The sequence below is a fragment of the Parasteatoda tepidariorum genome, chromosome 2 (assembly GCF_043381705.1).
Source record: "Parasteatoda tepidariorum isolate YZ-2023 chromosome 2, CAS_Ptep_4.0, whole genome shotgun sequence".
NCBI classification, from domain to species: domain Eukaryota; kingdom Metazoa; phylum Arthropoda; class Arachnida; order Araneae; family Theridiidae; genus Parasteatoda; species Parasteatoda tepidariorum.
The window spans coordinates 45,206,218-45,278,306 of NC_092205.1; the positions used below are offsets into that span (position 1 = coordinate 45,206,218).

A 72,089-nucleotide genomic window follows, 5' to 3' on the forward strand; every position below is an offset into this window, starting at 1 on the left:
CTATGTAAAATGTAAAACGAAGAATTTAAATTTTTAAAAAGAAACGAAGTTAGTGTATCTTTATACAATATATATTGAAAGTATATATTGTATTTCTTTCATAGTTATCATAAACTTTGAATACCTATATGAGTATTTTTGTATTCAGTGTCAGTTTTTGAGGACGATTAGTTGTAATATTTGGGCTCTTAACGTTTTACAAAGCAAATACTCTATGAAATTAATTTTTTTTTGTTCAGCAAATTAACAAAAAAACAAAATAAAATAGAAAATTCAAAAACTACCTTTCTCTAGTGGAGTAAAAATAAGAAAATTATTACACGAAAATAACCTTTGGTAAATTTATAATACTGCATCGTAAAATTTCCAGTTTTAAAAAAAAAACTACTAAAATTACAATGCTGTAAAGTAATAATATTTCAGGCATATATATATATATGTAAAAAAACATAATTCTGGTAGTTCACCTAAAACATATGATATTTAAATTATTCACTTGGTAATTTGTCTATTACTACTATAATGGTTCACCGAAAATTCTGGTTTTCAACTTATAGTTCTTATTAACAGACATTTAGTAAAAAATACAAAACTGAAAAGTAAATGTTACCAAATATCTAATAACCAAATTACTAGTAACCAAAACAATTATTACATATTATATAACCTTATTTTATTATTACTTTTCCAAAACTGTTACAAAAGCTCTCCAGTAAACATTAACTAGCTATTTGTTATTACCATAAAGCCAGAAACACGGCAAATTTTACCATATTCTAGTAATTTTGACCATGCTTTTTCCTCAGTGTAGCTATGAGAAAGTGATGTAGAATTATCATGATTTCGAATTTTTTTTAAAACCATGCGGTGATTATACAGTAAATGTGAAGTGTAGTAGTACAAGTGTAGTACAGTAGAGTACAATAGAACATGTTGCGCCTTAGAATATGCTCCAAGGTCAATAAATGGTTTTTATGCCATGCTTAAAATCATCACGATAAAATTACCAAAATGAACTTCCGAACTATCAGTCATTTTACAAATGTTTTTTTTTTCTTCTTTTTTTTCTTTCTTTTTTTTTCCTCGTAATTTTATTTTTTGATGTCTACACCTTTTAGCAAATAAAGTCGTAATAGACTGTTTACACTTTTAAGGCTAGTTAAAAATGGCCGTTTATTTAAATGGCTGATATAGTTAGGTTACGGTTAATCATTTATTTTTTTTATGTATTTCTCGAGGTGATGATTAATTACTTATTTTCCTAATGTATTTCTTGATCAGAAGAAAAATTGTCCTAAATAATACTTTCAAGTGTTTTAGAAATACTATACTCAGATATATCAAGCTATGGTGACCGTTATATGCATCTCTTATAGTGGTAGAGAGATTTATTTATTTATTCACTTATATATGCGAGTTTCTTTGTAGATACAACGAATAGCTTAAAAACTCTTTTTAGAAAACGGAAAGCTCAAGTTTGTGTAAGATAGCAGGAATATGCATCCAGTGTTATAGCGGGCTTCGATGCCATTGCATCAACGCTTCAGAACGGTTAGCAGAACAGCAATAGCACACGATATTCCGATAAATTTAATCATTTTTTCTTCTCAGTGAAATATTAAAAAAATGAAAAAAGAGCGAGCAGAAAACATTCAGTCATCCCATAGTAAAAATAAAATTATGTAATCTATTGTCAATTAAATAATTTTTATTTAAAAAAAATTTAAACTCCAAATTGCCAAAAATTAAAAATGCATATCTCGAATGCAGTACATTAAAATATAATATTTTCTTCGTAATGATGTAATTTTTTAAGCAAATCTTTTTAAATCACACCTTGCCGTTAATTAAAATATAGAAAATTAAATATCTCCTGAATAATTACTTTTTTTTACACTATGAATAATTAATTGATAAACGGAAACTTAGTCTTTAAATCTAGAAGACATAAAAATTGATAAACGGAATCTGGATTAGGTTGAGTATGTTTCTTAGTTTTATTACAAATCCAATTTGAAGAAAAGAACAAGGTTTTTTAGAATAATCATGATAATAATTCAGTTAATAATAGAGTTTTTAAGTTTTTGTAACTTTCAGTTCACTGGTTAAGATAGCTATTTAATCCTAAATATTCATTATTGAAAATTAATTTTTATTTTTAAACTGCTTTTGTTTTAATATATTTTTGAAGTGTAAATTGAAAAGAAACTTTTACAACACACCAGACATTTTTGATATGAAATGCATTATTAATTAATTAAGCTTTAATTTGGAAAAAATATGCTTCTTCTAATTAAATAATTTTTTAAGTGTAATGCTTTTAAATAAGTTAATGATTATTCATGAAATTAAGTTTATTAAGCAAAATATGAAATAAGAAAGCTTGATTTACTTTAATATCTGAGGACGTATATTAATTGGTTTGAACAAATCTCGAGTTGCCAATCTCAAAAATATTGCTGAGTGACTTTCCCTTCCTACTGTATTATTTCAAATTTTGTTCATGGATGTGCTTTTTTTTGTTCACTACATGAGTAGCCGTAAAACTACTAGAATTAGTTATTATTTATTTTTGTTTGTATTAGAGCTAAACTTTAATTTTCAAAGACAAAAAAATACCATAACTTTAACTAGACTAAATTAAATAAAAAATAAAGCTAACTCTCAATTTGTGTTTATTAAAAATGATATGTTAAAATTTAAATTTAAAAAAATGTAAACTTTTCTGTATTCGAAATTACAATAAATTTATCTGTAATAATAACTGATAACTAAAAGATTATAACTTTTGAAAATTGAAATGATTTCTCGAAACAATCAAAACTAAGCCTGCAAACCAATAAGAATTATTTTTGAAATAAAGTAATAAGTCTGTGACATAAAATTATTTCTGATAAAATCATATGCAGAAACGGAAATTCTGGTAATAATGTAATAAAATAATCTGGTAATCAAATTTGTTGCATTTAAATTATTCATTTGATAATTCTTCTTTTCACTGCTATTCTAATTTTATCGGAATTTCTGGTTTTAAAAATCTATAAACATTAAAGTTTACACTATCACCGAAACGCTTAATACCTGCTACCTTTGTAAAAATTTTCAATAAATACATTTTTTTTATGATAATGACTTTCCTTTAATTTAAGTTTACAACATAAATTATTTTTACAAAAAACATTTTGATTCATTTGAGAAACTTTAATAAACAATAAAACTTATTAACGCAATAGAAGAAAAAAAATTATTAAAATATATCGCGTCGTGAAATTAAAAAAAAAGTATTTTCTTAATATTGTATTTAAATAATTTATTCGCTGAATAAAAATATTTATTAATTATTAATTTAAAAAGGCTAATAATTATCTGCCTGATGTTGTAAAAACCTTTTTGAGTTAAATTTGTAAGAATAAAATGTGCATTTTCTCAGATATGCTTAATAAGTGTTACCATTGAAGAAATGTTAGAAAAGAAGTTTCTGTTTATAGTCAATGCCTAACTTTTGCTGGAAAAACTTCTGTGAGTTCTTTATTTCAGGAACCAACTCTAACAATGAATGTTTGACATTAATTTGCTAAGTTACTTGAAATTTATGATTAGAGAATACTAAAAATTTAGTTTTCTTTAAGCTGTTTTTAAATAGCTTTTTTTTTTAGTTTTAGTTTTAGAGTTTTTAATAAAAGTATCTCCTTCCTATGCACTTAAAAACTTTACAAACTCGTAAAAAGCTTTGCATATTAAAAAAATGCATTTTTCAAAATTTTAAAAGTGTTAAAAAATCTAACGCCTACATAAAAAAAAACTCTATTTTCAGATGACCATCGCAAACATATCAGAACATCAAACTTGAAATAACTGTGGCAACTTCCTAGGCGACATCAGCCCAAACAGTGTCTAGTCCTTTTATTTTCCTATAAAAATTGGAACAGGATGTTAGTAGAGTAAGATCATATAGCTTCAACCTACATAAAGCAGCAGCATTTTTTTTTACTTAATATTTGAATGACGTCAGATTATGTATGTAGTGATCTTTTTTTATTTATTCATGGTTTCGATTTTCTCTAGCTATTAATTGGTCAAACATATAAGTATTGACGATATATTCTTCAATTAATGTGTTTGAAATGGAAGTAGTAAACGTACAACTTTTTTTTTCTTATTTAAACACGACAAACAAAAAAGCACCCAAAAAAAGAAGTCAGTAAAAATTTGTATTGTCTTTCGATAACTTCAGCATGTAATTTTTTTTAATTATTAACAGACTGGTTTTTTAAGTTCTTTGTACGCTTCTAACTTCCTTTTAACTTTTTAAAAGGAAGTTAGAAGCTCTAAAAGAACTTCCATAACGTGATCTCTCACTAAACAGATTTTAAACCTGAAGGTTTTTTCTCTTTTAAGGAAAAAAAATTTATAGAGGGGCTTGTCAGGGGTGGCTATGAGCTGTATTTTTCAAACTGTTCCCCTTCGCTGAGTTTTTCAAAAAAAAATTTGGTTGGCCACTGGCCGGTAATTGCGAAGACTTGGTGATGTTTCTGTCGCAGATTACATTACGAACATCTTACCTTTTATTAAGAGCTAATTTTTATTCAGAATGCTTAATAACGTAATTTATAATTAGCAATAATAATTTCAATTTTTTTCCTTAATGATAATTTCAAGACGCTTTATAATGTTTCTTTTTTCACTAACGGCAGGCACTGAACTTTCGTTCTTCGCCTTAGAAGATGCCGGAAGTGTTGCTCATTTAACGTTACTCAGTGGGCACCTGTAAACCTAAGTCACGGAGGTGAGCAACATTACCCACGCCACACTGCCACAAATACCCGTTCAGAGGGTGGGCCACATTCACACATCACACACAACAAAGGACAACGCATGGAGAGAAACTTCCATGCCCAGAACGGGACTCGAGCCAGCAGTCATTGGCTTCGCAGTCAGGCACTCTAACCACTCGGCCACCTGGCTCGGCTTTATAATGTGAAAGATAAGTAAATTGTTATTCAAAAATGATTCCATTTAAGAAGGAAGTGATATTTTTTGTATTTTTTAATTAAATGTTATTAACACAGCTAACAAATGTATAGTGTATTTAGAACAAAATAAAAATTTAACTATCACAACTTATGAAGAAAAAGTTAAAACATTTTATGGACTCAAACCAATGATATTTAATCATTAATATTGATTTATAATGATGATTTATCAATGATATCAATGATTTATCAATGATTAATATTGATTTATCAATGATATTTAAAACTATTCTTAAAAATGGATTTGTGGTTGCATAATTTTAAAAGTTTAAGGTCAAGGAATATAGTTATTGATTTCAATCAACGTATACTTTTTTTAATTTAATGTCCGTTGACTGAACCATTGAAAAATATGGTCAGCTAACAACGCATTGATATAATAAAGAAACAACTTGTTGACATTTACGATTGTAAATCAGCCTATTTTGTTCAAAAATCAATTTAAAAACTCTTAAAATACTAAATTTTTTAATGCAAGTATACAAGTATCAAGAAACAATAAAAAATTTTAAAACTGTGTTTAAAATAGTAAATTACCTAAAAATAAGGCGAGAACAGCTCTGCCTTGCAATAAAAAAATCAACTTATAAATTTTGTATGATAAGCTACAAATGACAATTACAAGTTTCTTCAAAAATCAATTTTTTGATAGTTTTTTGAAATTCTGTTTCTACGTTGATAGTATTAGTAAGGGAAAGAAAATAGTTATCAATCCACTTTTCCCAAAATTTACAGTAAAACTCGTTTTTTTTTCATTGGCAGTGCTTTTCTAATTTAAAATATTGTTTCAATGAGCAGTTTTTAAAAATATTCTGTTTAATAGAAAGCATAATGATTTAAAATTTAATGTAAAAATTGCTTTAATCTATTCCAAACGTGAATGTCCATAAAATAATGCTTTAATCTTTTCTAGAAGTGCATATCCATAAAACAATAATGCTTTAGTCTATTCGACAAGTGCATATTCATAAAATAATATTGCTTTAACCTAATCTAAAAATGACTGTTTATAAAATAATAATGCTTTAACCTATTCTGAAAGTGCATATCCATAAAATAAAAACGCTTTAGTCTATTCTAAAAGAGTGCATATTCATAAAATAATAATACTTTAATATATTCTGAAAGTGCATATTCATAAAATAATGCTTTAATTTATTCTAAAAGTACCCTTCTTTCCATAAAATAAGCACCTTTTGCTAATAAATATCTCTAAAAATGCTATTTTCACTTCAATTTATGTAAAATAGAAAAAATTTCACATAATCATTTTTTATTTAAAAAAATAAATAAATCATTCTAAGTCTAAATGAATGGTTTAATTTCTGATTATTTATTAATTGCGTTATGATTAATTACGAATATTTCCTTAACCTTTCTTATAGATCAACAAACTATGTTATTGAAAGATTTTTATCGTGAGCCAACATTCAAGCATAACAGAACCAAACATATCTTTAAGTACGTAAGAGTGAATTGCGTTCAACCATTGACATCATGGCACAAAAAACGAAACACAAAGAATATCAGCTAAAGCATATTATCTGCAGTTGTCAGAGGCTCTTTTCATGAGGTAAAGACATTGAATGAGAGTTTTCCAGAAAAAATGGAAGAAAGATAAACAGATAAACAGAACCCTGTGACTTCAATTTGTCATAAATATAAATCAAACTGCGAGGAAGCACGACTGGAATTGTACGAATAATTTTGCCTAGATATAGTTGGAAAAGAAAGTCATAAGTACATGAAATTTGTTCACAAACAACACATAAATGAATAAAATAGCTCAATAGAAAATGGCTTGTTAAATTAATATTCAGTTTTATTTAATTCGCTTTCACTTAAAGGTATTCTAATTTTAATAGAGTTAGTAACGCGCTTCTACATTTGAATAAAGCCTCACCTGTTTTACTTGTTCATTTTTAATTCATTCCATGGAAAACTTCTAACGAACATTTCTCACCCATTCCATTATAATTTAAGGTTCCTCTTTTTGGCTCATTGTGTTTTATGCTCAAAATTTATCTACCAATCTGCACCAAAGATAAAAATTATATTACCATTTGGTATTACAGCAACATGCTAATTTTCAAGGTTGATGGTAACCTACAAAAATTCAGTGTGTAAAAAGAAATTTTCACATTTAATACACTGTTAGAAATTTCTTGGAAACAATGGTTAAATAACAATTTATTTCATCGTTATTTTACCATATTCGGACAAAACAGATAAAAAACCATAAATAAGATGGTATTCACACTGTTAACTGTGACAAAAACGATTTATTAACTGCTTTCACGTAATACGGTTAAATAACAAGAATATTATCACATCAATTAAGTCCACCTAATGAAGCTACTTAGTTCCTTCCAGCTGAGTACATATTATAGCCAAGAGGGTTAATCTGTCAATTTCATGACCAAAAGAACGAGGGTTCGTATTCCAACGTTGACAGTTCAATATTTCCTACATTCCTGTCAGCACATGAAGAATTTCTTGTATCCTGCACTCCAGATTTGCGACTCTGGAGTATTAGAATACGAAACAGATTACTGTCGGTTATTTCAGAGTAATTTCAGAATGGAAATTCTAACGGCGTACTCTATTACATTTTAATAGCTGTACTTCCCTTCACCTTGCCTCCATTTAAAAAAGAAACAGAAGAAAACCAGTTTCTTTTATTTTTATCAATTTATACTTAAATAAAATTAGATACATTCTATTGTTTCACAAGTGTTGTAATTCTTTATCACGCCATTTAAATAGAATTAAACTTACCATTTTAGAAAATAATTGAATTAATATGTGTATTTGTGTTACTAGCTTTGTTTATCGATTAAAAAATCAACAAAAATTCAATGACTAATTCTTTTATCATTGTCCAGTTTTTAATTCAAACATTTTTTTCATGGTTCATTGTAAAAATGTGCACAAATTCTGAAAAATGCTTCTGTTATTGTATTAAGTTATTTATTCAATGCGTAGTTAAAACATCAAAGAAATTAATTCAAAATAGTTTTAGAAAATTTAAAATCTGAACTATTATTTTTTTTTACGAAATATAATTGAAAATTGTACTCCTTACGCGATATAAATGCATCATAAGCTTTTGTTCAATACAATCGATAGAAAGTATAAATTCTTCTTGACAAAGTATTTCAAAAGGAATCCAATTGATATTTGTTGGTTGTCGTCCTTACAAGTTTGTCCTTCTGCTGAAAATGCTGAAAAGATGTAATGATAAATAAAAACTTGCAATATACTAAATGTAATAACTTCATCTGATAATGTCATTGCCAAGATCAAACTGAAAAGAACTATATTAACATTGTTAATCTTCAAAGTCTTTCATAAAAAAAGTGTGCAAAGTAAAACTCGTAAACATTTTACTGCCAATAAAAATATTGAATGACAGTTTTGATAGCATTAATGTTTGTTTTTGCGACTATCAGATTTGGGGATTCAAAATATGCAAATAATCGAAAAAGTGTTATACAATCAACTCAACAGAAAAAAAATTTCTCTACAACGAAATGTTTCTAAAAGATAAATTTTTAGTAACAAACGTTTTTCTAACAAACAATTTTAAGAAATTCTTATTACAAGAAAGTAAAAATGAATTATGATAATTTCTTTTTAATTAAATAATTTCTGTTAATTTTGAAAGCAACATAATTAAGAATATATTTTAATCAAATTATAAAAATGGTTTACAGAACCAAGCGATGAAAAGAAACAACAATTACAAAAATAAATAAAACTATTTGTAAAAAGAATGGATTGTAATGGAAAGGATGTAACAAATTATGGTTAATATTTCAATTTCAAAAATAAGTATTACACATGCCAATATATGTATCTCCGACCACAAAATCTGGTTAAGAAAGTATTCAGCAGACATGAATTTGCAAAATATTTAGTGTTTAAAATGCAAGCAATTAATTGGAAGTTTACTAATTTTTATTTAATAATCTCTATTATTTTATTAATAATTATAAATATTAATCATTTCATATATTGTTTATTTAAAAGTTAAGTTGCAAAATATATAAAAAAGACAACATCAAAATTTTTATTGCTTGAACTTCTAACAGTATATTTCGAAAAAAAGAATTTATCCACTGACTTAAGATAATAAACTGAAAATAGCACCTTTCATATGGTTATCTTTTTTTTATTTCTGCCCATGAGATCTTGTTTATAAAACTAGTTTAACGAAGTTAATCAATTTTAAAAAATATGACTTGCATCAAAATCATTTTTAATAAATTGCAAGTCCTTACTCCTAAGCTGAATGAATTGGATATAAAATTAAATGCTGAAATCAATACTAGCAGTGCTTATATTATAGTTCCTTGTTTTGTGTCAATTTAACGGAATAGGAAAAAAAAGACGTGATAAATGTGGTTCATTACTTAAAACTAAAGTTCATTACTTATTTCTTCTAATAAAACGAATAGTATAAAAGTTAAAATTTAGCACTAAATAAAGTAAAGGTTGAAATAATCTATAAATAGAAATTAGACTAATTTTCTGCTTTTGATCCGTTGTTTAAAAACTGAATTTGAAACAATATTTCTTTTTTACTATTTTATTAGTATGTATGACTTACTAAACATCTTTTCCAATTTTATGTGATAATACCATTTTTCTCTGTGTTTTAGGCATTAAAAATCCAATAATTTGAAGATTAAATTTTTTCCTGAGATTGACATCATGGGTAAACATAGTTATCAGTTAATGATAAAATAATAATATTTTTTAAATCAAAAATTAAACAAATGAAAATAACATATTATGATTTTAAAATAATGAATTTTGCACTTTGAAATTATAAAATATGTTGAATAAGGCATTAAAAGTACCGTCGAGTGGGGCTACTTTATGCAGCGGGGGCTACTTTGTACAAATTCGAATTTGGCACTTTTCAAGTGCTGCTATTCAGTATTATGTTTTTTTTTTCAAGTTAAAAATGTGTGGAATTTGAAGATAGAAGTCTCCTCTTCTACTACAAGCATTTTTTTTCGAATTTTAAAATAATCTCAGCGTGTGATTTGTTTATCCAATGTCAGCAACTTTCCGAGAACGTCGGACGTCGAAAAGTGTGCGTGGAAACTTTAGCTGTGAAATGCGAAGACGTTGATTTAACAATTGTCGTAAGTTCAAAATTTTTTATTTATATATTAATAAACAATTATATCATGTTAGCATTAAAATAATTTGAAAATTAATAGCAAATAAATGGAAAATGAAAAAAAATGCACTGTGGGGCTACTTTGTGCAAAGTTTCATACGTTTTTTTTTTTCGACAGAAAAATTGTCAGACGTTATAAAAAAAATACCTGGAGTGAGAAACTACCATAATTACACTTTAGAAAAGCTGCTACAATGTTTGCAAGCAGTTGCTGGTGGTATGTCGATTGCAGAAGCTTCTCGGGAGTACAAAATCCACAGAAATACTATCTCTAATAAGATTCACAAGAAACACGTGAAACGTGCTGGTAAACTATTATTTTTCTTCTACAAAGATTTTTCTAATGTATTAATCAAACGATTTATCACATAAAAATATATTTTATAGGACATCAGGTGATTTTGACAGAAACTGAAGAGCAAGTTCTGTCGTGTTCATTCAAGCATGTTATGTTCAAATTTATCAATATTATAAATGTTAATGAATATGTAATAATTATTATTTTTGAAATTTCATCCGTTGTTCAAAAATGTATATGGTTTCCTTTTGTCTGAACTCAAATGTTTTTGAATAAACATTCTTTTTAAAAAAAAATTATTTATAAAAAATGGTTTTTTAACGCTGAAAATTATTTTCAAACTAATATCTTTGCATATCTAGATGTTTTTGTTATTAAAAATTTCAACAATTAACTTTTTTAAAAATTTTATATCAATATTTTACTAAAAACATGATTATTAAACTGAATTCCTATCGCTGCACAAAGTAGCCCCACTTGGGGGCTACTTTGTGCAAGGTATGTTTTGACTTATTATTTGTAAATATTACATACAAATAATGCCAATATTAATCAAATTCACTCGTCTGAGTCCAGTTATGAATATAATATCGATAAATTTTACTAAAGGGTTATCGTAAGAATTAACGTAGTTTTTTTACATGTCAAAGTACAAAATCTGCGAAATCCTGCACAAAGTAGCCCCACATGACGATATTAAGACTTTTGCCATAAAAGAAAAAATCATCTGAAGTTAATAATAAATTTGTAAATACGCAAAAGCAATCTCGAAAAAAAATGCACAAAAATGTTTTCATGTATGGGTATTCTTTGAGTTGTAACGTTTAACATAAAATTAAGTAATAATTTAGCATGGTATGGAGCGACAGCAAATTTACAATTTTAAAAAAATATATATAAAAATATTAATCAATATTATCTTTAACAATTAAAAGGCCAAATAGAAAATTATGTTTCTATCGTTTTAAAAAAAGTCAACTTTAGAACAAACAAAAAAATAAAGCAGATCTTGAAATATGATTTTTTTTTAAATCTGCTTTATTTAAAAATATGGCAGAGTAAATAATAACTTTATACAATCAGCCGTGGTATATTTTTCAATCTGAATGCATATTTTTCAAAATATTATTTTTCACGTTCTAAGTTTTCCAATTATTAAAGTTAATAACATGCACTACTGTTCCAATATTAAAAACAAGTATTGTCATTAGTTCCAAGACACTCATGCTAAGACCTTGCTATTGATGATGAAAATGGCTTATAGCATCGAAACAGCTGAGTGTATTTTAATTTATATTCATTTGCGTTCATTTCGTTGTTTTCTGCATTGCTCATTATAATACAAAGGTAACAATTCCTTATTTTATAATAATGCATGTTTGAGAATAAGGCATGTTTCGATATAGTGAACAGATGCGTTATTATACAGCTTTGAATTAAGGTAAGAAAAGGTTTTCAAAATTTCTGTTAGTGGAGATAAGAATTTTGCAAATAGCATCTCTATTTCCTTCACAAATAATAAATTTTAATCTATGAAGTGTTTTATTGAAGAATTACAATAATTATGATACCCAGAGTTTTATGAAAGCAAGCAATAACTGAATTATTAATTTTAAAATAATTTTGAATCCGAAGCTTTTCAACATTATTTTGCAAATAAAAACAATTATCACTTTTCTCATTAATTTTAAAAAAAATATATGAAATTTAATACTGGAAAAAATGTACTCTTTATGAATTCCATCAAACTATTAAAGATTATTTTAATACTATTATTGAATTCTTTTTGTTTATGTGTCTATTTTTCCATATCAAATTATCTGTTAAGAAATAAATATTATCATAATCTCAGTCTATTACCTGTATCATTTTGATCTTTATAATCCTTAGCTCACTATTGTCTTAAACTTTTCAGAGTTGAAGAAGATTTTATAATTTTTTTAAGCGAAACTATCTTCTAGTAAACTTAATTTTATACATGTAATTTTCCTAATAATTTCTAATTTTATATTTGTAATTTTCCTAGTTGTGTAAAGTCTGTTGTTAATTTTCAACAGAAATTTCAATTGAAGACTACGGGGAAAAAATCTATGACCCGTCTAATCTATTGCCCATTACCTGAATCAGTTTTTATGCCCATAAAAGCTGATTCGGTGAAGAAGAAAAAAATTCTAGAGTACGGCTCATCTTTATTGTGTAATAACTGTCGGGGAGATACGATTTTCCATGTTATTTATTTGTCAAAACTTACTAATTTAAAATTCCAACAGATGCAATCAGTGTAATTTTTGTAGAAAAAAAATTAACATAAACCGTTTCACCCTATTGGTTTGTAATTATTTTTTAATGGTGCATAAGGTTGTTTTATAAGAAAAGATAAAACTTTAGACAACAATTAAGTTTATAATGAAAATATTTTCGTTTTCAAATGGGCATTTTATAATATGTGAATTTAAAATAAATTTGTATCATTCTGGTTTAAATTATTGTTCTCCCTTTAAATGTATGCATGCTTTAAAAGATAGCGTTTTGATCAATTTTTTTCATTTTAATTTTTCTAAAAATACATTTTAATCTTTCCAATATTTTAGTGTATTCACATTTGTAGAAATCTTCACTCAATGAAATGCATACTCAAGGGTTTCTCACTAACTGATAGCTAAAAGGAGAATTTTATTTTACATTTTAAAGAAATATAAAAAATAAGAAATAATATAGTAAAATAATGTTTTTTCTCTCATTTTATTCTTCCTATCCAGCAATGTGTACTTTATGAAATATTTTTCACATAGTATAAACAGAAATTCTATTTATAAATTAAAAACGTTTAGCTTGCAAATATGAAACGTTTTTGTAAAAAAGTTTATTTACCGCAAAAACGCAGTAAACTCTGCGTTTACTGTAAAAACATTTTTGTCGGCATTAAAAATAAAAAATTTCTGAAACATTTTTGATTAAATCCTAAGATATCATTCGATTTCACAAGTTTCCAGTTTTATTCTTATATCTTCATTTATTCTAGCTATAATTAATAATTTGTTGCTTTATTTTCATATAAATGACTTTTTAAACACTTCTCGTACAACGAAGCATATATTTCTTTTAGTTATAAATAAACACAAAAATAACTTGCTGTTTCTAAGATTTAAACACTTAATTTACTGGTTTTAATTTTTTGTATTATATGCTTGTTCCTCTGCTATTAACGCATGATAAGATGATATGTTTTAAAGTATACAGTGTGCAAAATAAAAAATAGACCTCTCTGAATAACTTTTGATCTAATGATCGGATTTTCACGTTCTCCATGTAACACAAATAGAGGATAGGTTCCACTAAAAAATCCTCTACGATCGTAAATTCCAATGTTTGATCCAGAACTTCCCTTGTCTTTTGAATGAGTTCAAAATTAAGAGGCTACGGAGTTGAACATTGATGGTCGTAAGCTCAGAATTAGACGTTCAGAGACGATTATAAAATAATTTTCTCAGTACAGTAATAGTGCTACAATTGACTAAAACAGTCGACACGTATTGTCAGTGCTGTCTATAAGTCTGAAATATAGGTCGAAACAATAATGTCGACCACTCCTTTATTTGTTTTCTCATGCGTCTAAATTTTAGTTAAAGCCGCAAACTTTCCTTTTAAACGGACGAAACAAAATACAGTATAACAACATGCATTATCTATGCCCCTTGTATTTCAAACTAACATTGCCAGCAAATATATAAAAAGTTTAATTAACTTTACACCACAGTTAATTGTCCTCTTGCAAAACTAATTTTAATACAACTTTTCCAAGATTAAAAAAATCAGAATTTAATTTTTATAACGAGTATTATAAACAAATTATACTCTTATCTTAATTATCTAAAATTTATTTTACAAATAGTGCTAGAAAACATTAAACCACTATACCCGAATCCTTTCTTTCTAAATACAAAATTACGTTTTGTCTTGCGCAATATTCAAAACCTTAATCAATAAGATGAAAAGTGTCAAAGTTCATTAATAAGATTCAATGAGATTTTCAATTAAGCATACCCGTATTAATAATTTCTAAGCAAGATGATTAAAGGTTAATGAAAATTTCAGATAATATTTTCGCAGTAAGAGAATTATTAAATTAACTAGTTTTTGACTGGACAGCATAGTTGATTTGCTCCGGGCAAAATATTATGCAATGTTGAATGATTAAATTAATTTATGTTTACATAAAAATATATGAAGTTTTTAGAATGATTTAGAATAATCCATTGATAGAAAAGACTCAAACAAGAGGCTCTTTTTTAGTTAAAATCAATAAAAAGAAGTAAAGTGACAATTCTGAGCTTTTATGAGACAAGATCAACAAGATAAGATAGTTGAATAAATTATCCCTAGAAACTGAAGTGGTAAGACGTAATCTGATTAAAAACATCAATCGTTTCAAAAATGTACGAAAAGGAATAACAGTCGACATATTTCAAGCACTTCATATAATTGATTCCCTTGTTAACTGCATTAGTTCCTGACCACCTCTCCATAGCGCTTGGAAATGCATTTTACCTTGATTTGCCCCCCTCGGCCACTCTGATTTTTCTGGTTTTGTTTTTCATCTTTTTTTCCACAAAGGACTGATCATCAGACACGGTTCCAAGTAAAACACCGAGGTCAAGCAGGCACTGGCTGTGGTCAGTGTGCGGGTGGGTGACCACTTTGATATGTCTATGAAGAGACCGAGGTTGTGTGGTATCGGTTTTCGTTAAACTGTTACTGTTCTACCTTTAAGTACTCAACTTTGCTGACAGGTCGCTTGGCAACCATCCCTTACGCTCAAAATTGTGATATTCGGAACATCTCAGGGATGTTTCCCAGTCCCGTTTGTGCTATCTGTCCTTCGACTTGACAAAGGCTTAAAAACCTAACTTTGTAAAGAGCCTACAAGCTCGCATGTGTATATGCTATTATAAATAAAAAATTATAAATAAGTAGATGCGTCCAAAATTGCAGTAAGATTCGAACCCGCTACCTCCATACATCCATTTATGATATTGGAACAGATTGATGCGTAATATTTAAGTACCTGATTTAAATCAGCCTTGTACAGACATTTGTATATTTACCAATATGTGTTCTTTTAGGTTGTCAAAAATGGTCAATGCTTACTTATAGTTTGCATCGAAATAAAAAAAAACTAACCGTTCAAAAAGCAAAGTTAACAACTGTTTACAAAATTAAATAGATATTATCAAACTAAAAATTTTGTGTTATTTCAAAATTTGCTAGCACTATTAAAATTACAAGCTCATTTGATAAAATTACCAATTATTACCTCATTCACTGCCAAATAGCATGGTAATAAAACTATAATTTAATTTTAATTTTGCCATAAACTCATTACTAATGGGCTTATTGAACTCATTACTAATGCGCTCGAAACTGCCATGCTTTCCGCTGTTCCCATTGATCTAGAAACACGTTAAATTTTACCATATTCTGGTTTTGACCATACCTTTTTTTCTCTGTGAATAGGACAATTTATTTACTTAATTGTAATCTATGAAAAAAATTTAATGAATAAAAAAATTTGCAGGAAGTTTATTTTGAATGCAAAATTATTAAAGCTAAAAAATAATCGCTTGGTAAGAAAATGGCATAATTAACAAGTTTTTCTAGTTGATTAACAAGATAGTTGATTTTGCACAGGGTTAAATATTATTTAAAGGTAAATTAATTCCAAACTTTCAAAATAGGATATATAATTTTAAAAATTATTTTTATGTATCAAATTGATGAAAGATGCAATCAATAAAAGTCAATAAAACTAGTCAATAAAAGTCAATAAAAAGTCAATAAAACTATGCAAAATACAACAATTCAAAATTTTTAAACTTTAAACTAACATAGTCATATACAATTTACACAATAAGTCTATTACTGAAATGACTATTTTTTAATTGGGTAATATAATTTATGCTGATTTGGATAAAATATTAAATATAAATTTTTAAATTAATTCTATTCTTGCAAAAACGATCACTATTTTCAAAATTATATTTAAAAACTTAATTGATGGAAAGAATTCAAATAAGATGCTATTTTTAGTTTTAGGTCAATAAAAATAATGAAATTGTAGCAATTTAAACACTTTAATGAGAGACTGGAAATGTATTTGAAATCAGGAAAACGTTCTCATTTTTATTACTATAAATGTAATCCTACATTTTCTTTGCCAAAAAAAAGCCATTAGTAACGTAACTGTCGTCTTAATTTTCAGCAATTAAGCGCACTCGAGCATATTTTCATTTATTTTTAAGGTCTCAACCACAGCTAATACTTTATAAATTCGGAATAATTATTTTTTATGCCTGGCACAACTTATTCTTCAATAATCATTAACTACTTCTAAGTTAAGTAATTGTCTCATAAATATTAAGACAAATTTTTAATTTTGTAGCTTTCAAATTTTAAGATTTTCTTGAAACTTTTCTGTAAACTTCCAAGCGACAGGCATTGATATATAAGGTTATAAAAATGTGAAAAAATAAAATAATTTTTCATATTTTGTTTGAACATGATCTTCTTAAATTTTGTTTCCTTTTAACCTATGATTTTCAGAACAATAATACATAAAATGTTACACAACAGCGTCTGTAAATGAAAAATTCAAAATGAGTTAAATTATGTATGCATTTATTCCTTGAAATAAAATACGTCAAACGAGACATTGCCAATTTACAGTTTTTCTAAGATATTTTGGTTAAATTTAAATTTAAGAAATGAATGAATGTTTGAATATATTAAGTCCTCCAAAATACGCGTGAATGTAAAATATATACTGTGATATATTTTGTTTTGTATTTTTAATCATCATAACCCAGTCCATAACCTGTTTTTTAATCATGAAAACCTGTCCTGAGATACTTGAATATATCCTTAGATATCCTCTATCTAATTTGAAGTTACTTTAATATTTACAAATATCTATAGTTCAGTCGAAATATCATGCATCTAATTTATTTTATTTCTAAAACATTTCAGAAAATATTAGGTCTTTAGACATGGCTATTATGATTTACTAGGGGGCTAAAACCCCTCTTCACTACCGATCACCAATCCCGAGGATTTCTTCGCAATAATTGCTGTTTCTTTGCATAAACAGTTTTTCCTCTGAAATTTGAAATTGTTCTCTTTAAATATATGTACTAAAAAGAATTCTGTTCGCTTACACTTGTGCTCCCACTTCCCATGTCCAAATATTTCCACCTAATTGATTTTTATTACACTACACAAGCACTTAGGTGTAATTCCTGTTAGAATTGGGTGTTGATAAACTATAAAATTTCATGGTATTTCAAGTTAATACCGTTCATGCATAATTTAAAGGATATAGTTAAATCTGAACTCCTATAATTGAGAAAGCTGACACCAAGCTCAACTCTATTCATGAATTATCTTTGCCAAATTTAGCATAAATTTTTCAATTATCAACTAATCGATATTTTTTGTTTATGATAAGATGGAAGTTTAATTTCCCCTTGACAACACTGAATATTCACATAAAGACCTTCTTATGAAAACATAAGTCTCTTTATTATACAACTAAAAACACAAACACCTTTTTTATAGTACTTTACTTCATAAATCTGTCAATTGCATTAAATCATTTCGTAATAATTTATTGTAATTCGCTTCAGTTATGTTTGAATTCATATTAATATTCTCTCTGTGTTGGAAGTTTATTTGATAAACAAACTAATTTTATTTTTTAAAATATTATGTACATGCATCCTTAATTAATGATTCTTGCTTCATATTGTATCGTAAAAAAATTTACTGATTCTCATTTGTATCATATCTTAATGTTATTATAAATTTTAGTGTTGTTTAATAAGAAAAATTATGGCGGCTACTTTACACCAAGTAGTGCAAAAGAACATTCTTGGTGTAATGAAACACAGATATGTAAGATGTATGGCGACTACATCACTTAGGTGTAAAACAGTTGCATTTATTTTTAGTGTTAATATACTTACAAAATTTTTACAGTGTACGTCATAATCACTTAGGAAACCTTTTCAGTGGTTAAACATAATATTTTTTATTGGAAATATTCTATTTCAGACCTAAAGATATGTGGCCTATGAGGCTACTTGATGTAAAATCTTTAATTTGTAGCGAGCTTGGTAATTCCATTTTCAGATTTATTAATTAGTTGAAAGCAAATTACCCCTTATAAAAAATTTAATTATTTTATTGTTATGATGTTTTAAATAACCCAGAAAATTTTATTATAAATATTATTGCTTTAAAAAAAAATAATTTTTTTATTTACTTAATTTTATCTTATTTTTATAATTGTACGTAATTTTATCGGACTGTCATCAATTACCTGGTGTAAAATCATAAAAAAGATCGACTGTTTTTTATTTTCTTCTTAACTAACACTGGTTCACTGTGTCTGTTTTATAAATTGCGCCCAATGTCCCATGTATTTTATTCAAGAAGGAAATGTTCTTCGTATACACTATTAATATATAAGTTTCGCATATTTTTACATTTTCGTATATTTGTTTTATGTATGTTATCTTTTCACTTCATTTTGCCAAAAGTTACAAAAATAACAATAATTTTTAGGGATAATATTTTGCTTTTGGCAACAAAAAGCAGCAAATACCTTTGAGTAAAGAATATAAAGCAAACAATAAAAAATAAATAAAAAATATTCTTAAGCTAAATGTGCCCCTTTTTCCCCTGCAGTTTTTAATTTGAAAGTCATTATCATATTTTTTAAGATATCCAATGCTTAAATTTAGCATAAAAATAAAATAGTTATCCAATATTTTTTTACCACCTCATTTTTTGAAGGGAAAAAAATATAATTATTATATTTATATTTCTTCTATTTATTATATTAAGAGTAATAATAGCGTGAAATAAAATGGTTGGTGCAGGCACAATAAAAAAAATTCAACCTATAAATAAAATTCAACCTTTAAATTGACATTAACTGCGAGCAAGTAAGACCTCATACGTTTGAATTGTTAAAGTAGGAATCTTTTCTATTAATTTTATTTTGATTCAGATATGATAAAAATAAGTATTCTGAGAAGCATTTATTAGAAAACGTTTATGTTACCTATATGGCTTCTGTTCCTTTCTCATTTAATATTTTTCCTTTTTTTTATCTTTTTTTTCTAATATAAGGCTTCATTAGGATCATTCTTTGATCATTTCTTTCATTTGGATTATGTCAACACTTATAATAAACCTATTGCTGAATTTTCAAACGCACATTCTCCAATTTATTGTTTTTCCGCAATTCTATGCTTTTGTATTTCAATTCTGAAAGATACCATTATAAATACTCTTTTCTGACTAAGGCTGTAATATAGAAGGTATTCTGTAAAGACCTCTCTTAGCTTGCTTTCTTAGAATCCTCATCAAAAATCAAACCAAAAGAAGTATGCATATTGAAAATCGCAAATAAATATTTATTAGGAAAAAAACGCTATCTGAATCTGTTAAATCATAGTACAGGGAGACGTATGTAATAAACTTCATAGCAGATTTAATTGCATGGAAAAGCTAAAAGCTTTCTCTGTTTCTTCCCGCAATCAAACCTGTTTTACTATTTATTATGTTCGCCTTCTTATGCAGTAATTTGTCAGATTTCAATATCGCTTTTTCTCACAGCTCAAATATTAATTTGCAGAACTCAAGATTTGCATATCTAGATGTCTGATCAGTATTCAAACAATGCATATTAAGAACGGTCTTCAATGAACTTTCCGTATATACAGTGATTCGTAATCACTGTATTTAATATACATACTTTGAGAAATGAAGACAAATGAATTATAGATTTCAAACATTTTTGAGAGAAAAATATGAACGTTATCAAGATCAGATAAATCATTATCGAGGTCAATCCCGCCAAAGGAGATACTGTGATGAAAGTGATAGGAATTTCTAATAGCTCTTCGCTTCTTTTAGTTTCATGCGTTCATTGAACTTCTTTGAACGATTCAGATCTTTCCTGACTGTGATTGACCTTGAAGACAAATCGTCAGATATTGATAAAATTACTGTTCCTTTTTTCTACTCAAATACTAATTGTCTGCCACTAATGTATATATTTATTGTTACTTTAGAACAGGAAAAGCATTTCAGTTATCAAATACATAAATTGATCAAGTTTATTTTATTTTATAACCGTCGTTGAACAGCGGACACAACTTTTGGTAGTTTTGAACCCCACCAGTAACACCTTGTAATATTGAACCCAATCCAGAAGACAAGGAAACTCCTGGATCAAGTATTGGGAGTCATTTTGCCTTCGTGAAGGACTTTTTAATGAAACTAACTCGCATTTGCGTTACATGGAGAGGAAGACCTCGAGAACCTCCCAAGGTTAGCCTTACGGCAAAGGTACTCTAACCCGTGATCCGTCTACCGCTGAGGGCATTTCACGTCAGCACTGTGGTCGGTGCATACCGGATGCGGAATTCGTATCGACTGGGATTTGAACCCTGTTAGCCTCATTGAAAGGCGAACACTCTATTCCCTGAGCCATCGCTGCTCAAAATGATCAACTGAAAAATTTCATAATTTTTCTTAAAATTTAAAAACAAAAATTAAAACATCTTTTTAACACTTACCAAACCAACTGTGTCACATGCAAGAGCACTAAAATTTATATTATGTTTTGGGCGTTTTGCATAGAATTTAAAATAGCTTGTCTTTCAGAAATAATGTAAAAAAAGTTAAACATTCAAAACAAAATAAATATGGAAAGTTTTTATTTCAATTACTTTACGTTCATGAGAGGAAAGAATTTTGTTTTTCGCTAGTGTGTGGCCTTTTTTTATGATAATGAGAATATTAAATAGCCACATAAAACTGCAATGCATTGTTTTCTATGAGAAAGGAGTTTTTTTTCCTAAAATTTACGTTTTCCAAATTAAAAATCATTATTGTATTTAATTTTATCTAAATTTCTGTGTGAAAATAATCAAACCATTTTGTGCACATTTCTCTACATTTCTTTTTTCTATGCTTATTCGTTTCCAAATCAGAAGAAGAAAATATGTTGTATCTTAATTTTTAAAGGCAGTATACATTTAAGAATAGTAACAGCAGTGAGTCTAATCTATCTGAGTTTAGGTTAACTATTCAAATGGAGTATTTGTAAAATAAAATAGAAATTACTTAATAACTTAATAATTCAAGTAACCACAATAAATCCAAAAAATATATAACCGCGTTATTACAATCCCAGGTTACTCATTTGTCAATTTATATATNACATCCGAGTGTTCACTATATCCCAGGTTCACTATAGCGGGGTTCGACTGTATATATATATATATATATATATATACATATATATATGTTATATGTGCTATATTGTGAGTAAACAAACTACTTTTACAATAGCTTAAATTGCCTTTCGTAGAACTATACGCAATTAATAATGAGCGAGCATGAGAAAATTAATTAAATTTTGTTAGTATTGGATTAGCAATTTGTGATAATAAACAGTGATAAAAACATTTCCCTAGAATTTTTATAAGTCCCATTCATGAGAAAAATTATTTCTCATTTGTTTCAATCTACGTTTCTTTAAGTAAATTTATTTTTTAAGTACAGATGATTATTTTTCAAATATATGTAATCGTCTATTTCGTTACAATTAACATATTGAAACGTTCTTTTCTACTGTAATTTAAAATTTTGATGTTTTAGAGAAAAAAAATCAATGTAAGAGGGGAAAAAAACAGTTATGAATGAAAAACAATGATGGGGATTTGTGAATGGAGCGAGAAGGGGGGGGGAGCATCCCTGTTTGTTTATTTATTACTTTTATAAAAGCGTCTGTAAACCCCCATAAATATTTAAGTTAGGCTTATAAAATTTTATGCAATTATTATATATAACGACCAAGATAATATATATAAATTAAAAGTCTATTGCTATATTTTCTGACATGTGCTGACATGTATTGCTGTATTTTCTGACCATGTTATTCAAAAAAAATTTGGTTTCGTTCGTGATTTATTACCGGTTCTTCGAACCTCTGATAGCCTTAAACTTTTTCGACTGGTATGAGAATCGCTTGTACTAAACACATCAAAAGTTATAGAGCAAACCTCTAAGCATTTCTTGAAAAACTTTCAAAAATATCAAAAATGTATTTCCTGTTTTCTCCTAGAAACATTTCTGTTTTGCCGTGCCGCCATCTATAGCTGAAAATGATCATAAATTATGTAAAACAATTACATTTTTTATCATGTTATCATTACACATCTGTAGAAAATAGATAAAATCTATAGGAAATCATATGTTAATCTATAGAAAATCGGATGATTACTTTAAATTTCAGCCTTATTATAATAAATTTATATTTTATTCCAATAAAATATATAGGTATGTGAATATTTTTTTAAAAAATGTTTTTTAGGCAGCAAAGAGCAGATAATCATTGGTTTTTTAATGTTTTGTAAATAATCTGGGCTATGAGTTATTAGTTGACAAGATTAAGTTCGTGAGTTCAAGATTAGTTGACAAGATTAAGTGTTTCCATTTAACTTTTTTTGTTTACCTATGTAAAAAAATTTATTTGTAAAGTGACTGTTACGCAAACAATTTAAAAAGTTTAAAATTTTGATTCGTGAAATTCCTTAATAGTTGGTAATTATTTTCATTTGCTTCACACATAACACACATTAAAAAAATATGATTATAAAATTTTATGGCTTAGTTTTTAGGTAGCATTGAGTGTCAAAATGAGTAGTATACTATACAAACTCGAGTAGTGAGGAAGATGTTTACATTTGTTAACCAGTTCAGATTCAAAAAATAAAAATAAATAAGAATGGATATGGAGCAAATGATTAAAATTAAAATATTCGTGAATATCATCATCATAGTTAGACAGACAGCCCAATGTGAGCCAATGCTTTCCTCTGAAGATTTCTCCATGATGACTTCCGATTTATCCTTGATCTCCAATTCTTTTCATTAATTGCGAGAAAATCAGACTCCACTGAGTCAGCCCATCTCAACCGCTGCCTTTTCCGCTTTCCTTTTCCAGTGGGTTTAAAAAGCAGTATCTTTATTATTGCGTTGTCCTCACTCATACGAATCACGTGGGCGATCCAATTCATTCTATTTATTTTTATGTATTTAATTATATCAGGTTATTATTCGGGAATATACATGTTGAAAATTATAAATATTCGGGAATATACATGTTGAAAATTTTGTGCTTGAGAAATTTATCGGGGGAAAAAAATTTGAAGCATTATCTAAGAGTCAAACAAAAAATGATTTTGTACAGTGTACAAACTTTCTGAAACTTTGGATGAATTGAGCATGTCTCTTACCAAAGCTGTATTCAAAAACTCTATCTCCATGATAATGACGCGGCAATTTCTTTTTCTTAAAAGAATATTAATTCAGATTTTTTCAAACTTCGTAATTGGTGATGAAAAAAATGGCTACATGTGGCGTAGAGAAAGGATCTTTACCTTTGACAACACTTCGCATGCTGATAAATTCATTTAACTGAATCGATTCTTTCAATCAGTTCATCCGAATGATCTGTTTAATGAATCAATTCATCGATTCTTTTTTTTTTACCAAAAAATTTTTAAGAAAGATCCATGGCAGTTGATTTTTTACTACATATACTTTGTGAGTGGATGGGATACTCGGGGTAGCAGTAAACCCCTGATTTTTTTAATAAAACTGCTTTTTTTTTAAATTTTTTTTTTATTTAACGAACTTTTCTAAAAATTTTCTTATTTGTTTTCATAGTAAAAAAATGCTCTTAAGAAATAATATCACCTTTTATAATACATGAAATTTTAATTTAAATAAAGCGAAATTAATTTTAGGGATAGCTTTAAAATACGTCTCAAAACCAAAATGAAACCCTCAACAGAAATAAACAACTATGGAAAAAGTCAGTCAATTTCAGCTGTAAAAAATAGGAAACTGAAGATCAGTTCATCACAGCACAATCAATGGTTAAGGTACTCAACCATTCTAATAAACTGATTCAACTATCCAACTAAGTTATTTTAATCGATCCAATATCAGCAGGGCTAATGGTAACTTTCTCTCGCCCCAAAATATTTAAATTCTCCATTAAAAAAAATGCACATATTTCCAGACATTTTCAATCCATATGTATTGCATTTTAAATTCTCTTCATTTTCTTCATTTTTCGCATTCTGTTTTACTATGCAGAACTTAAATACGCACACCTCTGGAGTGCGTAAACATTTCCATTTAATATATTCGGCAACTTTCATACGCACATGCTATTGTGCAGTAAGTTTAAGTATTAACTCTGAATAAGCTTATACAGTAAAAAAACTTTTTAAGGAGCAAAAAGAAAAATATATTATTTTTCCAAACTAACTTTATGAATCGATTTACAAAAAAAGAGTTGATTAAAATATCTATTCATTCGTTTTTCGCACAACACTACTTTCCCTAATAACGTGTGGAGAGTCATAGGAGAAGGAAGTACTTTTGTTTCTGTCTTTATTTTAAAAACTTTTAAGTTAGGAAACTATATGGAACTGAAAACTACGTGGAACATATTTCAAAGGAATACGTCGTGGAAATTGTATAAGATATTTGTGACAAATACAAAAAATATTAAGAAAAGAGAAAATGTCGAAATACATTCCTGTATAACTGAGAAGGGGAGAGGGAGGGGGGATTGTTGAGCCATTGTTCCGGTCTTCTCTCCAGGTGGCGTATTCGAGCGTTGCGATCAATAATGAATTTTTTTTAGGTGCTACATTTGTTTTTTTTTTTNAACTCAAAAGTATGTATTTTTTTTTTTTTTTTTTTTTTTCAAATTCTATAAATTATGTACCAAACTTTTACAGGGAGAATCCAACATATTAACAAATACTTAGCATAAATATGGCTTTAAAAAAATATTCAACTGCTCTCAAGTTTATTTTATATAATACGTTAGTCAAAGTCGTATTTATTCTATATAATACGTTAGTCAAAGGAAGCCTTACGCCGAATTTGACTTTGGAGATTCTTTCTAATCAAAACATCGAATGACCCACATGTAAGGGTAACTTTGCCTTGATAGGTTCTCTTCAAACAATATTTGGATAAATAAAGTGATTCACTCAAATTTCAGAGCTATATTGAGCTACCCAGTAATAGTAACGTATTGTCAAGAGTTGTTATGACTGTTCTTCTGAACTACTACTGAACTATTGGAACTATATTTTTTAGAATGCAGCTTCCCTTGCATATTGAGTGTCAATAATCCAAAACCGGAGAGTAAGAGAAATTACGTTTGCTTACTTGATTTCCTAACCAAGTGCATCTTGATGCGTGAAAATCCGTTCATTAGATCAAAAGTTACTCAAGGAGTTATTCATTATGAACTTGATTAATGATAAAATTTTCTTCAACTATACAAATTATTTATGAAATTTTATTCAATATTTTACGAAAAACGTATGTTTTACTATCTCTTTTCCCAGCAAATGGATTTCTCGCCAAAAGAGTGTAAAATGTTCCTTTTTTTTAACTGACATGCAAAAATATTAATGTTGTTTAAACGCACTAATAGCAGTAGAATTATTATTAATTATTAATTGCTAATTATTTAATATTTATTAATTGCTAATTAATTAATATCAATTAATCGCCAATTAATATTAATTAATTAATATTTATTATTATTCTGTATTACTTCTTAATTCAAATATAATAAGCGACTGCAGATAGTCAATGAAATAAAGCAATGTTGTTGCAAATTTTATTTATAATATATCTTCACAATTTGCGATACATTTGTAATCAAGTAATGTAATAAAAAGTAGTACTTGAATCCCTTGGAAATTTTTTTAATAAAATGCAAATATAACTAACTACCTCTTAATGTTATTAGAGAATAAAATCAATTATCTTATATTAAAAAATCTGTTGAAAGAAAAGTGTATGTTTTCTATTGGGCAATGAAAAGTTACACAATTTAATCAGGTAAGGAATATCAGAAATAATATTTGGAATTAAAACTAAACAATGATAAATGCGAAAACTATGAGCAATAAACTGACAAAATGATAAATAGATGCAAATAAACAGACTGTGTGTTCTAGAAACTGTAATTGTTTTAAGATCTATATTAATTAGTACATAATAACATGTACTTTAAATATCTGTATAATCTATTTGTTTTAATACATGCAACTAATGTTTTTTATTGCATACAATATTACAAAATTGAAGAGAGTTCTAACAGCGTTTAAAAGTTTTGGCAATTTCGTGCGAAATTTTTTCCTACGCACAATACATTTCCTCTAGTTTGGAGAAAGTAGTTTGTTATAACGCCTTGGGTACTAAGTAATCTAGGACTTTAGTTTGTTACACAGAAAAACTAACAAGTACGAAATTTCAAGACTATTATTAAAGATAAATTACGCATTAGTTTCAGAGGACAAGTGCAAAATTGAACTGTAAAATGTGATCTAAGATAATTTGAAGAATGATATAATTGTTTGCAAAACTTGATTTTTCCTTATTTTTAGAAATTTTTACACGATATTTCAGAATATCCAGAAGAAGAATAAATTAATGAAAGAATAATTAATAAAAAGAAAGAAATCAGAATAAATTACATATTTGAAAGTACTAAATTTTGTGTTTCAGATTTTATTATTAAAAAACTTAATTCATAAACTATCGAAACTAATGCTTGCATACTTAACTCATTACATTTTTAAAAATATTTTATTTAAAAACAATTTAAAGTTCAAGATTATTTTACATAAAAATAATTTGAACTTCAAGATTAAAAAAAAAGTATGTGCTTTCGCTATAATTAGTTGAAAGTTTTATACAAAAAGAAATTCTAATTAGATTAATTTTGATTTAAGATGCATACATCTTGCCATTATCTTGAAATGTTTACATATTATTTTTGTACACATTTTGACACAAATTCTTTTTTATTTTGTATTGAAGCCGCTACCTACAAATTACATTCAATTTTCCTATTTCTAATCTAATTAGTCGAAAAATACGTCCCAATTTCAGTATCTTTGGTCTACTTTATTAAAACAGTTTGTTGACATTAAAATTTACATTTAGCGCTTGTGATACTAATAAAAATAGATGTATACACTAATTTTAAAAATCATAGTTTTGTTTAGAAAAACGGAGCGGGAAAAACATGATATTTATGTAATGGTGAATGAAATAAATTTGATGCGTGCACATATTTTTTAATTAAAAAAGAATTTCCATTGCACTTTTGTTTGGACTTTTTCAAAATACGAACAAAAAATGCATATTATTTGTAAGAAAAATAAATCTAAAATAAGATTTATTTCATTTCTTAGGATTCCATTAAATCCTGAGAAAGAACCTTAAACTGGGTTCCACTTACCAGCAAAACCTTGTGCACTTCCTGGTCCCAGTAATTTGATCAGGAGAGCGGTTCAAAGTTCGGGCCTCATAATAGTAGTTATATTTTTTGCGTATTTTGCCATATCTCTGAAACTTTTTAAGCGAATTGAAAAAATTTTGCGCACAATTATAAAATTCATTTGTCCAATGATAATTCCGCGCGAAAAATAAATTTAAGTAATATTTAATATTTTTTATTATCTCATTCAATAATTGTCGAATTGTAAGGTATTCAATTTTTTTACGTCATTTTAATTTACGTAACTTTACATGGAAAAATACAAAATTTAAACGAAAGTGGTTGAAAAGTTCCTGAAAAAACAAGTTTTAAGTCTACGACGACTTTGAAATTCGATTTTTCAATGACTATTCAACCGATTTCTCTCAAATTTCGTATTTTGTCTTGTAAAGTTACATACTTTAAAATGACGTAAAAAATTGTATACCTTACGATTCAAAAGTTTTTCGACTGTTATTTAATAAATTAAAAAAAATAAATACTTACTAAAACTCATTTTTTGCATGGAATTATCTTTGGATAAACAAATTTTATAATTGTGTGCAAAAAGTTTTCAATTCGCTTAAAAATTTCTTCAGATGTGGCGAAATACCGAAAAACTAAAATTTTCATTAAGGAGTCCAATCTTTGGATCGCTCTCCTTATCAAAATATGGGAACCATGCTATCCAAATTGCGGCTACCCCTATATCCTGAGTCTTAGAAATCCGAATCTGCAGAAAAAAGACATGTTTATTGGCGGAAAGTACGTTTTTTGAGTCAGATTTCGTAACTTGATATATTGCCTGTACTAATTAATATCTGAGGTTATCCCCTCGAACCTTTAAGATCGAGTTCTAAAACGTCAAGATCCGATCATTAGAACAACTATTCAGGGTGGTCCGTTTCTTTTTTTTCTTTTGGCGCGCTGTACTTTATTCATCTCAGATTATTTTAAATGCAAGAGACAGTAAAACGATACCGTACATTTTGAAGATATTTCTTTTTATTGGTAATGTGGTTAGTAGTAAAATGTTTACAGTTAACAGTTAACTCATGAAAGTGCTTGAATACCTTTATAAAAGACCTATCTGAAAACATTAATAAACAGTTTAGTATAAAAATGTCATCCTAGGGAAAAGCAGTTTATTAGTATATTGCTTCAAACCCTTCAATTATGAAACTTATTTTACCGAAACAGTTACATTTGACAGTGTACGTTATAATTTGTTTGAGATGAAATTGTAACAGTAGCAGAATAATTGCATTTTAAATGCTCATTTCCTCGTTATAAATGCATATCTTTCCTCACATATAATATTTTATCTCAGAATTGCATTAAGATTTTTCTTATTTAGTTTTAAATTAAATAACGAATTAAATAGTGATGCATATCATTCAGCTCGTTTTAGGAATAGCTTTCTCAATTGTAGAAGAAATTTTCGTTAAATTACTATAATAGAGTAAAGAATATATTTGTCCTATTAAAATGTGAAAATGCATTGTAAATATGAAGATAACATTTCAAATATTTCAGTGAACAAATTATAGCGTGCTATCTCAATGCCATAATAAAAAGATTTAAATTCAAAAATGCATAATGTCTGGGAAAGAGAGAATTAATTTAAAGAGCTACTAACACCGTCCTTGTTATTTACACATACATATTTGTAATGAGTATCATTGTCATTGTCGAAGATGACATTGTCGATACTTTTTATACCCCTAAAATGATTCATATTGACTATGTTTCCTCAAATTTCGTTAAGATTTTTTCCGAATTTAAATGCACAGTGCGCGAAATAAACGGACCACTCTGAATCACTTTTGAATATCATGTATCAGAATTGCTGTCAAATAGTTCCTGAGAAATCAAATTTTAAGTATCCGACTTTTTTGAAATTTAATTTTTCAGGATCTATTCTACCAATTTCATTCAAATTTTGTATTTTGCCATGTAAAATCACATTCTTTAAAATGATGCAAAAAATTACATACCTTACGATTCAGAATGTTTTCGTTCACTCTTAAATAAAATAATAAAAAATAATCTATATTTACTAAAATTAATTTTTTCATGTTCGGATAAGCGAATTTTATAATTGTGTGTAAAAAAAAAATTTAATTCGCTAAAATAGTTTTCGAGATATATATAAATATGCAAAAAGTTAAATTAAATTATGGGGTTCAATATTTTGAGTATTCTCTTGACCAAATTATTGGGACCATATTTCCCAGATTGCGGTCAAAAATCCGAATCCATCGAAAAAGCTGCATGTTTAATCAGAGAAAGTACGTTTTCGAGTTTGATTTCGTAGCTTTTGCACTTATTAATTGGCATATTTGAAGTCACCCCTTCGAGCCATTAATATTGAGTCCTAAAACGCCAAAATTCAATCGGGGAAGAAAAAAAACTTTTTTTTCGCACTGTACGTATACAATCCCTATTGTCTTAAACCTTGACCCTGATCAATAACAATAAACGTTAAGGATAGTGATTGCAGAATATATATTCATATGCCTTCGAGCCATCACGAGAACTCCTTGAGACACCAGACTCGCGTTTTGACGGTAACCGTGGTGACGAAAATTAATCACTTGGAATAGGCGTGTGGGGTTAACGTTATGTCGCATTGGTTAAGGTAAAGAGAATCATATATTTTATCTTCAGTTTTTCTACTTTAGAAATGATTTTACAGTTGGAAAGAGTTCTCGTGATAGCTAGACGGCACAGTCACTTAATGTTAGAATTTCTATGAGCCCATATTAACATCTAAGGATTGAGTATTTTTGGAATCATTATCGGATTGGTTTTTTGTCGATTTTCGCCATTTCTGGAAAGATCCGACACCCGAGTCACCACTAACGGACTCTCTACGGGAAAGTTTTGATCCTTGCAGCTCAACAATTTTCTTGATCTTCGGTTTAGAGTACACGATGTCCGAATCATTTGAATCTTGGGAATCAGATTTTTGTTTCTTTTCGTTTCCAGATTCTTGTGAATCGGATTTACACTTCTTCAATAATTTCTCCCCGTCTGAACTTTGCGAATCGGATTTCTGCTGTTTCAACAACACTCTCGGACTTTTGTCAGAATCCAATGAATCTTGTTTCTTGATTGACTGCTCAGAATCGTGAGATTCTTGCGAATCCGTTTTTTTGCTCGAAAACTTCTTGCCTGGAGGTGTGTCTTGTAGCAGTGACAGGACTTGTTGGGGTGGAGAATCTTGTAGAAATGACAATCTAGAAAGTGTGTCATGAGTTCTGGCAGGAGAATCAAGCAGAAGAGACACTTTCGATTCACCTAACTTTGGTGAATCAGACGATTCTTCTGACGTTTGTTTTTTCATAGAATCTATAATTTTGATATCTGGCAATGAAGAAAGCTCGTCGTCAACTGATGTACTACGTTTAAACACTTCTTCGCTTTTATCGGTTGTCTCTTTCATTGAATCTATATCTGAAGCTTCTTCATCTAGCAAACCAAGTAGTTTTTTAATTTTTTCTTTGATAGTTAATTTTTCGTCCTCAAAAAGATAGCTGCTGCCTTGTGATATTATCTCCTCCTCGTCTTCTATCTTTTTCTTCTTACGACGTTTCATTTTTTCACGATTAGTGTAGAGTTCGTTCACCTTTTCAATAGCTGAAATTAATAAAATATACCATCATGAGTGAAAATATGTATTGCAAACAAATTCCAGTTTTTATTATTTATACATTTGAAACATAGTGTTTATTTTATGTAATTGCGAAGGAACAAAAATTAAGAATAATGATTTGCATCAAAATATATATTAATTTTAACCAAAATACAGTATTTAAAGCGGAAGTTTAAACCGTTGGTTTCAAAATTTCTTCTATTTTGGCAAAAAATAAGTTAAAAATTTGTAAGTACGTCAAAATTTAATACTATAGTGCAATTTCAGGGTTTTGTAAAGCTCATGACACATAAAAAGAATTGCTATATTTATGAAAAACCTTTTTCAACTATGTATCTAGTTTTGAAATTTCTTAGCACTAAATGTCAATCGATAAATTAATTTTATTCTTAATTCATAAAAACTTGTGTAAATTTACTACTTCCCCAATCGACCTTTAAAAAAACATATTTAACCTATTTTTTTACTCCCTAATCAATTAGTTTCAACATAAATATAGGTTTATAGAATAAAATTGTTTTCATTTTTATTTCACTAATGGTTTGCTTAAAGAATGGAGAAAACATTTCTGGTAAAATTACCAAACTATATAGTAATAACATTTCTGGTAAAAAAAAACAACATAATTTTGGGTTTTTTTTAGGAATCAAAATGTACGGTATTTAATCCGTTAATTTGGCAATTTTTTCGTTCATATGGTAATGGTTTACCAGAAATTCTAGTCTTCAAAATTATTGTTCTTATAACCACACATTTAGTAAAAAATAGAAAACAGAAAAATAAATGTAACCGAATAAATTATTTTTATACCTTGTTCTAAAGTAACAGGATAAAATAACCAAAATTTAGCACATTTATCAAATTCTATCATGTTCATTGTTAATTTTATCAAAATCATTACCAAAGCGCTTCGGTAAAAGTAACCCATAGAGCCAAACACATATGTACTTTTTGGTGTTCTCTTAGAGCCAGAAACACGGCAAATTTTATCATAATCTAGAACTTAGACCATACTTTTTTCTCAAGGTACTATTGGTTTTACTTATTTTTTTATTCCACTCTCTTTCCTGGCGAAATCCACTACTACTCGCATTCACAAATTAATTATTAAGTTGATGCTGTACTTTTGTTCTCAAAATGTACAGCATCAACTTAAGACTATTTTCAAGTACTTCTCAAATTTTAAATCAGGAAAGTTTGTTTATAGAAAAATAAAATAAGATGAAAAAAGATCAGAAATTTTGCACAAAAATTTTTCAATAAATATTAATGTATGGAAAACAAAAATATTTTTTAAGAAATTATCGATAGAGTTTACGTTTACATTTTCTTATAAACACCTGTTAAAACAAGTTTTTAAATTTCCTTTGACTTGAAAAATGTTATTGTGGAACAATTTATAACATGAAAGTGCTTATCATATTTTATTCAAAACCAAAATTATAAAATTGGAAGACATAAGAGGGGTGTCATTTATAGAATTATTTTCTCAAGCAATTGATTTTGCTTTTCAATCTCTCATGAAATGATATCTTTTTTAAAATAAATAAATAAATAAAACATTTCAGGGCATTTAGGAAAATAATTTATTGCAATAGAAACATTCAAAATCATCTTTGTACTATCTTATGTAGAAAGAGCTTAATTTGAGAAAATTATTCAAAATCTATGTTGGATACTCAAATGACTCAAAAATCCTATTTAAGCAAGAGATTCAATCGCTCCTATAAAAATTAATTCTAAAAATTTTATAAAAAAAATTTATTCTAATACAATAAGTACGTAACATTCACGTAAAAGATTTACATGTTTGTGTTATTGAAATAACAAATATCAAACACGCCTAACATTCCTTAAAAAAATTTACCCCAAATAAAATTTTAAAAAATGAAAGTTAAATTAATAAAATTAACTTCGAATTGACGGATTAATATGGCGAATATAATAGAGCTTATAATATTACGTTAACTTTTTTATTATATCATATTACTTATTTATTATTTTGTTGCTAAGCATATTCTTCACATTAGCGTACAAACTGGAGAAGGTGTTTTCATTTTGTTTGTGCAAATTACTAAGTTAACTAAAAAATCTTCGTAATTTGCAATAATTAAAATTATTGCCTGGCTCTTTGTTAAATTATGTTGCTACCCATTTCTTAAGTAAGGCCAATTCTGAAAACTTCCTTTCAAAACATCAGAAATATTATAATTTATATTTTAATCATTAATTACTATTCACCATCGAGGTTTCGATTAAGCCCTTAATTCTCGAAAGATGGATTTTAAACTATCAACTAACTCATTTCGACCCTTCATAAAATGAACCTTTTTTTTTTGTTGTTAAGCATATTTTTTAGTTTATTAACTTTCTCATGGTGCAACTACACTGTAAAAATTTCCGGTTCAAATTTCCGTATAAAGTACTGACATTTTGTGTGCATCATCCGTAAAAACCATCTTACCGTAAAATCCATTTTTTACAAAAATTTAATACCATACTTTTTGCGGTAATATTTATTTAATTAGAGAGAATCAATGATTTTACAGTTAATATTGCTGCAAAATTGCGGTATATCAGTTTTTTTGTTCCTTGACATGTTCCGGTAAGAATGGATTTTACGGTCAAAAAATACCGGCTCCTTGAGTACCAATTCTTTTTACCCTGATTTGATCACAAATTGTTTACAGTGTATCTAGAAAAAGTTTCTTTTTATAATTAAAATGAATCTACATACTTAAAACACGCAGAAAGGGATCATACCTGTTCTTAGACTGTTGTCTTCAATTTGTACGCGATCCAGTAGAAATCTAAAGCGTCTAGTTATTTCTCGTCTTTTGAAATCCGCTTCAATTTCTTGTTTTGTTCTTGGCACTCTGCACTTCATGAAACAGCACAATATCACAACTGAAAATGAATATTTAAATAAGTTTGTGGACTAATTAATTTATTAAAAATCTGTATTGTTATACATATAACAAAATGTTTGTTTGTATTTGGGCACTTCTCAAAACGGGAGAACAGTGAAGTTAGCAGACGCTAATTTTTAATTCTATTGATAAAAAGTAATTATTCACTACCTGTGCAATATACTTTTCTAACAAAACTAACACTCACTACCTGTGCAATATACTTTTCTAACAAAACTAACACTATAATACACTGGTGGACAAAATTAAAAGATGGAAGACATTTTCCCACATATCTAAAAAAATACTGAATATAAATAAATGAAATTTGGTATAGATATAGCTTATTCCATGATAATAAAGTATGCAAAACAAAAATGAAAGTGCCATTCACTGGCAAGACCTATTGCCAATAAATCCAATGTAGTCTGAACTTAAGGATAAAAGATGACAGTAAAAGTGAGGCTTGTACAGTGTGTGTTGCCTCTAGTATGGTGTATGGTCACCTCTGACAGACAGACAGCATGAACAACGAGTATGCATGCTGTTAATAAGGGAGTTAAGGAGGACTTGTAAAAGACCCTCCCATTCTTCCACTAGAGCAATTTTTAACTCCAGAATGGTTCTGGGGGGAGGTTGGCGCATCGCAATAGCTCTCCCAAGAGCATCCCAAGCATGTTCAATAGGATTCAGGTCAGGGAATTTGGCTGGCCAATCCATTCGTTGAATATCCTCGCTTTCCAGATACTCATCAACCATGAGAGCCCTATGTGGTCGCGCATTGTCGTTCATAAAAATGAACTCAGGGCCAACAGCGCCCCTGAAAAGACGCACATAGGGCTCTAGGACCTCCTGCCTGTACCTCTAGGCGTTAACGGAACCATTGTCAAACACGTGGAGCGGTGTGCGGGTATCTTGCATGTGCGAATGAATGTGCGAAAATGCTTTCCATCTCCTAATTTTGTCCACCAGTGTAGTTTTTTCGATGAGTTTTGGGACATAAAATTATCTTAAAATTTAAATTTCAGAACAGGAAAGAAGAGCGCCGCTGCGTGCGTTATATTTTTTGGGACAATCCTATATTTCTCGTAATAATGACATTTTATTACAGAAACAAACTGTTAGGCGATTCAGTCGAAAAATTTGAAACCTACAGAAAAAGTGACTCGCGTTATATCATATTGCTTTGTTTGCTACAAATGACAATAAAATAGTAATATCACAATTACCCAAACTGAAATTACATACTGTTCACGCAGATAACTTTATAAATAATGTGCTTTTTTACAAGAGAGACTTATAAAACTGCTCGTAATTATATAAATTACTATATATTGTTAATCCTCATCATTATTAATTAAATCTTCCTATATTACCACATAATCGAATGCTTTTAATTAATTTTAACGGACTTTAAATGAAACTGAACTACTGATGACGTTTTTCAATGGGTAAATATTTTTTTTAATAAAATAAAGATTTTCTTAACTCCATACTTAGGGTTATGAGCCCAGCTAAAGCGAGGAACATCAACTGCCATACTCTGAATCCCATAATGACTTCCACCTCCATCCAGTCATCAGGAGGAGGAATAACCAATGTGGTACCCGTGTTGCAACCATCTGGTGGTACAGGTTCAACCTTAATTGAGAAAAAATATATCCTCAATAAGTCATATATTCACAATGTACACATTTTTCAAGATATATTTATAGAAAGAGTTTTTAATTTGAGATGCTACAACTTCTTCTTCTTCTTTGGCAGCGCAACAGCCCCTTGCAGGCATCAACAGCTGACAAACGACAGCGCCTCCTATCCATGGCATATGCTTACGTACAAAAATTTATTCACTTGTAATATTTATTTATCATCATTTACCATTATGCTCTAGATTTTGATTATTATTCCTAGTTAATGGCTTAAAATTGAATTTTTAAAAGCATTACTATTTAACAAAATATAGAGAGCTTAACATAATTAAAATCTATGAAATTCTAAACAATTTTGCATATTTTTCGCGCTGTCCTATGCGTTTGTAAGAATGTTTTACATGTATATATGCTGTAATAAAGTATCTAAATAAAAGTGTCGAGTTCAGCTAAAGATTGATGTCCACTTGGCTTCCTTATTATAATTGCATATTTTTGAATTACTACCATGTATAGAAACACTTAAAATTTCCTATTACTAAGTAAATAGGTAAAAAAATAAAAATATATGTTAAAAATACTAATGTTATTATAAAGCACTCCAGTAATACTATCCCATGATAAACAAATTTAAATCTGTATCTAAACTAATTAACCATTTTATAATTAATAAAGAGTAAATAAGTTTTAATTGTTATGATAAGCTTCATTTAAAACGTATCCAGTCACTATATGCAAATAAAATAATTAATACAAAGATGTAAAATAGTATTGAGAATCCCGTTTTTTGCAATACAATAAGAAATACTTTGAAAAAAAAAAAGCATTTAACACCTTTTTATTTCAACCAAAATTTAAATTTTCATTAAAAGAAAACAAAATCATCGCTGAAGTTGCAATGGTAACCGAGTAAAATGATTCATATATTTCATCATAATAAAATCAGGAGCGAAATCATTGAAACCAAATATGTGTAAATAGTATAAAATATGTTGGGATCTTTCAATGGAAAAGTTTTCAATGTAATATCTATTCTCACAGATAAACTGAAGAAAGAATGCAGTATTCGTGGGGATTGGAGGAAGAAACGAGATGGAGCAGAACGCATAGTATAAATGTATTCCTTCATAAAAAAAACAATAGTCACATAATATTAATAATATATAAATAATAGCAGTTTGAATAAAGGAGGAAGATCAAACAAACAGTTCGAGTATTTAAACAATATTTTAAACTTCAAATGTGGAAGAATTATTAAAAATAATTGGAAGAATTATAAAACAAATATTTACATGAATTATTTCCTAATTTCACAATTTTCGATTAAATTTACAATTTTATACACAGCAAACACAGTGTATTTCTATTTGTATGATACTTGTTACGTAAAAGTCTTACTTTTTACCACGTTTGCCAACTTGCCTTCGTGTATGTGTGTTCGGGTGGAATTTTGTAATCGATTTTAAACTAACTTCCCGATTAGTTACAGACTTCAAATTTAGCACATAGTTCAGAATTGGATGACAATGCATGAAAATGAAGAGAAAAAGAACACACAAAGTAAAATAAAATTAAAATTAAATCAAAATTAGTATTTTCGCGATTGTCTTTTGTTGTCGATTCAATTATTTCAAATTAGTGTCACATGTCAGTTGAAAAGTTTTGTGACAGTGAGTGAAAAAATTTAGATTTTGGAAGTGAGTACAAAAAAAAATAAAAAATAAAATAATATTTTTAAAAACCACGTGTTTGTAGTGGAGAATAATAATTAAAAAACAAAAATTTGAAAAACAAAAAACGTGGGGCGCATGAAATACATAACAGTACATATACATATACATATTTTCTTACTCATACACATGCACAACCACATACACATATACATCCACATAGACATGCATATACACAAACATATTCCACATACACATCCACATACACATACACATTCAGATACAATTACAGATATACATACACATATTCTCATGAGAACACATACTGTTACTGTTATGTATTTCATGCACCCCACGGTTTTCGTTTTTCAAATTCTTGTTTTCTAATTATTATTCTCCACTACAAAAACGTGGTTTTTAAAAATATTATTTTGTTTTTGATTTTTTTAATGATTTTAAATACATTTGAAGAAGTTATAATTCGTGTATTATCTTTCAAAAGATTAAAAAATTCTTCTCTTAAACAACTAAATTTCTAGAAATGAACTTTTTGTGATAAATAAATAAATGAAACACTCTAAAGAAATAGAGGTGTTTTTTGAAAGAAAAATGAACAAGAACTTCTGGAAAAGCCAAAAATCTTTTGTTAAAGACCACACCCTTAACTCCTGCAAAGAATGAATTATTAATTTGTCTACTGGCACAGCCCCCTATGTGATCTCAAACGATGCTTTTCTCGTTGGAAAATTTTCAGATGAACCCAGACGATGACAGAAGAATTGGTCATGTTGGTAATTTCGATAGGGCGTTGAACTAATCATGTACCTCATTTAGGGCTCGATAATAAACAAACACATAAACATGATAGCATGGATAAAGCATTTATTTAATCTTCCTTTTTATGTTTCGAACTTCACGAATTAGAATAATATGTTAACTGAATAATATGCTTCGAATTGGACTTCGTTTTTGTTGGATTTCAACGGATTAAAAACGACATGTTTGAATTTTATATTAAAATATATTTTGTCTTATTACTATTAGTTTCAGTTGCTCTTCACTAAGGTCATACACAAGGGGACGGGGACTACAATTGTCCCAGAGCTCAACTAAATTTTCTTGCAAAAATGTTGCGTTTTTAAATTAGTTTTTTTTTAAAGAAAATTAACGAGATTCTTTTTATATCTATATAAAAGCTACAGTTTTTAATAAATTGTTCTCAAAAATTCTGCATAATCTGAAAGTACGATTTTTGTGCTTTGAGGAAGGAATCTGCAATGAATTTCGTTTTAAGGATAGTAAAATCTGTTTTCAGCCTTGCTTTCCACTACAATTGAATTAATAAATAGACTTTAAGACTAAGGATTATTATAAAATTCTTAGTCCTAAATATCAGTAAAGTTCTATTTAAGAATATTTTAAAAATATTGAATAAAAATTATAATACAAAAAAAAAACTTAGGTGTGATTTCAAAGTTTAGGCTTCAACAAAACGTGAAAAAAAAAATAACGCATTTATTATTTTAGTTCAAAATTTTAAAACCCAATTACAAACTATTTCTGCCCCATAATAATTATCTAATGTCCATCGTTTTCCCATAAGAAAGTTAATAATTATGAAACAGAATTAAATAAAGAGAAAATTATTGTTTTAGAAAGAGATACAAAAAAACTACAAAAATAAAAAGGTTGTTCTTTAATATTTGTCTGGTGAATTCTGTTGTCCCATAAGTATACTATCTGAATTCATGTTCTTCGAACAGGCGAAAAAAAGGTAAATAATTTAAAATCAGTGCTAAATAACACTTAAATCATGCACAAAACTGAAAGCCCTTTGTTCCAACACAATAAACAAAGCTTATAATAATTTCAATTTTTATTTATTATTTGTTTGCTTTATTATTTGTTTATTTATTATTTATTTGCATGCCTTTTCGCGTGTTTAAGGCAAAACACGTATTTAGCAGTTTATCCTATAAAAATATAGATTAATTAGATAATCTTGATATAGATTAATTAGATAATCTTGATACAGATTAATTAGACAATCTTGATATAGATTAATTAGACAATCTTGATGTAGATTAATTAGATAATCTTGATATAGATTGGTTAGATAATCTTGATATAGATTAATTAGATAATCTTGATATAGATTAATTTGATAATCTTGATATAGATTAATTAGACATTCTTGATATAGATTAATTAGACAATCTTGATATAGATTAATTAGATAATCTTGATATAGATTAATTAGACATTCTTGATATAGATTAATTTGATAATCTTGATATAAATTAATTAGATAATCTTGATATAGATTAATTAGATAACCTTTATATAGATTAATTAGATAACTTTGATATAGAATAATTAGATAATCCTGATATAGATTAATTAGGTAATCTTGATATAGATTAATTAGATAAACTTGATATAGATTAATTAAATAATCTTGATATAGATTAATTAGATAATCTTGATATAGATTATTTAGATAATCTTGATATAGATTGACAATAAGTTAGATAAGTGACGTAGTGTGGATATCTCGATCCTGATTGTTTGTTGAAACGTGGAATTTGTTTACGTTATCAACTGTTCTTGCCGTTCTATCTCGATAAAGCCAAGCCCGTCAAGTATCAATTCTCTTAAGTAAAAAATTCCTTTTCTCTCACAAAGATTTCAATTCTTTCATTGAATATTTCTTACTTAACACAAAGATAGGCACGAAGACATGTAGAACATAAACAAACTAAATTATGCATCGAAGCTGCTAGGTACACAAAACAAAAATATATCACGTGTTACAATAAAATACATAAACAAATAATAATCTAAGTAAGAAACGTTGAACAGAAATTATTATATTTCAGAAACATTTTTGTGCGATACGGCGTTGTATTTAATTAACTTCACGTTAATTAACATTCTAACTTAAGTCGAGAAACTCAGCTCAACTTTAACATTCTATCTTGTTTATAAACTATCAGATGGAGGACCGGGATAACCTGGTCGGTAGGGCACTGGGCCCATATCCAAGAGGTCGTGGGTTCGATCCTCGCCGGCCGAAGACTCCCTGTGTAGCAAATGGTGACTGATGAACGTTAAATCTGTCGAGTCTCAAAGTCCTCCATGTTCCCACANAGCGTTGTATTTAATTAACTTCACGTTAATTAACATTCTAACTTAAGTCGAGAAACTCAGCTCAACTTTAACATTCCATCTTGATTATAAACTATCAGATGGGTGCTGAGGTGATAGATCACATGTCTGGATATTAGTGATCTATTTCTTCTTGAAGTGAAAGTATCCAATTGGATACCTGTAAGTGAGGTCACGTGTGTGTGCGTCGAACATGATTGGTTTTCGAATCGAAAAATGCCACGATTTACCTAAGATGGCGGCCCTTGTAAGCATCCAATTGAAACTTATCCACCAAGTATTTAATCTAAAACTGTTTACGTGTTACGACAAAATCACTAAATTTTCCAAATTTTAGAAGCTTATTTTACCACAGTTACGTAGGCAAAGTTCCCCCCATGAGACAAAACCCATAAGAACACAGTATTTCCAGAACATTTCTTCGAATGACATTATTCTCTATGCACGGAAAAAAGAAGACAGCATTAAAGACAAAAACAATTAATTATAAGATACGGATTATACCTCCACTCAATTCGCGTTATGAATGTCATTGTCGTTGTGCCTACGCCCTAATTTTTTTCGTAACCTGAAGTTTTCTTATCGGAGCATCATAAAAAATTAAAAAATATTCGGGTGGCATGAGCATTCAGTAGAACAAATTTTGTCATTTTATGTGGGTCAATGGATGATGTATATCATGTATCAAGGACTCTTAGATAAGAAAAGGAGTCTCCAGAGCATGTATTGTTTACGAGAGTAAATTGCTACAAAGTTCTGAAGAAATTATTTTTAGATTATACAGGGTAAAGAAAGGAAATTCCACTTACAATATAAAGAATACTTCTAATTTAAAATTAAATTTAATTAAACCATGTTTAAAAGTTATCTGAATCATCATGAATTGTGTGTCATGATCCGCGATAGAAACCAAGATAGTAAAGGAAATGGAACATATAAAGTAGGAAAATGCACAGTTTTTTAGTATAAAATACCATTCTTCTAAATTACACAAGTAGAAACTGTATTTCCAAAAAATATAAGTTCTTGATTCAAATTTCAAAATTAATTTGCTAACTGCTTCTTGTAACATTAAACGTGTATCAATATTTTCATAAACGAACTGGATTTTCGACGTTCGATGCTAAAGGAAATTAAAGCTCAGCTACAAGGTATAAACACCATTTTATTACCAAGGTATACCAAGGTATACCTTGGTAATTAAATGGTGTTTGCACCACCACCAAATGTGTTACCAAAATGTAACAGAATAACATTAATAAAAAATTACTTATTACCTTAAAGATTTCGTAGTACAAATTTGAAGAATTAGTTTCTAAACTACCTCTTGTTAAGTTGAGCAAACAACAAACAAACAAACCAATGGTAAAAAATATTAGAACTCGACTCCAGATTACAAGACACCATTTTATAGTATGACATTTGAAACCACTTAAACCCAAAAATTATGGGTTTCATTCTGCAAATTCATAAATTAACTTCTAAATTGTCTCTTATAATGTTAAACGCGACATATATTTATAAACTAACTGAAGTTTTGACAGCGTATGCTAGAAAAAACTATGCTAGCTTTATAGTACAATGCATCATTTTACAGAAATAGAAAACTTTTTGTCCTAAAAATCTAGGTTTTAAAGTGCAAATTTGTAAAATTAATTTCTAAACTGTGACTTGTAACGTTAAACATGTGAAAATATGCTCAGAAACAAATTATAACTCGATTTTTTCGGCATCCTTAGTAGAAAAGAATTAAGGCTCATCTCGATAGTAGAAAGCACCATTTTACAGAATAATATTCGCAAAAAATTCTGTTTTTCAAAAAATATAGGTTTTCCAGAGCAAATTTCAAACTTGTAAAATTAATATCTAAATTTAACTCGCATTTATACCTTAAGTCATATCTTCAATAACAAAATTCGATTCTTGAATGCCAGTGCTAAAAAAATATATAAGCTCAGCTTCAGAATAGAAAACGTCATTTCCAGAAAGACATTAGCAGAAAATATTTTAGTTATAAAAATGTAGGTTTCACGGAGCAAATCCGTGAAATTAACTTCTAAAATTAATAATTAAAATTAATAATTAATTTTAATTTAAATTAATAATTAAATATGTAAATTAATTTTTACGAAGGCCAATTTGGATCAAACTCAATTCTTTAATACGAATGCTTAAAAGAAATTGAGGCTCAGCTCCAGAATATAAAGTAAAACTTGTCCCGCTGTGGACTGATCATTAAGACACGGTTCCCAGCAGATCACCGAAGTCAAGCATCAATGGCTGCGGTCAGTGTGTGGGTGGGTGACCATTTGAATCAGTCTGCGTAGGGACCCAGTGATGTGTGCGGTATTGGTCCTCGTTAAACTGTTCTACCGTAAAGTGCTCAACTTCGCGTGCAGGTCGTCCGGCGACCGAAGCGGGGGTGCCATCCCCTCTGCAGAGGATCAAAATTGTGATGGCATGTCTTCGGATCATCCTCAGGGATGTTTCCCAGACCGTCGCCAATAGCCCATTGTGCAGCTCTAGTACGACGTAAATGAACTACTACAACAACAACAATAAAGTAAAACTTACAGAGTGATGTTCTTAGAAACTATTTATACCCAAAAATTGTAGATTTCACGATGAAAGTTCATAAAAATGAATTCTTAAATGCACCTTAATATGGTAAGCCGATAAATTTTTATAAACAAGCCAATGTTTCGACGGCGTCAACTTGAAAAAATAAAAACACCATTTCGCAGAATGACTTTCATAGAAAATATTTTTGACCAATTAATTGTGAGGTTAAAATTTGAAAACCGAATTTTTAAACTGGATCTTATAATGTTATTCCGACGATATTAGCTGGGAAAAAATAAAGGTTTTACTTTAAGGCAAACTTTTCAATGCTATGAATATAAATTGTTCTGATGCCAAAATTAATTACCAAATAGTTTAAATGCAAAATACACTCCAAATAAACACTTTCCTTACAAAAAGCTAACCTCTCACTACACAATATTTCGGATCAAATCTCAGTAAAAAGTACCGGCCATCAACCGGCCAATATTTTTTACCTAAAATTCATTTTTATCAGAGCATATTACAAAACCAAAAATCTGATTATCTGAAAATCTTTTTACAGTAATGATTAGCGTAAAACCACTAAATCACTTTATTTAAATAAAAATTACTGTAAAAAATGGATTTTCCGGTAAAATGAATTTTACGGTGATGCATCCAAAGTGACGGTATTTCATACCGTAATCTAAACATTTTTACAGTGCTCACAGATTGAATACAATGCAGTTTTTGTTTCAGAAATCTATAGTTTGCTAAAAGCTTGTCATAATTTTCAAGAAATAGTACTGATGCATAAATTACAATCGAAAATCTTTTTACGATGCTCTTTTGTGATTTTTTTCTTTTATGTTACTGGTTTGAATTTAAGTGGAAAAATAAAAGCGGTGTGTGGATATTGATGAAATATCCATTCATTAGTAAACATTGGATTAGACTGTGTTTAGGGGAACAAAATTTAGTAAAATTTTATTTATTCAATTTTTCTGTCACATCAGTTAAAATTATATTTGTTACAATAATAATATTTACAACTAAAATTACATTTTTATATATGTATCGTACTTTAATAACCTTTCAGTGTAAGATTCGAATAGTTAAAAATCTATTATCATCTTAGTAAAAGATTTCCTTGAGACAAAAACAATTTTCAACAAAAATGAAGAAGAAATGCATTTAAATACATAATTAAATGAAATCTTTTTCTTGTAAGCACCTAACACGGAATAAGAACTAATGCATGATATAATCCCCTCCTTTAAATTAGGATATTTACGCACAACAGTATGCTGATGCATATATGCATCAATATTCATTGTAGCGTTTAAAAACATACTAGTGGGCTGCGCCCCCTGCTCGCTAACGCTCGCCACCCCCAGAAAATTGCTACGCAATCTTATATGGTTTGCTTCGCAAACCAACTCGCTTCGCTCGCTACTAACTTAGGTACATTGTAAATGCACAAAATTCTAAGAATTCAAAACAATCATTCAAATCCATATAAAAACTTTTTTTAAAAAAAAAATTTCATCTTTTTAGTAAATACTAAGTCATTAAAATAAATTTGAATTCAAATAAATGACATGTAATTCGTTAAATCTATTAGAAATGTGCTACAGTATAAAATCTTAAGATAAAATTGCTAAAACTGATATCTCTTTAAAAAGGTTAAAATTTCGGCTATAATTAAGTCTATTAAAAATTGAAATAAGTGAATTGCAATGGAAAAACCTGCATAAACAAATTAATTCTAGTAAAACAAATAAATTCGTGATATAAATCAAAAATNAATTGTCAGTAAGTGAGACCGTCTTTTTCAAGTACGCACCTATAACATCAGTAGACGTTGAAAGAAGCTTCTGCAGGAATGAAAATTTACTTTCAGACAAGAGACGCTCGTTTACATTTCAAATTATCAAAAAACATTTAATAATCCAATGTAATTCTGATATTTAGTAATATTATGATATGGAAGTTGTTATATTCATTAAAGTTTCTATACAAAATGAAAATGTTCTGGTGTCAATATATTTTTCTTTTTTTTTTTGTTATTTTAGGATATAAAGCATATTTTTCAAACTTTAATTAGCGTAGAACAAGTATTGCATTGCTTTATATGTTTTAAATGACTCATAATAATTTTAAAGAGTAAAGCATTATTTTAGTTCAATATTTTTACTTTATTAATGGCATTTTTAGCGCAGTTTCCGCATTTTTAAGGCCACTTTTTGCACTTTTTAAAGGCATTTTTTGCACTTTTTAAGGGCATTAGTTGAGATTTTTTAGGTCATCAAAATCCGGGCTCTACTCATAAACAACCCATAACTCGATTTTTTAGACGTCCTTGGTAGAAAAAAATTAAAGCTCATCTCCATCGTCGAAAGCAACATTTTACAGAATAATATTCATAGAAAATTCTTTTGTTCAAAAAATAGAGGTTTTTCAGAGTAAATTTCTGAAATTATTTCTAAATTACTTCTAAATTACTTAAACTAACTTGATTCTTGAAGAGCAATGCTAGAAAAAATGAAAGATTAGCTCATGAGAAGAAAACATCATTTTCCAGAATGAATTGGCAGGAAATATTTTTGCTACAAAAATATAGGTTTCACGGAACAAACTTGAAAAATTAATTTTCAAATTTAACACACATTTTATACCTAAAGTCTTATCTTCATAAACAAATTCGATTCTTGAATGCCAATGCTAAAAATATGTACATATTTTTTTTTGTTATAAAAATATAGGTTTAACGAAGCAAATCCGTAAAATTAATTTCTAAATCCATCCCGTATTTTTTACGTAAGGCCAGTTTCGATCAAACTCGATTCTTAAATACGAATGCTTAAGAGAAATTGAAGCTCAGCTCCAGAATATATCTTAAAGTATCCAGTAAAATCTTACAGAATGATGTTCTTCAAAACCATTTATACCCAAAAATTGTAGATTTCACGATGAAAGTTCATAAAATTGAATTCTTAAATGCACTTAATTATGGTAAACCGATAAATTTTTATAAACAAGCAAAAGTTGCGAAGGCCTATACTTGAAAAAATAAAAACACCATTTCACAGAATGACTTTCATAGAAAATATTTTTGACCAATAAATTGTGAGGTTAAAATTTGTAAAACTAATTTTCAAACTGAATCTTATGATGTTATTCCGACGGTATTAGTTGTAAAAAAAAATAAAGCATTTACTTTAAGACAAAATTTTTAATGCTAAGAATATAAATCATTCTGATGCCGAATTTAATTACAAAATAGTTTAAATGCAAAATACACTCAAGAAATGAACACTTTCCTTACAAAAAGCTAACCACTCATTGTAGAAAATTCCGGATCAAATCTCAGCAAAAAGCACCGGCACTCAAGATGCCGGTACTTTTTATAGTAAAATCCATTTTTATCAGAATATATTACGAAACAAAAAATGTGATATACCGTACTTTTTACAGTAATGATTAGCGTGAAACCACTAAATCACTTTATTTAAATAAAAATTACTGTAAAAAGTGGATTTTCCGGTAAAAGGAATTTTATAAGTGATCCATCCAAAGTGACGGATTGAGTAGATTGAATACAATGCAGCTTTTGTTTTAGATATCTATAATTCACCTAAAAGTTTGTTATAATTTTCAAGAAATAGTACTGATTCATAAATAACTACCAAAAATCTTTTTACGATGCTCTTTTATGATTTTTTCTTTTATGCTACTGGTTTGAATTTCAGTCGAAAAATAAAAGCAGTGTATGGATCATATTGATGAAATATCATTGTGATGATCATTGGATTGAACTGTGTTTAGGGAAACAAACTTTAATAAAAATTAATTTATTCAATTTTCAATCACTGCTAAAATTATATTTGTTTCAATCATAATATCTACAACTATGTTCAGATCTTGCACAGTTTACAATCTATTACCTCAAAATAATTTGTTGGTAAAATTTCATTTTTATATGTGTATCGTATTTTAATAGAATTTTTCTCAAAATTCAACTTCCTTCTTGAGCAAATACTGTGAATAGTTAAAATTTTATTGTAATCTTAGTAAAAGATTTCTTTGAGATAGAAGCAATTTTCCACAAAAATGAAGAAAAAGTATTTAAATTCATAATTAAATGAAATCTTTTTCTTGAAAACATTTAGCACGGAATAAGAACTAATGTATGATATTACCCCCACCCCTCTAAAATAGGGTATTCGCGTACAATAGTACGCTAATGTAGCTACGCATCGATATTTATTGTAACATTTAAAAACATGTTTCAACAATGCGAAAAAGTAAAGAATTTTTCAAACAAACGGTCCGTTTTTTATCCGACTAGCTCTAACAACTTTTTTTTAAATATAGATATAAAATATTAAAAAACTAGTTCACTTATTTAATTATGATTAAAAACTTATTAAACTAGCTAAAAAAATTATTGTTGTTATTATTATTTTTTAAAAAAGCTATTTTTAGGTAAAATTACGAAATTTGTTTGCATGTACACTAAGCACTATAAAAAAATTTTTATCACCTAAAACAAAAAGTCCTTTTTGGAATTTTATTTAGAAGGCTATCAACTATGTTTTGAACTATTATCTTAAAAACAAATGCATATACTTCTGAATTAGGGATCCATGGAGTAAAAATAAGCAAATTTTTTTTAAATTTTCGCATTTGGCTTTGTCGAAAAACATGCATAAAAAATGAAATTCTACTTTTTTCTCTTAGTCTGTAGCTAAAAACATATGTGTGTTAGAATCATAAACACTCGTAAAAAATTTTTGACAATTATTTTAAAAACAATATGAGATATAGCGTTAAAGGTGAAAAATATCGGGTAAAGCGTGAAAAAATCTGATTCTGAAATAAACGCATTTAAAGACTAAATCATTTGTCTAGCTACTGTTATCACCTTTCTCAAAACTGCTATAACTTGGTAAATAATTGGAGTACAAACAAAAGTAAAGTATTTGTAGAAAACAAAGATTACAGGGATTCTAAATGTATAATAAAGTCAATTTCAATTCGAAATCATGTTTTTTCACGAGTCAGATACCTTAATAAAAGAGCATTTTAAAAAGAATTGAAAATTGAATCAATATTATATGAAGAAAAGTATTAAATTTTGAATTGTTCACTACTTTTCTATAATAACTAGTGAAGTTTTTTGACAAAAAAGTTTAAGAAAAGCAAATAATTATGAGAAATACTGGAACTAACTGTGTATCCTGCCATCTTTTTGACACTTTTAATTTCCAAGATATTAATGACCCTTGTAACAAATAAACCTATATGATTCTTTCTTATAAAAGGTCATGAATACATTTACAAAATGGTCGAAAGTGTTAAATAAAAAGTGTTCTTTTCTACACTGCAAAAACTGTGGTGTAATACCGAATTGAATTTAGTGTTGAAAAACTATAAAAATTGTTTTATTTGAAGTTAATACTGAATCGAGCATCCATACACATTTTAATGGGTGCAGTTAATTTTAAACCCTATAAAACTAAAAATCTTACACCAAGATCATATGCATTTACTCCACTCATGAATTATTTTCGACAATTTTAGCGTACTTAGGAAACCATCAACCGTTTTTGTTTATCGAGCAGGGAAGGTGAAAGTTTGATTTCGCCTCGCACGATGCCTGAACATTCCACAGAAGTAAACTGTTATAAAAAAAACTGTGTATGTTTTTAGCTTGTGTTCTGATAAAAAGATTTATTTAAATGTGTTAATCGTATTAAATATTAACTTCATAATATTTAATTTCTATTCACTTCATTTTTTTAAGCCTAATTCGAATTTAGCTTAGAATACTCTCTATCCACTTGATTAACAAACTGATTTTATATCAAGAATTAGAACACGTGTGTATCCTAAATTAATGGTCCTTACTTTATATTGCATCCCAAAAATAACCTTGCATATGTGTTTCATATCTTGCTGTAATTATAAATTTTTCTGTTGCTGAATTACAAAATGGTGGCTGCTGTTTCAGAAAAAGTAGTGTAAATGAACATTCTTGGTGTAGTGAAAAACCTAGATCCGAGAGTTGGATTTCACTACACCACTGTGGCGTAAAGTAATTGTCCCCATTTTTGGCGTTTAGGTACTCGAAATTTTTTTGCAGTGTACCGTAAGAATCGTACTTATTAATTTGCTACTCAATAATTAGATGTGTTATCCTGCAACTGTATATGAAAGTGTTACACAATTCTACCAGAGTGCCATTATGGCAGAAAAATTCTTATTACAGAAAAATTCTTTGAGATTAACAACATAAACTTCCAAACTGCGAATTTTAGCCCCAGCTGTGAATTTAACCTTTTTTTAAGGATTTATACAGTAAGAAGACTTTAAAGAGATTGCAAATTCTAATAATTCATTTATATGTGATTAAAAAGAAGAAATCATATTAATATGACCTAGAATTCATGTTTTATAGTTATCTTTATGTCTTGAGTTTTAAATTTTTAGTCTTTTTCAGCTTTTTAAAATGCAGTTTTAAATTTTTTATTCATAGTTTCAAATTTTTAAGCACAGTTTTAAATTTTTACTCATAGTTATAATATTTTTTATAGTTTTGTTTTTTTTAATCTTACTATACAGAAAGCAGACTGTTGAGTGCTTGCAGTCGTAATAATTCATTTAGTTGTAATCTTAAAAAATAAATGAAGTCAATATAACTTAAGTCAGTACCTTATAGTTAGTTTTTTATCTCATAAAGTTTTAAATTTATAACTCATTTCTACTGTGAGAAGATTTTCAAATTTTTGTTACTCCTACTGAGGAAAAAAAGATTTGATATAAATAGTTACCATCATTTTTGGTGTTAAAGTAAGCTAAATATACTTTCAAGTACAGAACTGTGGGAGTGTTATCATGCAAAAAAAATTGTATAAAGTTGATAAAACAACAATTGTTTAACAGAAAAACAAATATATTATTAAAAAAGTGCTCGTCTTTAAGCGAAATATTTCTACGATGAACCATAAATTGATGCTAATAAGCTATAAATATGTGTTGTCAGTAAACAAACAAACAAAAAATGAATAAATAGAACAGTGAGAAAGTAAGTAAAATATGTGACTGCATGCACTTTAAAAAGTTTAGTTTACATCAACACCAAAAATAGTCACAACTATACACCATATACACCAAATTTGTTTACTATGTAGTATTTAATTTATCATAGAAATATAACAAGAAAACCAGGTTGATATGACCTACGCCAATATCTTTACAGATGTTCTTAAATTTTAGCATATATTTTAATTTTTTATATATATTCAGTAAAAAAAATTGTACATCGTATTCAAAACTATGTAATTACAAAAGAAAAACTAAGGTGATACAACCATACAGTTCCTTACCTCAACCCAGTTCTGAAACTAAATAAAACAAATTTTCGTTAATTTATTGCAGCACATAAAATATGAAACATTATTACAAACTTATTATGCTGGGCGAAAACAGAAGAAGAAGAATTCTCGAGTTCTGATAATTTAATTATGTTAAATTCTCTATATTTCGTTAAATTATATTGCTTCAAGAAAATAATCATATCAAGCAAAAATATTCATATCTTTTAAATGAAATGAAAATTTCTTAATTTCTTAAATAAAATGACAATTACAGTGTTTAATTCTTTTTGAAAGAAAACGCTGAAATTACCATATCTGTGTGAATATCAAATCTGATATTTATTCCCTATATAATTCAATAAACACATTTGATTTCATTTTCACTATATTAACTTATCAAAATTATAACTAAGCTTTGATTCTTAATACTAAATGCTGGAAATGTAATTCAATAGAACTGTATTTTACTGAAAGTGTAATTTCCAGACTACGATTATTACGAATATTATTGAAAATACACAATTAATTATAATTATGATAAAGCTCACCTCGGCAACAATTTCCACAGTCGCATCAATAATCATGATTCCTATAATTAATTTTAAATCATATATCATATCTGCATATGACTAGAAAAAATATAATTCCTCGATCTGCGACTCTTTTTGATACGAGCATATAACCACATTCCCTTTTCTTGGTAAAATCTTCCTCTTCACTTTTTACCTCTTTACATGTTCTCCAGCTTGAGTTATGGACAGGATGACTCGCAATTATGATTGGCGGTTAGATTTGGCTCCACCCAAACATGGGTCCATCATTTATTAATGAAAGGATGAAAGTTGAAGTTGGATTATAATTCAAGGTTCATACATATTTTGGTAATTTATCTGAAAAATCCTTGAATAAAGCAGCATAGTAAGGAAAATCATTTATAATTTACGTTTTATTAAATAATTAGCACTTAAATTCATAGGAACTTTTGTAAGAAAACATCGATTATGCTTAAAATGAAATATGATATTATTTAAGATTCTTTGAAATTACTGGTGACTAGATAAAGGCAAACATTTAGTTGAAAAAAAAATCACTTTATTGATTCAGAAATCTTATTAAGTATCATGCATAGAATTGTATTAGGCAACTATTGAACCTAAGTACCGTTCGGACATTCATATTCAAAAATTAAATTTTTGAAAGCTAATTTCCTTAATTTCCTTATTGATTATGAAACGAATTTATGGAATCTAAACCCTATTTAAGAGAAATGGTCTTAAAATTAAACTTGGTATGTTTCAGACAGTTATTAATTTTAAACTCATTATTAATTTTAAAACAAGCTAGAAAAAATTAAACTTTTATTTGTTCTGCAATTTTAGGAATTTTCTTAGAACATGATTTAAGATGATTTTATTTTCTTGGCATTATACCTATCTAAATGAAAGGTTTAACAGGTTTAACATTATATCTAAATGAAAAGTTGGTTTAACATTATATCTAAATGAAAAGTTGTTATAATAAGTCTTGATATTATATCTAAATGAAAAGTTTAAAAATTAACAGAACTCCAGAATGCAACCAAAATAGTATCAAATTTAGTAAGACTCTTATGTATAACAGCTTTGCATAAATAGTTGATATCTGAAACTCCAGTTAAGTGTTTAGAAACGGTTGATATCTAAACACTTAAAACCACATAGGTATCGAAACAGGATTTTTTTAAGTAAAATTATTACATTAAAAAATGCAAAAAGAGCACTTTGTTGCGTTGAGTCTCCGCAAGAAATAAAGCCATCACTATTTTCAGACTATGATACTTAATACTTTTGGTGTTAAAGCACAAGTAGTTTTGTTTTAGTTTTAATGTTTTTCTTTTAACAAGAAGCCTGCAGTATTATACAACTAGAATATTGCATTGTAACAAATTGAAAACAGAAACAATAAAAATCGCCAAGAGATATGCCACGAGAAAACAATAAAAAATCGCTTGTTCATGTTTCAAACGTCAAAAAAAAATAATAAATAATAAAAAAGATGCTTGTTTTATTGTAAAATGCGTGGAAATTATTGCAAAGTGGTGACATTTCCTAAAAATTAAATACATCTCACAAATAAAACAAAACATTTATGTCAGTTCTATTAATTAAGAGACATTGAGATTTCTAGCTTTAACGTACTTATTCTAATATAAACCAATATGGAATGAACAATTAGTTTGCCAAAGACACTTAACATTATTTATTACTTTAAATATTTAACTACGAGAACCTATCATAGCTTAATTATTAAACATGAAATAAAATGTATAATTTCTTGCAAAATAAGTTTTTGTGTTACTACACTGATGATCTATCGCAGAATAGTCGCCAAGTCTTGGCAACTTCCGGGCAGCGGTCCTGTGGGGGAATTAATTATCGACTATGTCAACCTTCATCTATCAAAAGGTACCTCGTGCTAGATTCAAGTTNTTTTTAAAACATAGCTGTACGCAACAGAGTTACAGGATAAAAATGATCAGCAGACATTTTTTAGAACACTCATTTTTTATTATTATTTTTTGATCTGTTGCCATTCGCAACTCTCATAAAAGTAATATGAATAGTCATGTGACATATGATGTTCCTACAGTCCGAGAGATATTTAAAAAACATCACATAAGGGAAACAACTCCAAAAGTATAACTCGTAGCCATCCCCGATCAAACCTCGACATGTTTCTTTCGTTTTTTTTTCGTTTTTTTTTTCGAAAATTTACAAGTATAAAATTTATTTGGACGAAATCATACATTACGATACGAAAATATTTCCATGGTTTTTCTCATAGCATCGAAACAATCATCTGTCTTTAGTTACTACATTTTTGTGCTATAGCACAATTCGTTCTTTACGCAAGTTCTTTTATTATTATTATTATTATTTAAACATTATGATCATCATGGTTTTTTATTTACCCAGCAGCGCAGAAGGTACTTAATGAGGAAATCTAGCATAAGCTGGCTATTTGAGGTGAAATAACAAACAGCAAGCACATTTATATGCAAGATATCAGAGAATTTTAGACAATTAAAAAAAGACAGTTAAAAAAACTACCATTCTAATTTTATTTCAATCTGAACTTCTTTTGTTTAGGCTTAAAATTAAAACTTAGTAGTAAAAAATGCGAAACTTCATACGAAAGTACTGCCAAAAACGAACTTCTGAATATTTTTGCACCATTTTATATCTTGTCTGAGTAATGCTCCATCTTAAAACTCTTCATATGGTGAATCTTATTACGGCATTCAGAAAAGCAGTGTATATACTGAAGTAGCTCTTTATCGCAATCTTCTCCGTTTGCAACTTGCTTGGCATGACAATCAATCAAATCCATTTTGAGCATTGCACATCCAGTTGATTGAAGACATTCATAATCAAGCCTCTCGATTTTATACGTTTCCACATCAGTCAAATTTGCGTCTTCCTTTCTGTTTGTTTGTAAATCGTCTTTTGAAGTTTTATCCGCATCGCTATTTGATTCTAAATTTTTATCTGGCATTTTTATTTATAGCTTCTACTTTAATTTCAATTCGATAGTAATTTAAGCTGCTGATAATTTTCCTAAGAAAACCGTTTGCTAATACATGGTACCGTTTAGATACTGACATTCTTTAGATAACCGTGAAAAGGGGGAAAGTTAGCTAAAAAAAAAGAGCTGCGCTTGGAAAAAGCATTGTAGAAAACTGTAAAATGTTTTAATAGTTTTGTTTACTTCTAAAAGAAGGGATTGAACGTTCGTTTTTCTCTTCTCAGAAAAGTTGGCAAAATTCAGATAATTTTAAATTGTTTCAAAATTAATGTGGGTTAAATATAAGCACGTATGGTTAAATTAATTGATAAATTTAATAAAAATTTAAATAGTTGTTTTGCAATGTAACATATAAAAATTATAATGTGGCATCAATTCAAGAAATTAACTAATACATCTCACAAGTTTAATAAAACTGCAATGTCAGTAACAAAAATTTATGGACAAGATAAACCGCTATTTGGTTACCTTAGCTAGTCAGAAATTATTTACAGCATTTACTTCATAAATTTATGTACTTCATTTTAAGTATCCATATTATCAAATTTCCTATTAACTTAATTATTTGCAAGGTCAGGATGGAAAAAAATCGAGAGGTCCAGGACCCACCCAGGTCTGTCATGCCGATGATGAGGATGGCTAAATTTCGAATAAAATCTTTAATTTTTTTGCAGAATAAGAGTTTATGTCTTGATCCTGATGGTAGTTCTCCTAATATCAACAATATCAATATCCTAATATTCTCCTAATAACAAACGTCTGTCTTTGTCTGCTACATTATGTGTGCTTTTATGCGTTGTGTTTTTTTTCTTATTGTGATGCAGCACAAAGATATCCCTTTATTTGGTGGTTTGAAAATAAGCCAATATATATGAAATTAAACCAAGGACAAATCACATAACGGAAGCAAAAAAAGTTACAATGACCCGAAGGTGATATCATTAAAACCAAAAACAGCAAATATCATGATAACCAGAAACTGGGTTTCAGAAAAACTGCACGAAAATTATCGCCAAACCAATAAGCCTCTGATTTTACCCCATAACATGGTATTTGGAAGCTCTTTCGTCGTGGAAAACGAAAAAGCCGCAGTTTAAATGCATTATACTTGAAGCAAAGTCGTAATTTTATACTATATATGCCATCTTGTCTTGAAGAATTATCTGAACTTTAGAAGAGGCAAGAACTTAAGTATTTTAAAAGTTATTAGCTTTTTTTAGAAATCACCGATATTTTTCCATCTAGATTAAAATTTTCAAAATCAGTATCTTATTTTTATCATTTGCAAAGTTTTATGAATCCAGATAATGCAGCTTTGCAGTAAATTTTTAAATATTAAATTACTTCGTTTTACGCCATTTTCAGAATAAGTATAGAGGGTGCTAGTTGAAGTTAAGTTAAACTTCTCTTCCAAGAGTTATTGCGCCAGAGCCTTCGAAAAACTACTTCTATGATTCCGTTATTTATATTAAATCATCATCACATATTTTCATACTCCCAGTTATTACAGAAGGTATTGAATGCTAAAAGTTACTTTAAGTTATCTAATTAGAAAAAAAATAATAAACAGTCAACAAATTTATCTGTAACAGTTTATATGTAACAGCTATATACATTTTAGTTGACAAAAAGAGACTAGAAAGCAAATTTTATAATTTTATTTCCTCTAGAACTGCTTCTGTTTTAGTACAAAATTAAATCTCATACTGCGAAAACGTCAAATTTCGTATGAAATAAACGTAAATATCGACAAATCCAACTCCTATAAATTCTTGCAACTTTTTCCATACCGGACAATATCAAAGATTTAAGAACCCTGACTCTTAGAACGGCAATCACAAAAGCAGTATATAAATTGAAGCAGTTCTTTATCACAATCTGCTCCAGTTGGAACCACTTGCTTGTCCTGTTTTGCATGACATTCCATCAACTTTATTTTAGGCATCGCACATTCGGGAGATTTAACACATTCATAATCAATTTTATCATTCTTATACTTTTCTTCGTTTACCAAATTTTCGTCTCCATCTTGGTCTGTTTTTGAATCTTCTTTTGAAGTTTTCTTCTCTTCCTTGTTTGATCCCAAAATGTTATCAAACATATAAAAAGGCATTTTTATTTATAGCTTCTATTTTAATTGGAATTTGAGAATGAATTCAGCTGCTGACAAAATTGTTTTGAAAACCGTTTGCTATTTCAAGATATCGTTAATGTGTTAACATTCTTAAGGTAACCATATTAATATGAACCTCTAGGAAAAAACAACAAGAATTCAATTTCTTTAATTGGGTACCTGAAAATAACGTCATCATAGGTAAATCTAGAGCCCAAAAATTAGAGGACTGAATAAGACTTATAGAGGAGTCTTAGGTAAATCGTGGTAAGGCTCCTCTATTAGGTGAGCTGAACTGTCCGCCATTATGGAGCAAACAAGTTCAGTAGTTAAGTAGTTTTAACATTAGCGTGAGAGCTTGAAGCCCATTTAGATGATTAAAATTATTGATATGGGCGTTTGTGCAGCTAGGAATTGGTCAAACAATTCAATAAAAGGGCTTTTTAATATTTAGATATCCATAAGAAAGAAAGAAGAAATAGGTTATAAATTGTAGAATATATAACTAGCAGTCTAGAAGTGGATCTCACTTATGTAAGGTAAATACTCACTTATTTATAATTTATTTACTTATATATGTAATATAAAAACAATTTTAAGTTGTCAGAATTTGTTTCTGAATGCTTGTTTCTGCCTGTTTTTTTTAAATAAATAAAGCGAATAATTTTTCAGGGTTACTTGAATTGTACAGTTCTAACTGTGTATCATATATAAAAATTTTCATTGAAAAATGCATTTATTAAGTAAATATTTATTTTAAATATGGCCTTTAAACAACATTTACTGATTTATTTAACGATTTTGAGTGTTTGTGTGATGTAAAATCAGTAAATAAATGCAAGAGATTGACTGAATAATTTTTCGTCAAACTTATCCTAGAATCGCCAAGTTTTGTATTTACTTGTAAATGTTTCCTTTTGTTTTCTTAAAAATGAATATTTACCTGTTTCTAATTGTATTCCATTTTCCTTCGCTAATATGTCAGATAACTGGTTTTTTAATCCAGTCTCATTTAATTTTTTTAGTTACTTATGCTAATATATTGCTTAACGTACAAACGGTTTGTTTACCTTTTATGATAAGAAATCAATTTAATATTCGATCTTTCACGCTTTTTTTGGGTTTATCAATGTTTTTTTTTTAAATCCTTGGGTTAAATTGTTGAAATAATTAGTGTCTGTTGTTCTTTCTGTTTTGTTCTGTTCTGTTCAAGAAATTAAAAGGAATAAGTTGTCTAAAACCAGAATCAAATTTAGATAAGCTTTAATCTAATGCAATTTTAAATTTACTGATTATTCTCCATTTTCTTGTTTTTTTATATTTTATTATCAAAGATCCTAAAATGTGTATAAAATGTTTTGGTCTAGTAATGAATAACATTTTTTTATTTTAAATAACAGTGATACTAAATTTTGTAATGAATTCGTACAAGTGTTAAAAAGAGTTTACGAAAAACAATTTAAATCGAGGTACGCGAACATGCTTCTCTTTACGGATTATGCTGTTTAAGGTTAACGCCGTTTACAGCGATTAGTTGCCTAATCTTGTAGATCTTTGCCTCATCGCAAAGGATTTTGCTCCATAATGGCCGATGAGTCGGTCTCTCTAATTTAGAGGATATAAATCGTAGCATTTGTCGATTCAGAAGCCAATCAGGTTCGACACGCACGCGTGATATCACTTACAGGGATTTAATTAAACCTGATTCCAATCACATGGTTAGGCATAATCACTTCACTTCTTCTCGAGTTGCAAGTACCCAATCGTAAAACAAGGACTTCAAGTTTGGAACTAAAGGCCTGGTTTCTTAGGACAGGACGCCGTCAGCAGGAAATCAGCGCTAACCTCTGATTGGTCCATTTGTGAGTTTGATAGTATACGTCATCGAGTTCAAGATGAGCGTTTGATGACGTACATTATCAAACTCACAAATGGACCAATCAGAGGTTAGCGCTGATTTCCAGCTGACGGCGTCCTGTCCTAAGAAACCAGGCCTTNACTATTAACATACATTTAACACTCGTTTTTCCGAACATAATTGCATACATGCAGCACTTTTATATTATTTTTTTTAATCATTTATTACTTTTATTATTTAATCTAATAATAATCGAAATAATTTTTAAATTGTAAGATGACCCAAATTTTCACCATCATAAACTTTCTTTTAAATAGCAAAATCCGAAATTCGTGCTGAATTGGTCAAATAGTTCACAAGAAATAAAAATGTGAAATAGTAATTTAAAAATTTTGCTTTGAAATGTTGAAATGGCGTAAATAAAATCAATTACGATCAAATTTTATTATCTAAAATTAGTTAAAATTTGAATACTCTAAGATTTTTGATCAATTATAAATTGAGTAACATAAAATTAAAAAACGAATTATAAAGAAAAAGAATTTTACACAGTACAATCTATATTTTCCCACTATCAATATTTAACAAATATGTACAAAATACTTTCGATTGGTTCCAGAAATATGGAGAATTAATACAAGAAATAAATTAACATTTAGAGACTTTAATTTTCGTCCTACTAAACAACGGAAATCGTATTTTCCAATGTGCGGCTACTTGAGGGTCAAGCAACTGAAACCGCAGTGGAAAAGATATATTGATATTCGATATAAAGATATATTCACGGTAATTATGCATTTTAAAATATGATCTACACTATCTATTAGTGCTTACCAACCAAACCTTAAGACAGCATCGTTGAACGAGAAGACAAGATCATTAGATCAAGAGTTATTCATATTGTTCCAAAAAAAGTACTCTCTTTTTCCAAAATACGTAGAGAAAGAATCAATGATGGATATACTTCTAGTATCTTTTCTAGTAATCATCTAGTAAATTTTCAGAAATTACCGTTTTACAAGATCAAACTCCATTATTAATTAAATGAATAATAAAAAATTGTGTATCACTATGCATTATTAAATATTGTCCATTCCATTACAAATAAATACATTATCTATTAAATTATCAATATAACATTAATCCTAATACATTATGATATGAAAAACTTTATAGTTGATCTTAATATTTAAAAAAAATCGAAAGTGGGCTTCAATAAGCAAAGCTATAAATTGAAGAATCTTATTAAAAATTTTACTTTCGAAGGAATTACCACTCTAAAGACTAGAGAAATTACAAATAAAAAAAGCAAAGTTTATTTATGCTTGCAATTCAGATTCTAGTTCAGTGATTCTCAACCACTGTGCCGCGGCACTTTTGGGTGCCGCCAAATTCTTAAAATGTGCCGCTAAATATTAGAAATGATAAAAAAAAAATTATAATGTTTTTTTTATTACAAGTTTAAATTAAAGAAAAGTATATATATAAATATATATATATTGAAATTTTTCCACGCTTTAACCGCGTGAACATCTTTGTCGGCGATCGTCTTATCTTTGACAATTTAAAAAAAAAACGTTGAAATAAGTAGGAAATTGATGACTATTAAAATTATTAATTAACAATGAAACAAGCTAAATATTAACTTTTAAATGGAAATAAAAGCTAATCATGAAAGTAAGCCATGCAATTAATAGTTATAAAAACAAATTAGCAAGGGATAGTTATCAAAAAAATAAGCTAACAATTAATAATCAGCAAAAAAACTAGTTAACAAGAATTCACAAAAAAATAAGTTATTAACTGTAGAAAACAAACTAACAATTAATAGCTAGCAAAAAAAACTTACTAACTAATAAAAAACTAGTCGAAAGAGATAATTAATCCCTTAATAAACGCGCTTTTGTAGAACATATTATTTTATTTCACATTCAAAATTATTATCACAAACTATTTAACACAGTGGTAAGTAAACAACTTTTAAACTAATTTTTTTTCATTGTGTGCCGTCAAATTTCGAAATCGTTAAAAGTGTGCCGCCCCCAAAAAAAGGTTGAGAATCACTGTTCTAGTTATTCATTCAGATATATATGCTCAACATTGATCACAACAGATAGTACGTCAAATGTAAATTAATAATTAATTATTGAGCCTTTTTAAGAAATTAATTTTTATAATGTTAGATAGGTATTTCGTTATGATAAAACAAAACTCAGTAAAGAGGTTCAGAATTTAGAAATAAACAAAAAAAATGGAAGAAGAAAAATACGATAAGACGGGATTTACCACGCTTCGTCCTCACGCAATTCTGTGATTTGATGGTTGCAAACATCTGTTATAACAATAACGAGGCTAGACGTGGAATGCTGCATAAATATTATGCAAGAAGCTTTTCTATCAAATGAAATGAGACGATAAAGATTATTTTCAGCACTATGTTCACTAAAATCAAAATTCTTTTTTTTTTTAAATTATCAATAAAAATGCAAAATTGTATTTGTTAAGTTCTAGGTATTGAAAGGACGGATTTCTTAAATTGATAAATATTTCACGCTTGGTTCAATGCCAAGGTTTCACGTATATTGAAAAATTTGCTAAAGACTTGATTGAAAGAAAATTTTTTGACCCAAATTTATTAGAATCTACAAATTTATATTCAATCGCTTTAGCTTCTATTTATTTTATAATAAACAGAAATGATTTTTATCCTATATATTTTCCCATCTTTTCTTCCAAAAAGTACAAAAGTTATTGAAGTCAGTGTATAATGATTGTGTTAGCTAACTCCAAAGAAGGCTCATGGAGACAACCTTGACCTGTGACAAGCTGTGGTGCTGAAGAAGAAGATGATCCAAGTATTTTATTTAAATGGCTGCTATATTTACTTTAAAAAAAGGTAAAGTTTCTTAAGTAAACTGATAGTTCCTTTTTAAACGTGTAATCGAACATTAAAATGAATTTTAAAAATCATATTTTAAAAGTATGCTTAGAAAAAAATAAAATCCTATTTTTGCCACCAAAACGAAAAAATAGTAATTTTAAAGGGTCATAGAAGCTGATTGTGATATTTTGCTCTAGTGGTTTTTGTTTTGTGTGGAAAAAATTTTTAATTTATTTTCTCTTTTTTTAGTCTAGTGAACAAACGTGGTTTTTAAAATATATATGCATTTTTATTTTCATATTTTCTGAATTTAGTTTAGTCTCTCCAGGCTTGTTTAGGCCGGAAAATAATGAAAATTTTGATTGATGATAAATTCTGCTTATAGTGATCAGAAAGCGAATTGTGCTATAATCCTGTACAAAGAACCAATCAAAGTTTGAGCACTTAAACTAGCCAGAAAAGTAGAAGGAAAATAAATTTTAATTTGTTTTCCTTTTTGTAGAGTAATAGTTCCAATTTCAAGTTTGATTGGATTCAAATTCATACGTTTAAATTCCAGGTTTGATTGGATTCAAAATCATACGTTTAAATTTCTGGTTTGATTTTCTGTTAAGTAAGATGCGCCTCATATAAATCCTGAAAATTAAAAGGAATTAATTCATCATTTATTTATTTATCTTTTTATTTATATTTGTTATTTATTTTCCTTTTTGTAGAGTAATAGTTCCAATTTCAGGTTTGATTAGATTCAAATTCATGCGTTTAAATTTCAGGTTTGATTTTCTGTTAAGTAAGATGAGCCTAATATAAATCCTGAAAATTAAAAGGAATTAATTCATTATTTATTTATTTGTTATTATTATTATCGAAATTGAAAATTCACTACCCATGGAAAAAAATACTTTTCTGAAGAGCAAGGACAAATACGCTTGCGACGTTTCAATGACTTTATGGCAATGTTTCTCAACATTTCTGGTCCGGTGACTAAAACTTTCAATATTGTAGGAGCTTACAACTTCCGTCTCGATAATTACGTACACATTGTATTTGTGTTAAGTGTAGTTGTGTTCCCATAGTTCTTAGAAAACTCTAATAGTAGCAACGAAACTAAGAGAAGGTTCGATTATTTATTAAATTTGTGACAACCATTTTGCGTTATTTTCACGTTCACTTTTACGTTAAAAAAATATATTTGTTTGAGAATAGTGCACTAACAGACCTCTTTAAGCATTATAATCGTATTTTAAAAAAAGAAAATTCTTCTTAGAGTTATTGTAAATTTACTACCGCTAAAATGCCATTTTGATATCAACGTTTCCACAGAAACTTTCGTCTACGTGTACACACTAGCCTTGTGTACTCATTAATTCTTATCAATTCATTAGTGGTTAATTTAAAAACGACAATTCAAATGTGACTATTAAAGTATGTAATAAGCATATTCATTCATAATTATCCTGTCCTATTGTTAAAGACGCTGATATAAAAAGTTTAAAATTGCAATTGAAGTAAAAATTAAGAATTTATTTTTTCATCATAAAAATTGCTATTTTTTATTTATTTATTTTTTATTTTGCTATTTAACAATTTAGTGTTTTGTAACTACGTATAATAACGAGATATAATTTTTCCTACCAGCCAAAATAGAATTTTTCATTGCTAAAATATAAGAAATATTGCATTTGTCTACTCTAACCCCATGTAAACAATCCCCCATATGTTTCAAAATTACATTTTTGAAATTTACTCGTAAGATACCATGTCATTCAGTTTACTTATGCATATACAATTATTTAAGGCCTGTGATTATTTTCAATGCTGTGGAAATTACACTGAAGTCCATGGTTTTGCTGAAGTGTATTAAAAAATGTAGAAAGTTTTTTCACCAAAATAGATACCAAAATCCCCCAAAAAAATCGAAAAATAATCCCGAAAATTCCCGCTCCCCCAAAAAAATATTCTCTAAATTTTCATTTTAATATATTTTTATTACTTTTAATTCTCACGATATCATATTGTATTGATGTGATTTTAAAAATAATTTGACTGTTAACAACACACAATGGGATGGTGACAATGGCCAGGATATCATGCTAAATTATGATCTAAAGACAATCCTAACTTATCCTGAGAAAAGTTGTTGCTCTATTATAATTTAGGTATAGAAAATAAGTTCTTCATAACTAAATTCATTAACTCATTGTCTTGTCTTTCCTTGTTCTTTTCTCCCTTCATTCACTTGCTATATCAAGAATCATTTACGGTTGTTATAGCGATTACCTTTATGGTGCTAACCCTTAATAATGCACTTTAAAAATTAAACAGTTCGTCAGAAAAATAAATACTTGAAAAATGCAACTAGAAAAAGTTTTGTTTTATAACTGGGTGTACAGCAAAAGGATTTGGCAAGAGGAAAAAATGCTTCCTTTATGGCGATTGCAACATAATAAAAAAAAAATTTGCTTTCGTATAAAAATTATATATTAGTATTTTTCTAATTAAATAAGACTATTCAGCATAAAAGTTCCCTAAATTACAACAAAAAACAAACAATCCCTAAAAATAAATTATGCTGGACCAAGTCAACAAAATGGTCATATGGACGAAATGGTCATATCGACGAAATGGTCATATCGACGAAATGACTCCGTCGGTAAAACGACCTTGTCGACGAAATGAATTTGTCGATGAAATGACGCTATCGACGCAATGACCCTGTCGTTGAAATGACCTTGTCGACGAAATAACTTGTTGATGAAATGTCCTAATCGATGAAATGGTCTGTCGATGAGCTGGTGTCGAAGAAATGTCAATGAAGTGATTGTCGATTAAATGAACCAGACTCATAAATAGCATTTTACCTCTTATGGTATAAATAAGGCAATTATTTCACAACAGAAAACTTCTTTTATGGCAATATTTAACGCTTATAAACCATACAAAACGAAATTTATTATTAATCATAACAAAACATTTTTTTAATTCTTTTTTTAAATTTATAGAAGTGTTCGGAAGGTTTTTTATCATAGAAAAATAACATGCATTATTTACTAAAACTTTTTCCAACTAGCACAATATTGTTTGTGTAAGACAAAAAAAAAATCTAAAATAAAGATACACAAACCGATTCCACGCAAAGAGTTTATTGCATTTAAAAAGTCAATTCAAAACTCATAACAATATTCTCAGAATGATTACAAACACGGACAAATCTCACTAAGTGATCCGTTTGATTAAATCAATGAATGGGCGCGGCAGCACTTACGATCATTTTTTTTTTCCTTTTCCCTAAGATAAAAGCTACAGATCCCAGCCAAAGGAACAAATTGTTCGAGACAGTAAATTTAATAATGATAATGATTGAAAATACTCTCATTTGCTTCCAAACATCGTACAACAACTCGCATAAAATTAGTAAATTCATACACCGTAAAAAGCCCGTTATAACGACAATTCACAGTAATTATTAGAATCATCATTATGGCGTGCTTGTCATTATAAGTAAATGCGCATATTTAAAATTAAGATTGCAATAATAAACACCGAAGCATAAAAGCTAGTAATAGCTTTTGATAACATTGACTGTTGGTTTATATACGCACAATATTGCTTACTTAAACAGCAGAAAAATATATTACCCTTAAAAAAATATATCGCAATAGCGCATGACTAGGAATTTTTAACTCGTTAAGTACACAATTTTCGCATTTTTAGAAAAAATATTTTGAAGGTTATTTGAAAACATATCGTAATAATGAATTTGCCGCACTATAATGTACTCATTATATCGAGCTTTTTCTATATTTGAAATTTTCAAACATCGACCAATATACAAGATGTATCAAAAATGTAACAGCAGATAGAGGGGACCTAAGTAAGCAGATTTTGCAAAGAAATTTAAATTCCGAAATGCAGCGTTAAATTGTAAAGACAAATCAAAACAATTGTAAAATTTATCACAAGAAAATGGAAAGACCAGTTAAACAAAAGAAAATAAATTTATTAGCAGTTTATAATAACTTACGATCAAATAATTTACAGTTAGTTACAGTTTACAATATAGCTACTCGAAAGATATGAAGGAAGTTAAATAATAATTTAAGTAGGTTAAATTAAAACAAAATATCAGGCCTAAATTAAAAACAAAATGGTTTAAAAATAGATAAAATAAACCTAGAACTTTTTTTTAGGAGGAGAGGGAACTTTTTTCCAGTTTCTACCAAAAATATTTTTCTTTAACCTTGGTAATATGATTGAGAAAAAATTATCGCTTCTTAAAAATTAAAACTTTAAATTATTCAATTAATTTCTATCATTTTGTATTAAAAGAAATGGAAAAATTTTCTTTATTTTTAGAATATAATTAATTTAAGTGATAACATATTGTTTTAAAACACTTTTTGCGTGATATTAGTTTTGGGGCAAGCAATTTTCATGACTACAGTGGATAAAAGACTTATATACTTTAGGAAGATATCTTTGGGTTTCAGATCAAAAATTCTCAAAAGAAAAAAAATCTGCTTCGAGAAGGTTAGATACTTTTGTAGTTATTTAAGAAAATGTTTAAAAAAAATTTTAATCAGTGTGAGGAGTTCAAAAATATAAAATTATTATTTTTTATTAAAAATAATCCGTATCCTAAGCAAATACATCCTAATAAATGTATTAAAAATCCTTAATATTTGTTATATAAATAAAATGTATAAAAGTGAAGACAATTTATCAATTCAGAAAATAATATATACAGTGCGCAAAAAAATAAGCAGTTCACTCTGAATAGTTTTTGATCTAATAATCGGATCTTCAGGTTCTATGACTCAATCTTAACGGTTCGAAGGGGTGACATCAAAAATTTTGATTAATTAGTGCAGACGATATTTTAAGTTAAGAAATCAGACATAAAATAGATACTTTATCTGCATAAACATGCAATTTTTTCGACGAATTCCAATTTTTGACCTCTTGAAGTCATAGGGGGTAGCCGTAATCTGGGAAATATGGTCCCTATAGTTTGGTGAGGAGAATGCTCCGAAAATTGGACCCCTTGATGTTAACTTTGCTTTTTACGTATTTCACCATATCTCAAGAACTTTTTACTCAAATTGAAAAAATTTTGCACACACTTATAAAATTCGTTTATCCAAAGATAATTCCGGGCAAAATATAACTTTTAGTAAATATTATTATTATTTATTAATTTATTTAATAATAGTCAGAAAAAATTTGAATTGTAAGGTATAAAATTTTTTACATAATTTTAAAAAGCATATAGCTTTGAATGGCAAAATACAAAATTTCAGCAAACTCGGTCGAATAGTTCCAGAGAAATCGAATTTCATAAATACAATTTTTTCAAAATTCAATTTATCAGGAACTATTCGACCGATATCGCTCAGATTTTGTATTCTATCATTCAAAATTTCATTCTTTAAATTGATGTAAAAATTTTTATGCCTTACAACTCAAAATTTTTTCAACTTTTAATAAATAAAATAATAAAAATACTAATTATTTATTAAAAGTTAGATTTTACATGAAATAATCTTTGGATAAAGTAATTTTATAATTGAGTGCAAAAAAAATTCCAATGGCTTAAAAAGTTCTCCAAATGTGGTGAACTACGCAAAAAGTAAAATTAAGAGGTCCAAACTTCGAACCGCTCTCCAGATCAAACTATCCGGACCATATTTTGAGGATCAGAAATCCGAATCCATCAGAGAAAAAGCATATTTATTTAGAGAAAGTATGTTTTTGCGTCTGATTTCGTAACTTAAATTTTCTTTACGAGTTAACTAGCATATTTGAGGTCACCCCCTTGAACCAAAGATTGAATCCTAGAACGTGAAGATCTAAGCATTATGTCAAAAGTTATTCAGGTTGACCGTTCTTTAATTTGCGTGCTGTACGTTTGTTTTACTTTAAAAAATTTGTGATGTTAAATTTTTATAAAACTATTCACATTTTAAGAGTGATATAAATATAGAGTCTGGTAATTTTTTTTAATTCGGAAACCTCTATAAATGATTTCAAATGATCATATCATTTCAAATCAATATGTTATTGGCTGCATTACGTTTTTGTTTTAAAAATCACTGTCCCTCTCTTTCCTATACAATTTTCAATTGCACTGTCCAAAATCTTTTTCTCAGTACGCTATGAATCAGTTGTTCTTCATCCACTTCTAAAACGCCAGAGAGAATTACATCACTTCATATTCCTCCATCCCTTTTTAACATTCTGACAAATTCCAAAATTATAACTTTTAATTGCAATGTTCTTCGAAAATGAGGAAAACGGAAACAATACTGACTGAAAATTTCCAAAATATGTGAAAATCGCAAAGATAAACGACAGGAAAATTCGTGATACCTAATCACTTTTTTATATGGACAATGTTTTGAATAAAATATTATTTAACATTATTTTTTTATTTTATAATTAACGATGAACAGCCGACCCACTTATGAGTTTACGACAATCAATGTTAAACTCCGTATGCTTGCTATTTTGATCACATAGCAGAAGATAAGGGAATTATGATAAATTAGCCTTCGTGGAGAATTTTTTGGTGGAACTAACCCACATTTGCGTTGCATGGAGTGAAAAACCACGAAAAACTCCAAGATTATAGTGGGAAACAGAAAGGGAATTTTAACAAACGATCCGTCTATCACTGAGGATATTTTACGTCAGCACTGTAATCAATGTAAGCCGGAAGCAGAATTCCTATAGATCAGCTATCACTGCTATTCAAACTCTGAGCAGAGTCATTTCGTTGGGAGGTGAGCCCTCAATTCCTTGAGCCTTCTAAAATTTCTATTACAAATTTCGTTACAGAGAAAAGTTCGCTAGCAGGGAGACTTCGCTGTAGGAAGACTCTTCTTTATGTTAAGTTTTTTTTTTTTAAATTTACGTATAGTTCCAAGGTACATTGTTCAACACGCAAAACCCTTAAAACTATCGAGATTATATTTTTCAGATTGTACTAACATACTTTGAAGGTAAGAATTTGGAACCATCGAAAACAAAGTACGTTTACTCAGAAAAAGTATATTTAATTATATAAATTTTCTTCTACAATCATTAGGTTCATTAACATAAATCATATTAATGCTTTATTTACAGGTAATTTTTTTCTCTGCAGTAAAACATGCTCTGATCTTTCCCTCCCACCTTCCTCAGTAGTAATTTTTTAATATATTTTAAGACTCGCGTTGTACAGTAGATCAAATTTTGAGTTTATGACTATCAATGTTCAACACCGCAGGCCAAAAATTTAGAGTCCAACTCAGAAGACAAAGGAACTCCTGGATCAAGCTTTGTAGTGGACTTTTTGATTAAACTAACCCACGTTTGCGGAGGAGAGGAAAACCACGAAAATTCCCCACGGTTTGCCCGACAGCAAGGGGATTCTAACCCATGATCTGTCAACCAATATTTTGCCTCAACACTATGATCAGTGCAAGAAGAATTTATATCAACCAGTCACTGCTGGGATTCGAACCTGGATGATCTCATTGGGAGATGAATGCTCTTCTATACTCTGACACACCGCGACTCTCACAGTAGTGACTCGTTATATTTTAAAAGATGTTACTAATTTGAATTTTTTCTACAATAAAACTTTTCTGAATAGGATTCAAAAAACATAAATATGTCTTATTACAAAATGCCCTGTATTCATGCTACTTTAATTGATACGGATTCACACAAGATCACTATAAAAAAATTTATTAAAAAGTATAAATATCAGCATAGCATTAAATATTTACAAATGCTCATGGTTAAATCCTCCATTTAAAATCATATAAACAAACTTTTTTTAAAATGCATCACATTTCTGTTAGTACAAAATGACTAGGTTATAAAAAGTAGAAATTTTACAAAGAAAAAAAAATCAAATTATAAATCGAGTTTCTAAAAGATGTAACAGCTTTTGTGCAACTGGGCAAAACTCATCTTTCCAGTCTGAATAACTGGTTCCCTCTTTTTCTATAGTTTCACTCACCTTATCTATAAAATACACATTTTAACATCAATTAGTATTCATTTTTCTTCTAATGATATAATTTTACAGAACTAAGTTCATACATTTAATATCACATTTAAAAATTTAAAATTAGATGAAAAAAACTAGAAAAAAGCAATTAGGGAAAAAAGCTGATAAAATGAACATTTTAAATATATTTTATTGGTAGAAGTAGTTTTGTAAAAATGATTTCTATATCGTTATCGTTAAAAATTAATAATTTTGAAAATATATACATTTATTTTTATTGTAATTTTTCTTAAGCACAAGAATTATTTTAAATACAAATTTCATTCGGGTTATTTTTCCAGAAATCTCACTTGTAACAAATAAAAGGATTGCTGGAAAAAATTTTCCTCTTTTTTATAAATAATATTTCAAAAAAATTTTTTGATTCACTGATTCTTAATTAATGCTGATGAATTAAATTTTATTTTTTATAATTTAAATATTTCAAAATATATTTAAAAAGCTTTGAATTAACTCCTAATTAATAGTAAATAATTAATTTTAATAAATGAATTTATGATACTCAAATTATAATATTAAATTTATCTAGTTTTCAACATTGAAAACTCCTCTTACTTTAACTTCTTTCCTTTCAAATACCAAATATTAAAAAAAAATTTAAAAATATCAAAATTTATTCCATATAAATAAATTTTAGATACATTTATTTTTAAATTTTCATAACATTGAAAAAAAAAAATTTATTTTTAAGTATTTATTTTCTGCTATATATTTCTTTTATACTTACAAATTGAATATGACAGGAACTTAATTAAATGTTGCACCTCCAATTTAGAAATATATTGTCCAACAGAATTACAACCATTGCAATAGTTCCAGAGTATTTGGCACATCAAAGATGAGGTTTTCCAATCACGTTCTGTGCACAAATGCAATTTATGCAAGACCCTAAATTTAAAATGTCTAATTAAATGTTTTCCATAACAAGCCTATTAACATTATATTAAACTAGTATAGTGTGTATATATATGGGTGTGTGCGTGTGTCTCAGTTTCCCAGTGTTGTCAATACATTTTTATTACCTGGAAAATCCCACATTAATTTTCATATTGGTTTGGTTGCAATAATAAGCATAAAATTGGTACATATATGTCCTAAAGTTATTGTTTTCCTAAAAATATTTTTATTTCCCTAATTTAAAGGTTAAAATTATCTGTTCTGTTATTATTATGTTTTTTATTTTATTTGATTTCTAAATTAAGAGTTAAGGAGCATTGTTTTTATTACCATTATTATTAGAATAATGTAATTCTAGGTTACATTTTAAGATAAAGTTATTTAAATCCGTCTCTGATCTTATGAATCATTTTACAATTATTATTTTTTGGTTCATATTACATTATTATACTATTATGAATTAGGGTAAAAGAGATCCATTAAATGATTTAGAACTAAACTTTCAGCTTCATGTACAAAGTGATGAAGGCAAAAATTGTATTTAAAATACACCCTACCGTTTGGTAAGCAAAAATATTAAATTACAGTTGTAAACTCACCAAATTTGTTATAACAATAAACTTTTAATTTTACATGTTATTTCAAAAAATTATTACTCAAGAAAAATTATTTATGTTCACTTATAGAACTTTATCGTATCATAAGAGAAATATTTGGACGTGGGAAGTGGAGGCACAACTTTTTAGTACATATATTTTCAGTTGAATAATTTCAACTGTTTCATACCAAGAAACAGCAATTATTGTGAAGCAATCATCAGGGTTTGATGAGCATTAGACAACACGTAGCGGGTTTAGCCTCCTAATATGTATATATATACATCAGAAATATCACATTTATCGTAAAAGATGTGTCCTGATGAAGACCTTTTTGTTTTCCCATTAAAAGTTTTTCTATTTTATTTTATTTTATTTTATTATTATTCTTTGTATAGATATATAAAGAGAGAGAGAGGAACAAAAAGAAAAGATAACATTTCAAAGAAAATGCAAGAATTTAAGATTAAGTTTTACTAACTAAGTAAAGACTAAACTTAAGATTAAGTTTTACTACTGCAAAAACATAGAACCCTTAGAATAAAATTTTTAAAAAAATATTTCAAAACTAACCTAAAAGTAAAAAGACTTACAAGTATTCTTTTTTCCTATATCATCCTATATTATAATTGTATCATTTTATTTTCGTAGCTTCTTAGCTAAGACTCCCAGATGTGATTAGCTTCAAATGACTCCAAAGCTCTGATGTAATAGAATTTCTGTGTATCTTTGCCTGAGAGTTTTCTGACATTGTTATGACATAGTTTAAAAATTTACCGAAAAAACGTTATGAAAAAAGTATATCTGGTGACATTATGGCAGTCTTCATGGCATTTCTGCACTAGATTTAGTGCAGAAAAGCCATGAATCCTTTAACCCATAAACTAGACCAAAAGTGTATTGAACAAAGTATGTCACATAATCTAGTGCAAGAACAAGCTCTTTACCAGTAAACTTGGCCGAAAGCATTATAACTGATACACTCATAGTCTAGAAAGAAGAATTGCTAGTGCTAAAAGTGTTAGTATCTTTGTTGGAAAAGGAAAAATTTTAGTTTATTTTTTGAAAGAGGGTGCAATGTTGAATCGGTTAAACAAGAAACGTTTAATTTTAAAAAAATTAGTAAATAAAAGAAAAATATTTCAACAGAAATAGTTGAAAAATCGTGACAATTCT

General features: G+C 28.1%; 2 protein-coding genes and 1 long non-coding RNA gene across 8 annotated transcripts in view; 1 reads left to right on the forward strand and 2 right to left on the reverse strand.

Annotated features, from left to right (window-relative positions):
• Positions 1 to 11,680: 11,680 nt before the first annotated feature.
• LOC122269450 (uncharacterized) lies at positions 11,681 to 36,635 on the forward strand. The gene is made up of 2 exons (XR_006225193.2): positions 11,681 to 11,966; positions 36,033 to 36,635. It is a non-coding gene; the product is annotated as an uncharacterized lncRNA (long non-coding RNA).
• On the reverse strand, positions 29,820 to 51,848 carry LOC122269449 (uncharacterized protein DDB_G0280579-like). Its single transcript, XM_043042651.2, has 4 exons — positions 51,494 to 51,848; positions 36,029 to 36,173; positions 34,387 to 34,530; positions 29,820 to 31,607 (listed from the first exon to the last, which is right to left on the reverse strand). Exons 1-4 carry the CDS (start codon positions 51,560 to 51,562, stop codon positions 30,718 to 30,720), a joined length of 1,248 nt encoding a protein of 415 aa, XP_042898585.1. The 5' UTR covers positions 51,563 to 51,848; the 3' UTR covers positions 29,820 to 30,717.
• Positions 51,849 to 69,076: 17,228 nt separating this feature from the next.
• Positions 69,077 to 72,089, reverse strand: part of LOC107452737 (armadillo repeat-containing protein 2) — a 26,609-nt gene continuing 23,596 nt past the window's right edge. For 4 of the 6 annotated variants that reach the window (XM_043042645.2, XM_071177528.1, XM_071177527.1 and 1 more), the window contains 2 exons: positions 70,148 to 70,308; positions 69,077 to 69,374 (listed from right to left, as the gene is read on the reverse strand). In XM_043042645.2, the coding sequence (XP_042898579.1) occupies positions 69,259 to 69,374; positions 70,148 to 70,308 (277 nt within the window). In that variant the 3' untranslated portion in view covers positions 69,077 to 69,258. The remainder of the gene's footprint in view (positions 69,375 to 70,147; positions 70,309 to 72,089) is intronic. The other 2 variants (XM_071177530.1, XM_071177531.1) reach the window with 2 other exon arrangements.

Bases quoted from the DNA above. Each gene is read 5' to 3' on its own strand.
- LOC122269449 (XM_043042651.2), bottom strand. From the start codon at position 51,562: ATGATATATGATTTAAAATTAATTATAGGAATCATGATTATTGATGCG. The intron at 36,174-51,493 runs GTGAGCTTTATC...TTCTCAATTAAG, and splicing joins CTGTGGAAATTGTTGCCGAG to GTTGAACCTGTACCACCAGA. The intron at 34,531-36,028 runs GTATGGAGTTAA...ATTCATTTTCAG, and splicing joins AGCTGGGCTCATAACCCTAA to TTGTGATATTGTGCTGTTTC.